The following is a 60,948-nucleotide window of genomic DNA, read 5'->3' on the forward strand; positions in this document are numbered from 1 at the left end:
GCAGAATCTTTCAATTGAGTTTCAAATTTTGATAAATTCTACTTTATTGATTTTTGTTTTATGGTTATTGCTTTTAGTATCAGAAGAATCTTTGCTTTATCCAAATATCATGAAATATCATTCTATGTTTTCTTCTAAAAAATATTTCCATGGCCAGTAATTCCAGTACTATTTGTTGAACAGATTTTCTTTCCATATTGAACTTTTGCTCTTTGGATAAAAGTCAATTAACCACTATTTCTGGACTAACTATTCAGTCCCATTGATTTATTTTTCCATCTTTTTGTCAATACCATCCTATCTTGATTATTGAAGCATTCTTTTAAGTTTAGAAATAAGGTAAACTCACTGCCTCTGTCCTATTTCAAGACTGTTTTATTCTAGATCTTTAATGTATGCATATACATTTTGGACCCAACCTGTTGATTTCTACAAAAAAACCTACCAGAAATTGGTTAATATTTCTTTAAACCTATTGATCCATTTGGGGAGAACTTAAGTTAATCATATTGCATTGCTCCAATCCATGAACATGGTATATTTTCCATTAATTTAGTGTCTTTAATTTCTCATCAGTGTTCATAACTTTTAGTATAAAAGTCTTACATATGTTTTGTCAATATTTAAGGTTATCCCTAAATATTTTGATTTTATATTATTTCAATTTTATAAAATTTTCAATTGTTGTATAAGAAAAAACTGAATTTTGTACATTCATCTTGTATGTTGTCACTTTATTAGCTTACTATCTTAATTCAGTTGTAACTTATTATTAAAATAGAGTTCTCTTTTTTCTTTTTTTGGATTTTTTTAAACATTTATTTTTCAGTTTTCCGTTGACACAACATCTTTATTTTTATGTGGTGCTGAGGATCGAACCCAGCGCCCTCTCTTTTTTCTTTAGATTTAATAAGCTTTTTTATAATGATCATGTTCTTTGAAAATAAATATAGTTTTAAGTCTTCCTTTTTTAATCCATATGCTTTTTACTTAACAAATTGGCTACAACCTCCAGTAATAAAATAATGAATGAACTGATAATAGGAGATATCATTGCTTTGCTCCCAAAGTTTTTGGAAAGATGTTGAATATTTTCATTTTAAAATATGATAATAAGTTTTCCATAGATTTTTAATTTACCATATTAAGGATGTTTTCTTCTTAGTTTTGCTGCTGTTATTTTTGTTTACTGGTGATTGAAACCAGGGCACTTTACTACTAAGCCACATCCCTAGTCTTTTTTATTATATTTTATTTTGAAACAGTGTCTAAATTACTTAGGCTGGCCTAGAACTTTGCAATTCTCTGCCTCAAACTTCCTAAATTTCTGGGATTACAGGTGTGTGCCACTGTGCCTGACTATTCCTAGTTTTTGTAGTTTTCCTTTTGTCATATATAGGAGTTAAACTTTATAAAAAATGCATGATTTATCTTCCATGTGCAACAAAATAGAACAAGTATTCTGCAGTTATTGAGTGTATTTTATAGTATTTTGTTAAAAACTGGATATTTTAGATAAATGTAATAATAATAATAATAAGCCTTGTTCCAAGGGATTGTACCCATGTCAGCATTATTTAATAGTCAATGATTTTTTTTTTTCAGTGGCTGTGCTCAAACACCCTGAGCTACTAGGACTTCTACCTTCTGCAATGGTTTTGTTATAAATCTATGGGTTGGGGAACACATACAAATGCAGTTTATAAGTCTGTTCCAGCTTTTACTCTCTGTTAGGCACATTCCTGTCTGCTTCAAGTCTACAAGGAATATGAGTATAGCCAAGTCACTCTTTGGTCTCTCGTGCACATATGCCTTGCCAGGTATATGTAGGAGTTTATCAAGGTCTACTAGGGCTATTTTACTCCCCATATATCTCTGGTCTCTTACTTGCTCCAGTGAGGACCTTAAACTCAGGCTAGCTTGAGATCTTCCTGGTTTTTTAGTCACTGAGATTGCTGCTGTTTCAATCAATGCTCTGCTCCAAATCCAGTGAGTTCCCTCCCACAGCAAAGCTTCAGGTTTTCATGAGTTGCCTTTCCCTATAGAATAACAATCATGGTGCCTGAGTTGGGGCAGGGTGAGGGGGAATAGAGTTGGAAGAAGCCCCAGGCTAAAATACCACAGACTCCCCCTTTTCTTACCTGAGATTCAATTTTTCTTTTTCTTTTATATTTATTTCTTAGTTTTCGGCGGACACAACATCTTTGTATGTGGTGCTGAGAATTGAACCCGGGCCGCACGCATGCCAGGCGAGCGCGCTACCACTTGAGCCACATCCCCAGCCCGAGATTCAATTTTTCATGAAAGCATCATAATTTATTATAAGCCTTTGGACAATTTTTTTCCAGTTTTAATTTTTTTTTTTTTTTTTAAATGAGGATGTCCCTAGCTCCTTACTGGACCATTCCATTAGTCCTGCTCCCATCACTCTACAGCCTCCTAAATTGTGGACTTATTTACTTTTTTTTTTTTTTAAGTTGTCAGTGTTTACTTCATGTTACTGTGTGTGTGCAATTTAAGGGTGTTATATCTTCTTGATGAATTAGTCCTCTTCTAAGAAATGTCTTTTCATCTGAAAATACTCCTTATCCTAAAGTCTACTTCATCTTATATTAATATAGCCATTCCAGATTTCTTATGATTTATGTTTACCTAGTCTTTTTCTACTCCAGGAGTCTGTGTGTGTGTGTGTGTGTGTGTGTATTACTGGAGATCAAACCCAAAGGCCCTCTACCACTGAATCACATCCCCAGCCCTTTTAAGACAGGGCCTTGCTAAATTGTTGAGACTGTCCTTGAGTTTGCAATCCTCTTGCCTAAGTCTTCCAAGTACTGGAATTATAGGCATGTGCCAGCTATCTCTGGACTTTACTTTTTCCTCCTCTTTTTGGTATTGGGATTAAACCCAAGGGCACTTTACTACTAACTTACTTCCTAAGCCCTTTTTATTTTTTGAGATAGGCTCTTGCTAAATTGCTGAGGCTAGTCTTGAACTTCACATTCTACTGTCTCAGCCTCCCAGGTCACTGGGATTACAGGCCTGCACCACAATGCCCAGCTATCCTGGAATTCTTACTCTACCTGAATTTTTCTGTTTACATGCTCTCTTATGAGCAGTGTATGTTTGTGTAGTTTTTTTTTTTTTTAATCTGGTCTGAAAATTCCTATTCATTTTGTTTATGTATATACGTATATTTCAGTATATTTATACATATGTATAAACTGGGGATTGAGTCCAGTGCCTCACATATATTAGGCAAGCCCTCTACTACGAAGACACATCCTCAGACCTTCTTAGCTCTCATTTTGAGCCAGGACTGGCCTTGACATTGCAACCCTCCTGCCTCAGCCTCCCAAACAGCTGGAATTAGAGGCCTGAGCCACAACATTTGGCCCAGTCTCTTTATGTTTAATGTTAATATGGTTAGTTTAAGTCTACTAATTTTCTATTGCATTTTACTTGTCCCATCTATTCTTTGTTTTTTGTTTCTTCTTTTCCAACTTTCTTCATCTTTATTATTGGTTAAATTATTTTTGCATTTTGTTATTTTTAGTGATTCCTCTGAGTTACAATATGCATACTTAATTTATAACAGTTTACTTATTTTCAGTGCTGGGGATTGAACCCAGGGCCTCATGCATGCTAGATAAGCACACTACCATCAAGCTACACCCAACTCTAATAGTTTATTTTTAAATGATATTATACCACCTCAAGTATAACATACTTGCCTATTTACTCTTCCCATCCTTTGTGATAGTTATGCTATGTAGTTGATTTCTACTTTTGGACCCCACATTAATACTTATGCTGTTAACAATCAGGTTTTTAAAAGATACTTGATATACAATTTTATTCTGATTTTAAACAAAAGGAAATGGGAATGTCAATAACAGGATTTTATTACTGAATATTATGATGTGAAATATATTTGAAACTTAAGGAAGATGAGACTCTAAAAGGAAACAACTGTTGGGCATAGTGGCGCATGACTGTAATCCCAGTGCTTAGGAGGCTGAGGTAGGAGGAACCAAGTTCAAAGTCAGCCTTAGCAACTTAGCAAGGATCTAAGCAACTTGGTGAGACCCTGTCCCAAAAATAAAATATAAAGACTGGGGCTATGGCTCAATGGTTAAGCACCCCTGGGTTCAATCCCTGATATTTATATATTTAAAAAAAAGGAAAAAACTACATTCCAAAACAGCTAAATATATATGTCCAGTTAAATGTTTTTTAAACTGCCACATGCACTCCAAAGCCTATTCAGTCCTTCAGCACCTCAGAGATGAAGCTCAAGTTCATGTTCCATTTAGCTAATGCCAAACATGCTGCACCACTGACATGAAATTGGAGCTATACAGTATGTAGCCTTCTTTTACTTAGTAATAGACTGTCCCTAACTTATAATGGTCTGACTTTGGATTTTTCAACTTTATGATGGTACAAAAGCATACCAATACAACTATTCTGTTTTTCACTTGCAGTATTCAATAAATTCCATGAGAAATGCAATATGTTATTAAAAATAGGCACTTGTTGCACAAGTTTACCCAGCTATAGACTAATGTAAAGTTTCTGAGCATGTTTATGGTAGACTAAACTATGATGTTTGGTAGATTAAGTGCATTTTCAACTTAGAAAAATTTCACCTTGTGATGAGTTTATCCAGATGTAAACCCATTGTGAGTCAAGGAGCATCTGTGGTGCATTTAAGTATCTTCTATGTCTTTTCAAGCTTGATAGCTCATTTCTTTCTTGTGTGAAATAATATTCCATTATGAGGATAAATCTCAGTTCATTCTTCATTACTGACTGAGGATATCTTAGTTATTTTAAAATTTTGGCAACTTGGGCTGGGGATGTGGCTCAAGCGGTAGCGCACTCGCCTGGCATGCGTGCGGCCTGGGTTCGATTCTCAACACCACATACGAAGATGTTGTGTCCGCCGAAAACTAAAAAATAAATATTAAAATTCTCTCTCTCTCTCTCTTTAAAAAAAATAAAATAAAATTTTGGCAACTATGAATAAAGGTGCTATAAACATCTATATGCAAGTTTTTATGTGGATATAAGTTTTTAACTTTCTTGAATACTTAGGAATGTGATTAATTAATTATATGGTAAAAATATGCTCCGTTTTTTAAGAAACCATCTAAATGTCTCTCCAGTGGTTGTGACAATCTGCATCGCACTAGCAATGAATGAGAATTCTACATCCTTGCCAGTACTGGAATTGTCAGTGTTCTGGATTTTGGCCATTCTAATGGGTATGTAGTGGTACCTCACTGTTGTTTCAATTTGCAATTCCTTAATGACAAATGATACTGAGCATTTTTTATATGCTTATTTGCCATCTGTATGTCTTCTTTGCTGAAATGACTTTCCCCTATTTTTTTAAAATCAGTGTTTTCTTCTTGTTGAATTTCAAAATTCTTTGTATATTTTGCATAATAGTCATTTGTCAAATGTCTTTGCAAATATTTTCCTCCATTCTGTGGCTTCTCATTCTTTTAATAGTCATTTCCAAAAACAAAAGTTTTGACCTTTAATGAAGTCCAATTTACCAATTCTATCTTTCAAGGATCACACCTAAATGTCAAAATTGTATCTAAAATGTCACCACTGAAATCCAAGGTCATAAGTTTTCTCCTGTGTTATCTTCTAGAAGTTTTCTAGTTTTATGTTTTACATTTAAAGTCTGTATTTAGATTCTCTTTTTTTTTTTGCTTGTGGACGTCCAGTTGTTCAGCATCATTTGTTAAACAGACGGTTATCTTCCATTGTGCTGCCTTTCCTCCTTTGTCGATGATCAGTTGGCTATATTAAGGTGGGTCATTTCTGGGCTGTCTGTTGTGTTCCACTGATTTGTCTTTTTGTTTTTCTCCTTGGTACTAGGGATTGAACCCAGGGGTACCATACTATGGAGCTATATCTCTATACCTTATTATTATTTGTGGTGCTAGGGATTGAACCCAGGACCTGTGCATTTGAGGCAAACACTCTACCAACTGAGCTTTATCCCCAGTCCCCCACACCTTATTTTTGAGACAGGATTTTGCTAATTGGATAAGGCTGACCTTGAACATACTCCTGCCTCCGTCTTCCAAGTGACTGAAATTATAGATATGTGCCACAGTGCCTGGCTATTTGTCTTTTCCTTTACTAATATCACACTGGATTCATTATTTTAGCTTTATAGTAAGTCTTGAAGCTGGATGGTGTCAGTTATCTGACTTTGTTTTATCTTTCCCTATTATGTAGATTATTCAAGTCTTTTGCCTCTCCATATAAACTTTAGAATCAGTATGTCCATGAAATAACTTGCTAGAATTTTGATTGGGATTACACTGAATCTATAGATCAAGGCATGAATTTTTTAAAATTACATTTTTTCAGATCTTTAATCTCTGATTTTTTGTAATAATTTTTTGGTGGTACTGGGGATTGAACTCGGTACCTTGCATACTCTAGGCACTACCATTGAGCTACCTTCCCTACCCCTTTATAATTTTACTTATTGAAATTGTGTATTTTTCTCCATTATGTTTGTACTTTTCTAAAGCCTTAAATATATTTATAACAACTGTTTTAAACTCTTTACTAATTCCAACATTAATGTATTTATAGGTCTATTTCTATTGAATGATTATTCTGATTATGGGACACATTTTTCTGCTTCTTTGTATTTCTGCTAATACATTTTATGCTGGACATGATAGGTACTGTATTTGGGGTGTCTGGATTTTTATTTATTATTTATTTTTTGACACAGGGTTCTAGCTTCAAACTTGAAAGCCTTCTACCTCAGTGTCCTTGAGTAGCTGGGATTACTGGCATAGTGCCTAAACTTTGTTATCTTCCTTAATGGAGTATTAAGGTTTGCTCTGGCAGATAGTTTATTTATAGATGAGCTTGATCCTCTTGAAGTTGGTTTTTAAGCTTTGTTAGGGTGGATCTAGAGTAGCCTTTACTCTAGAGCTTGATTTGCCCTACATCTTAGGCTAGGCCTTTCTGAGACCTCTACTGAATGCTTGGGAGATTCAATGAGAACTCAAACATCTCAGTTCTCTGCATGCAATAGTAGTTGCTTAGCTTCCAGTTCTCTAGGAATTGATTCTTTTCTTGACCTTGTAGACTGTCACCCTATGCATGTGAAGGGTATACCTGTGCACATTTCTGGAATCCTTTTCTCCCCAGTATTGATGATTGAACCTTTGCTTTACTACTGAGCTAAATCACCAGCCCTTTTTAAAATTTTTGAGATAGGGTCTCACTAAACTGCCAAGACTGGCCTTGAACTTGTGATCTTCCTGCCTAAGTAGTTGGGATTACAGGTGTGAGCCACTGTACCTGGCTAGAACTACTTTTCTTTGCAGCTCCATATTTCCTTAAATCCTGTCTCACAAGTTTCAGTTTCCTCAGTTGCCTGAACCCCACCTCAGCAAAACTCACATTCTGTTTGGCCTTTCCTTTCTTGTGTCAGAAAATGACTCCAAATTGGGCTGAAATGAGGCACACTTCATTTTTCCCCCTTCTATTATAGATTATATATATTGTGTCCATTTTTGTAGTTACTTATTTGAAAGAGAGGGGAGAGTGCTAATTCAGTACTAGTTTTTCTACATAACCAGAAGCAAATATTTCCCAAGTTAAAATCATTTTTTAACTGTGTGATCTTCAGCAAGTCCCGTAACTTTCGTAAATCTCAATATTTTTTTCAGGTCAAAATCAGGCCGATAATATCTACTTTAAAATATTACTAAAATGAAATAAATACTGTCTTTAAATTCCTGAACTTACTGCCTAGAATATTACTGAAGGTGTAGATGGTTGCATTATGTTAAGGTCTATACAGGGCAGAGGTGATCAAAAATACTAACAACAGCCAGTGAGGTGGCACATGCCTGTAATCCCAGTGGCCTGGGAGGCTGAGGCAGGAGGATCACAAGTTCAAAGCCAGCCTTAGCAATGACAAGATGCTAAGCAACCAGTGAGACCCTGTCTCTCAATAAAATACAAAATAGGGCTGGGGATGTGGCTCAGTGGTCAAGTGCCCCTGTTTACCCCTGCACACACCGCCCCCCCCCCAAAAAAAAGAATAACAAAAAGTGAGAGGTGAGGAATCATACCTAGTCACAAGCTTTTTCACCACCCCACAGCAAAAAAATGTAGCCATAAAGTCACAGTCTGTCGGCTTTGGGTTGCTGTGACCAGCTGCTGATGTCCCTGGTTAACAGGTGCTATTCTAAAACCAAGAATTAGGTAAAGGCCGTTCTCTATAACAAGAAATGAAAGCAAAAGAATTGAGCACAATGGAGGTAATGGGAAGTAGAGCAAAGAATACACAGGCTTTGGAGTCTGAAGAGGCCTAGATTCCAATCCCAGATGTGTTATTTGATCCTAGGTAAGCCTCATAATCTTGAATGTAAAGTAGGGGGTAATACATGCCTCAGGTTGTTATAAACTCAGAGAGAATATATAACTTAATACCTGTCCCTGATTTGTTATATTCCTTAAGATAAAATCTAAACTCGTTGTAAGACCCACCATGACCTGACCTCCTTCTAACTCTTTAGACTTGAATCTTGACACCCTGAGCTTCATCTTACTTCAGGCACAGTGAACTGTTCTTCATCTACCCAGATCTTTACACTGCCTTTATCTCTGTATGGGACATTCTTCCTATCTTCAACTTGACCTACCAACTTACTTTTCATAAATAAAAATATTTATTTTTTAGTTGTAGTTGGACACAAAACATTTATTTTGTTTACTTACTTTTATTTGGTGCTGAGAATTGAATCCAGGACCTTACATGTGCTAGGTGAGCGCACTATAGCTGAGCCACAACCCCAGCCCTGGCCAATCAATTTAAATACCACTTTATTCATCCATTCACCAAATGTTTATGGAGAAGCCACCACGTGTCAAGGTCTTTGGATACAGCAGTGAACACAGTATATACACCCTGTCCTAATTGGGGTTTAAACTCTTGCCGTGCCGTACTCAAAAAGCCTGGAGTTGGACCTGCTATATGTTTTTACAATACCCCATATTTCTCCTCTCCTAGCCCTTCTTTTAAGTTATTGCAATTGCTTATTGACCTATAGGTAAGCCTCACTAGATCAAATATTCTGTGCAAACATGAACCATACTGTCCTAATCCTCACTTTATTTCCACTTCCTAGCATATTAAATATTACTGAATTAATAACTAACCACTGAAAACAGCTACAGCACCCACTCTGTTGGGCAGGTAACAGTGGGAGAAAAAGATACAAGCCCATCACTTCAGTTCTGGGGACAAAGTCATGTGGAGGGTAACAATCACCAAGATCTCTGACTTGAGTCCCCAAATCTGCTGCTGTGGTGTTACTACTATACTATTGTGGCAATCTCTCAACCTTGCTTGAGGTGATAATTTGCCACTCTTTTCCGTACTCCGGCTTCTGCTGGAGAAGTTTTCTTACTTTTTAGGTACTTTTAAGGCTCCCAATTTAAAAAAAGTTCTAACAGCTTTACAGGCCTTGCTTAAGTCTCTAGGAAGCACATCAAGTCTGAGTGGCAGCATCTGCACACTGAAGATGCCTCCCTTGCACACACTAGGCAAGTGCTCTACCACTGAGCCACATCCCCAACCTCTACAGAAAATCATTCTTATGTACTGATGATGAGCATAAAAGCTGATGCAACCTTTGGGAGGGCAATTTGGCAACAGGTATCAAGAGTTTCTGTAAATGTATATCCTTTGACACAGTAATTCTATTTCTAAGAATCTATCCTAAGAAAGATAATCTAACATGCTTCAAAGATTTGGTTGTAGTTACCCAAAAGGTGAGTATCATGCTACAGAGAAATTTGTCTCTGTCATATTTCCTTACAAGTTGTTTAGGAGACATTCTGTTTTCAAAAGAGTTACTATTACAAGGCATTTAGGTCCAAAATTTAGCCATCTGAAGGATTTGAGGGGAAAAAAAATTTCTCAACTCCAAAATGTGATAGAGTTACTGAGAAGTGGATTAGAATTTTAGGGATCAAGTTCTACCACTACTTACACAACAGACTTGGTAAGTCACCTACCTTTCCTGGGCCTGTTTTCATATGAGTACGGTGGGGGAATCTCTGTTTTCTACTGACCTTTAACAGGCATTAAGGAATAGTCCAGCTCTCCCTTTTGTCTGAACTAGTGAGGTCTCTATAATGATAGGAATTGTCTTCAATGACTTCCCCTTGCCTTAAGAATAACAATTCCTAGCCACAGCCTACAAGGCTCTGAGAGAGCAATCTGGCCTAGGTTACCTCTCTAGCCTTAATTTGAGCACAACCTCCCTGTTGATCACTGTGCTCCAACCACATGCCCACCCAGGACCTTCGCATACACTGTTCCTCTGCCTGAAATTCTTTGCCTGACCAACACCTCATAATCTCTAAAGTCTGAACTTAAGTGCCATTTCCACCAGGAAATCTTCACTGACAATTCCCAATGTGGTTAGGTCCCCCATTAGATACTCTAACCACATTGGGAGAGGCAGTTTTAAACTTCATTCATTCGATAAATATTTTCTAAGAGCTCACTTTGTTCCAGGTACTGTCCTAGGTGCTGGAGATAGAATGATGGACAAGACAATCCCTGCCTTCCTGGAGATTATACTGTGAGAGAGGGGATGGCCAATAAGCAAATAGAGAAATAATAGCTAAGAAAAGTGCTATGAAGAGAAAGGTGCTGTGTGGACAAGTCACATAACCAGCAAGCACTCAAACCTCTGCTTTCTGCTTCCAAGTGTAGGGCTCTTTCCACTACACCACGCTGTCTGCCTGAAGTAAACAAACAAAACCATAATTTATGAGTCTCCCTCAGCTGCCTGTGTGTGCACTTGGTGGGGTGAAACCCTCATGCTGTCCATGAAAGAGGGCCAACATCATCAGAAGCAGCAGCTGACTGGCTTGCTTACTAAAGCAGGTGTCACAGCACTGGCCAACCCGGCCTCTGCTGCCTTGAAACTTCACATCTGGCACCCAAAGAGAGCTATTGAAAGAGTGAATTGAGGGCTGGAGTTGGCTGGTCTCAGGGAATGATGCAAACCACAAGGGGACAGTACTCAGGAGGTGAACAGAAAAAACAGATGGGCTCAAACTGCAAGCGTGACTATTGCCTGCACACCCCATATATCACCGGGGGAGGCTTCTTTGCTGCTGGAGACCTGTTTATTTTTTCATTAATCAAGGTACCCTCTGATTTCTGAAGTTAGGGAAAACATTTCAGGTACAAATTGCAACAAGTGTATTCTGTATGCATGTAGAATAACACAGCTCACCCAAAACAGATGTGCTAATGGATCATAGTCACAATTTGACAAGTGAGCAGAACTACAAAGATATGCACTGAAAGATTAGGTCCAACAGCACCTCTCCTTACTTTGATGTAACATCTGTTCTGATAGTTGTATGTGTTGTCTATAAATAAAGTGGGCATTCTAAATTAAAACTTGAAGTATGAAATCTTATTTTTATCACATGGATAAGATTTAAGCCCAAGGAATTGTTTGGAAATTAGTAATAGTTAGCACTTGTTGACCAACCACTACAAACTGGGCAATTTAAGTCTAATCCTATAGTAACCTTGAGGTAGGTGTAGATTCATCTTACAGGTGAGCAAAGTGAACCCTGGAGAAATTAAGTGATTTTTCTGAAAAGTCAAGTTGATATGGTTGTTCCCATATTTTAGGGAAGAACATAGGGGTTTATAGCAAAAACAAAAACAAAACAACAACAAAAAAACCTTACTACTAGAGAAAAATCATATCAAAGTACCAAGTGTAACAGCCATCCAGTGAAGGCCTAATATGAACACCAATTATGATACATAAGACTGCTGACTGCATTCCATGCAGTTGGGTAAGACTCATATCAAAAATGAATAACAGGATAGTCTGACTCTTAAATCCTAGCTCTTCCACATTCTAGCTGGGCAACTTCTATAGCACTGAACTTCCTACTTCATGAAATAAGGCTAACTACATCTTACAAAATTGTTAAGAATTAAATGATATAAAGTATATGAAAGCTCCTAGAAATATAATAGATGTCTGATAAACATGAATTCAGTTGACCAGTCTGAGACCATGGGTCACTTTGGCCCAAAGAATTCCAGGGAGATGCAGTCAGTTCCAGCTCTAAATCAGAGTGTGTGCATGTGCGTCAGAAAAGGACCTACATGAATCTTGAGTGGAACCGTGGAACCAATCCCATCTCCATGCTTTAACTAGGACCATGGCTCAGGGAAGAGCCAGAGGATTTCCAAGCGTGAGATGACCCAGCAAAAGGCTAATCATTCCACACTGAAGTCATTTCTAATACTCTCCTGTCCTGAGTTTCCAAGGGGATCAAGGGAGTCATCTGCCTAAAAGGGAACAAAATTCAACTTTGAATTATTTTCCTCTACTTGTTCTATCTCAAGATGTACATGCAATTTGGCTCTTCAGTAGTTTTCTCTCCAGTTGACTAAGGGTGATTTTTTTTTTTACAAATCTGAGATGTCAAAATTCTTCCTCTGTCTATAAAGCAAAGTCTAAACTACTTAGCAAAGGCCTATGATCTGGACTCTGCCTATTTGGCCTCATAATGCACTATTCTGCCTTTTACCAAGTCATTTTTTAACTCTCCGAATATTCCATGCTTTCTCAAGAGCCAGTTCCCTCAGCCTGGAACGCCCTTCTCACTTTTCCATCTGGCAAACTAATTCTTCTCAAGACTAGTTTAAGTACTTCTTCCTCTGTGACTCCTTCCTTAACCCCTCACCAGTCACAGGCAACCCTTATCTGGGTCCTTGGGCACACACCTTCTTTACATAAGACCAGGGACATGTTATATAGAAAGAATTCAGGCTTCAAATCAGAAAGAATAGAATCCAAATTTTGGCCCTCTCTCCAGGGAAGCCAAAACACCAACCAGAGGAGAGAAAGCTTTAGCCTCTAACCTAATATATGGTCCACCAGTGTCATCTTCTGCATATGGAAACAAGACACAGGAGATTGCAGCCAAAGGGTTCAGTGTCCTGAACCCCTGGCAAGATCATCGCATGAGGTTGACAATTTTAAAGGTATAATTCAGTTTGCTCCCTTTGTTATAAGTGATGGTGAGTCAGTATCCATGCAGGTTTGCTAATCACAAGCATTTAAATTTTCTAGTGCTTCTAATTTTTCATTAAAAATCTATTATTAGGGCTGGGGATGTGGCTCAAGCGGTAGCGCGCTCGCCTGGCATGCGTGTGGCCCAGGTTCGATCCTCAGCACCACATACAGACAAAGATGTTGTGTCCGCCAAATACTAAAAAATAAATATTAAAATTCTCTCTCCCTCTCTCTCACTCTTTCTTTAAAAAAAAAAAAAAATCTATTATTAAAAATAAACGTGGGCTGGGTCTATAGTTCAGTGGCAAGCACTTGCTTAGCATGCGTGAGGCACTGGGTTCAATCCGCAGCATCACATAAAAATAAACAAATAAAATAAAGGCATTCTATCCATCTACAACTACAAAAAAAATTTTCAAAAATAAAACAAACAAAAAAAATAAACATGTCAGCCTGGGGATATAGTTCAGTTGGTAGAATGCGTGCCTTGCATGCACAAGGCCCTGGGTTCAATCCCAGTACCACAAAAAAAAAAAAAAAAAAAAAAAAAAAAAAAGTCTTGCTAGGCATTATGACACACACCTGTAATTCCAGCAACTCATGAGGCTGAGGCAAGAGGATCACAAGTTCAGGTCAGCATCAGCAACTTCGCAAGACCCTTGCTCAAAAAAAAAAAGGAGGGGGACTGAGTAGTTGAGCACCCTTGGGCTCAATCCCTGGTATCAAAAAATACAAAAATAAATTCTTTGCCACTTACTGGGAAAATTATAACTCTCTGAGCCTTCCTGTCTTCATTTGCAAATAAAGCATTATGAGGATAAGAGAAAGTGTGTTTAAATATCTAGCAAATTTTGGCCCATGGTAAGCATTTGAAGGGCAGGTACTGGGGATTTAACCCAGAGGTGCTTTACCACTGAGCTACATCCCTATCCCCCACCCCACCCCCCGTTTTTTTTTTGTTTTTGTTTTTGTTTTTGTTTTGAGACAGGGTCTAAGTTCCAGGTGATGGTAATGCTAAATTGCTGGCATGACCTTCAACTTGTGATCTTTCTGCCTCAGCCTCCCAATTCACTGGGAATACAGGCATGTGTCACTATGCCCAGCTAAGCATTTTTATAAATGCTATGAAATCTGTGAAATGCACCAACATGCACATGTTTTTGTTTTTTCAAAAGACTGTCAGTTCTAAGAAGGCAGAGAACTTATCTGTTTCTCTTAAATCCTCCACAGCAGATACGAGGGTTGTTGGGCCAAACAGTAAGCATTCAAATACTCAAAGCACACTTACGAGTGGACCACACATTTTCCCTAGGAGTTGATATACTGTGATAAGCCACACGATACAAAGTCTGAAGACCCAAGTTCCAGTTTTATTTCATTCCCTTACAGTGAGATGTTTGTTAAGCTAGCACAATTGCCTGGGCTTGTTTTCTGCAAAGTGTGGACAAGAAATACCTTGTAGGATTTCTTTTTTTACTTGCTGATGGACCTTTATTTTATTTATTTTCATGTGGTGCTGAGGATCACACTGAGTGCCCCACACATGCTAGACAAGCACTCTACCACTGAGCCACAACCCCAGCCCTTCTAGGATTTCTTAAGGATGAAATAAGAGAAAAGTAAAATATCATAAATGTAGATGATAAATATCATAGATAAATTTAGACTATATCTAAGAGGGACAAGAGAAATACTCTTTTTTTTTTGTTAAGAGAGAGTGAGAGAGGGGGAGAGAGAGAGAATTTTAATATTTATTTTTTTAGTTATCAGCGGACACAACATCTTTGTTTGTATGTGGTGCTGAGGATCGAACCCGGGCCGCACGCATGACAGGCGAGCGCGCTACTGCTTGAGCCACATCCCCAGCCCCCAAGAGAAATACTCTTATTAGGTGTTATGGTTTACAGGATAATGATTCTACCTTCTGTGTCTCTCACCCCAGAACAGACTTAAAAAGCTGTCTAACATCATTATTCTGCTTTCATGCCTTTGAAACTTGAAGAAGTGTCCCAGGAAAACAAGATTTTGATATTCAAAATGAAGACCAAGACCCTGGCCTAAACCAGGGGTCACTTTCCTACCTGTGAACTATAGCATGGCTTAAATAGGGTAAAAAATGCCAAATTCCTTTTTGATTTTTTTACAATGCTTAAATCAAAGGCAAGGCGAAGAATTAAATTAATATTTTCAGGAAAACTGAAATGGATAATGTAGGGAACTATATTTAGAATCATTTCCTAATGATCTAAAATTCATCAAAAAACTTTATTTTATTCTAGTCTCTTTAAATTCTTCTTAACATTTATTAGTCTACTTATCTAACTTTGTAATTTAGTAAGCTTGGTATATTGAACATAACTGAATCTTTGTTTAGATTCAAGACCACTTGGCAAGGATGCTGTAGAGGACTCAAGCATCAGAAGAATGGTTGACTTAGATAAACATTTAGGTTGCCTTCAAATCTGACAACCTGGTATCTAAACAACTAGGTTGACTTTCACTTATAAAAATGAACATTATCAAATGGTATGGAAGTATAAACTAATATATAGCCAAGAGGGGATATAGCAGTGTTAAACTAATGGAGTTAAACTGTTAAGATTTAAATCCTTGCTTTGCTACTTACACTATCTCTGTGATCTTGAGCAAACTATCTCAGTTTCTTCCTATGCAAATGGGAATAAAAGTACCTATCTCATAGGGCTGCTAGGATTAAGAGTGAATGTATCTCTTGTGCTTAAAACACTGCCTGGCATATAGTAGGTGCTCAAAAATGTGAGTTATTCTGCTTTGTATTGTTTAATACTAGGGACTGCCTACGCATGCATTATTTCACGAAAGCCTTAAAACAACCCTTTAAGGCAGGTGGCAGCTCATTTTAAAAATAGGGAAACTAAATTTCACAAAGGATGAGCCTACAGCCAGTGTTGGAGGCTTTCTGCCTCCCAAGACTATTGTTTCCATCACAGCACCCAGCTTCCCCCCAAAACTATTGATATACATATCAATAGTTGATATGTACTGAACCAGTACATATCCTATAAATTGTCTTTTGAGATAATCCTACTAACTGCTTGCTTTCTTGTCAAGACTCTTAATTCTCTAATAAGAAATAACTTCATTAGAGATTCACCTCATCATGTTTTATATATGTTATGAGCGTATAAATGGTGAGTAAAGTCTGAACAATTAGATAAAATCCACTAAAATGGTGAACCTTCCTTGGCTGTTCCTATCTTAAATCCTTTGATGTTTTCTGCATAGAACTATGAGAATTTGCTCATTATGATGCCAGTTCTTTTCTGAATTATTAAGTCCCTTGTCTACCACCCATCTATGCACTGTCTCAAGTGCTATATGTGTGTAGACCCTATACTCCAAAATGGTAACTTCCAGGCTCTTGTAAAATCCCTAAAGTATCTTTTCCAGGACTAAACATAACTAGCATTCAAGAACCACTTAATGCTTTGAATTTGAATGATTCAAAGCAGACACTAAACAAAGCAGTTTTTCCATTCTTCAAGAACAGTTCAGGAAATGACATGCCATATGGAAGAAGAATCTTGAGAAAGAAAACCTAAAAGACGAAAAGAAAAAAAGCTAAAGAAGGACTAGCCATGATGAACTCTGAGCATTAAAAAAGAAGGTGGAGAGAGCCAAGGGAGGCCTTTAAGAAACGAGGAGCCTGGCAGAAGCAGGAGAGAAAAATAAGGGAGGAGGGGGAGTTTGGGGAGTCAGACAACATTTAAGGTTTGAAATGGAAGGGGAACTCTAGAGTTAGGTAGGTTCTGATCCAATGGAAAATTATTGGATCAGAAGCCTTACCAAGTTACTCTGGCTGAGGAACCTGGGTGGCAATGTGTGGGTGGCCCACACTTAAGAACATAAAAAACTGGACACAGATACAAGCGGAGAGAAGTGTCATGCAGCAGGGAGTGGCAAGAGTCAATCCTAAATTCAGTCATTTGGGTACAATGTGCCCTTCAGAGAGGGCATGGTGACAGCATGGTCTAATTTACAGAGCTGCCAGGGCAATAACTCAGAAAGCAATACCGCCTTCTCACGACAAAACGAGGCAGCCCCTGAATGTTTCATGGTGGTAAAAGCTGCATTACAGCATACTGAGATCCCGGAACCAATGAAAAGAGACAAGTTTACCAAAACGAGTCTTGACACAGAGTACATTTCTGGCAAATACATTATTAGGCACTCCTTCTACTCATGTTCTGAAGAAACTATTTAGTTTCCTTATAAGGCCCTTCTCCTCAGCTCTCCCCTGTATAACTACTAATGTCTTCTTAAAGAAACAAAGATAGAAAAGGAAGAGAACTGTTCCACTCACCCCTTCCCCCCACATCACACTCCCTTAGTGTTTTTTTTAGGAAGTAGAGTAAGGTTGCTTTGTCATTGAGAGTCTCAGAGGCTTACCAGCTTATGAAATCACTTTAAAAAACCCATTCTGCTAAAGAATTCTAAGTTGATGAGGAAAGATAAGGGAAATAATACAACTGTCTATGCTGGCTGCCAGATTTAAGCAGCATGTTTTAACCATGAGAGGTTTCTTTAATCCTGTTAAAACTTTACTACTACTAGACCCAAGACACAATGTACCAATGTGGGTGAACACACTATCATGGCATACCTAATCACCTTAGGTGCCAGCTGTCACTCTTAACTGATAATCAACCTCTAATGTTACTCCTTAAAATCCTCCAGTTGGCCCTCATTATCCAAAATAGAATCCAAACTTCTCAGCAGCACCCCAACTTCACTTCTCATATATTTCCCATTTTCAAATTCTACAACCCATCTCCCCCACCAAAAAAAAAAAAAAAATCTAAAAGCCATGCTCCTTTCCCTGGAAATTCTGTCCTTTCCTCTAGCTTGGTAAAAATCCTACTCGAAATTGAACAACAGCAGATGAGGTAGAGAGGGAAGATGAGAGGGGAGGGGAGGGGGGATAGTAGGGGATAGGAAAGGTAGCAGAATACAACAGTCACTAATATGCCATTATGTAAAAATGTGAGTGTGTAACTGATGTGATTCTGCAATATGTATTTGGGGTAAAAATGGGAGTTCATAACCCAGTTGAGTCAAATGTATGAAAGATGATATATCATGAGCTTTGTAATGTTTTGAACAACCAAAAAAAAAAAAAAAAAAATCCTACTCGATCTTCAAAAAATTGGCTGGTTTCCCATCCTTCAGAAAGATTGCTTTGACACCCACCGTTCTATGAACTTTAGAGGACCCTTGCTTATTGTCACTGTACTTGCATTTGGTACTGTTCAGTGGCTTGTCTCTTCCACTGCATCCTGAGAAAAAGATACAAATTTTATGGTTTTTATTATATCCTCTAGTGCTCAAGTCAGAGTCCTGATTCATAGTAGATACACAATGAGTGTTTTAATGAATAGTAAATATTCCCATCTATAAATCTCACTTTCTTCCAACAACAAAAATCCACTCTTTAAAGTCTGTCATAAAATTGGATAACTGTCTTCCCCCCTTTGACCAGAACAGCTGTACAGCCAAAACAGCTGACAGTATACCATTTGGGTCAGATCCTTGATAACTTTCAGGAAGCTGATAGCTGATTGCATCATTCATGACATCAGAAAGGAGGTCACCATCTGCAGAGTAGCTATGTGGTTGCCACTGTGTATACATTACTTCAGTCTTGACAATCCACAGTAACTCATTTTAGCTCTATTTTGTTAAAAAACCTGAGGCTCAAAAATTTGCCCAAGGTCACACACAGCTAGCAAATAATGAAGCCAAACTAATATAATGTGCAAAGTCAGGACTAGATTTTCTTCTAAATGAACTAAAAAATGAGGTTGGCTGAAAGTAAGATTTCCCACAGGGCTGAAAAAATGATGAAGGAAGCAAATAACTTGTCCATCTCAGACTATGGGTATGCAGTTTTAACAACATAAACTGAAAACCAGTCTTGTTTCTGTTCGGAGTTTAGATAATTGCACATACTGCTGGCTGGCCTGTCAAATAACAGACTCATCAGATATTAGGTTTGAAGCACTGTTTTAAAACAACTTCTCAAATTTATTTAACTCATGTGGATAACATGGTAGAGTACTTTGTATAAAAAGTAAAGGAGAGAAAAAAAAAAAAAGCCACCACTCAATACTAACTTAGCCTCATAGACAGCTCTGAGTTTAGGCAGCATGATGGGCATAGAAATCACAGGACTTGCATTATCCCTTGAAAGATGAAACTCCAACTAGCAACAGATTTTTCCAATTCAAATTCAGTTTTATTAGAGATCCCAGCATAGTAATTAAAAGAAAAAAAGACTAGATTTTTGCTTTTTAATTTTCCATTCCTATTTTTAAAAAAATGACTAGAGGGAATGACAAAAATAACTGTTATAAGGCATTTTTCTCCAGAAGTTGTCTGTCAAGCTTTAAGTCCAGGCTTTCCATCCTTTCATTTTAAAAAGAAAGGGTTTGGGAGCAAGTCAGCCTTGGATTCAGCTTGCTATACAAAGCCTCTGCATTCTCAAGTCCTAGATATACTGCCAGCACTCATCTCCCAGACTTCTAGCCTTAATCAAGTCCATGCTTGGGTGCTAAAGAAGCTCATGTTAACCCAAGGTCAGTCACAATCCTAACCTTCAACAGTAGACAGCTGATTGCATCACTTATGATATACACCAGGCTGAGGTGGAAGGAACAGGTCAGCCATCCCTTGTCTGCTATGGGTGAGTCACATCAGAAGTTGAGCCTGGTTTCCCTTGCCCAGAGCTCACTGTGCAAGATCATTGCCACACCACCTCAGTCCACTATCTTACTGCCAGCCTAGCCACAGTGGAAACTGCTTGAAAGTTACTATATTGGAGTAAGATGATTTTCCATAAGTACAAAAGAAAATGTTTCATTTATCATTTAGACCTACCATTCAGCTTCTCCATTTCTTAAGGAGCCTCTACTATTAGGCAAATAGGAGAGTTAAAAAGAAAGAGGAACAACATCTGTGTATGTGTGTCTTAAATTCTTTAACTTGCTGGCAAACTGCCATTTCTGAACATCCCATTTCCTTGAGAGGGACAAATTCTATGTACGTGTTGTACACTACATGTAGAAGTATATCTCTTTTATATCTTCATGTCACTGTATGGGTTCTCCTCTCTAGGTAATGAAAGTGGGAAGGTGGGGGAGCAAGAAACCACAAAGAGCACAGTATTCAGCATACCCTGTGTTAGCAACATGACAACTCCTCTAATATCATCCATGCTGACTCTAAGTAATTTCTGGTGGAGTTGGATACATCATTAAATTTCTATTTGTGCCCTGCCTGAGGCTTTTCCCTAACCACTAATTGCCAGGGAAGGTCTAGAGAGCTTTTGTGAAAGAAGCAGAATGCAAGCAATGTCCTGGGTGTGTAGCCAGGTGTCAGTGTACCATATAATGGAGGAAGGAGATTACAAGATGATTTTTGTTTCAGCTTTTAGTCCAACCAAGATTGAAGATTTTCAGAAAACAGCTTTATGAGGCGAGGGGACAGAAATGTGGTAGTGGGGAGAGGAGAACACAGGAAGTAGTAAACACATCCAGTAGAATTCAGGGATAAAAACATCCACACAAGTTCACAGAACACAGAGGAACAAGAAGGAACACTTCCTGAACCCTAAGAAGATCAGGGTACAGGGTGAGTGGGGCACAGTGGGTAATTATGAAACCTGTCAAATTAATTTTGAAGTGAATTGTCCTAGACAAGTCAAAGATTGTGCTTTAAAAATGTCATTAGTAGGTAACAGCTTTTTAAATATCCTTTTGCCTCCTGCTTCCAGATGACTCTCTTGGTTAAAAAACCAGAAATAATATAAACCTCACAGGTTAGAAGCACAGTCTTTTGATACTGGTGAGGTGAGGAGCTAGATGAACTTACATAGTAAGTGAGAGCGTTTATATTTCTTGGTCTTCTCCCTTGACCACTCCAAGTCTTTGACCTGCCAGAAATAGCAGTTATTTCCTCTGGAAGAAGCCAGTAATGGACACTTGTCGGTTGGCTTTGCCCAAAGCAGCAGTCCCTTTTTTGGGGCCCTTTCGTTCCTCTTTTGGCTCTTTTTTCACAGTCATGGCAGGAGGTCTTTGGACACAGGATGTCTTCGTCTTAAGCTCTTCTTCACTATCTGTGCAAGATTCACTCTCGTAAACTTTTTCAGTTACTGGAATAAGGGAAAAAAATGGGGACATGGGTAAATGGAGTAATTTATCAAGAGAATGATATGTCTGCCTCTCACCCCACCCCATCCCTGAAACTGAACCTTTCTCCTATTGGGAGACCATATCTAGCTTCAGGTAGAAAGTACATGGGCTTCTGAGCTTACATAGCCTCCTAGCAAGGCTAAGAATTAACATTCATCCCTCCTTCCTCATGCCATTAAATGGGCCTTTATCATTAATTGGGTCCCATTCTAGGCTAGCTAACTTCTAGAGCTCTACATTTGAGTCATCAGTCTCATAGACACCTACTTATAATACCATGCTTTAACTGGTTCTTGCCTATTCCCACTGCTGGTTTTCCTGGTGTTAAAATTTCTGGCCCACTGAAGCTCCCACTCTGTCTAGTCAGGCTCACTGTCATGGACCCTCCTGGCTAGTTCCATCCTGATGTCATTCACACTCTGTACATCTTTTTTTTTTTTTTTTTAAAGAGAGAGAGAGAGAGAGAGGGGCTGGGGATGTGGCTCAAGCGGTAGCGTGCTCGCCTGGCATGCGTGCGGCTTGTGTTCGATCCTCAGTACCACATACATACAAAGATGTTGTGTCCACCGAAAACTAAAAAATATTAAAAAAAATGCTTTAAAAAAAAAAGAGAGAATTTTAATATTTTATTTTTTTTTGTTATTGGTGGACACAACATCTCTGTTTGTATGTGGTGCCGAGGATCAAACCTGGGCCGCACGCATGCCAGGCGAGCGTGCTACCGTTTGCGCCACATCCCCAGCCCCCTCTGTACATCTTAAGCAGAGAACTGGACATTAATTACTCAACAGTTCAGTTCTTAGTTTTGAGTGACTACAAAATAACCCAAGATTAAATACAAGTCTACATCATTAAGATAACTGTCCCAAGCAAATCCTAGCAGATAAAATACTCAGTAATTTAAAGAAAGGGCAATAACAAAATGAGAAGCAAAGTTACTAGTTTTCTTCCTTCCAATCGGCTGAAGGCATAAGTTGTCTGTTCTGCCACTAAAATTCTGCAAATCCTTCTCCAGGGAAACTTGGAAAAGAACTACACCAGTGAGTAGTCATTCACTGTAAGCAAATCCTAAAGGGCTCAGGCAGAAACAGTGGTCTCTAACCATGATGTCACAGAACTGATGAGGATCTCTTCACTACTACTGTATTACATACACCAACCACAAGTCAAAGTACAATGCCACCTTTCTGCAATTTTAGAGAGCTGTAGCATCAATGCCATCTAAATTCTTTCTCAGCCTTTCTGGTTGCAGCAGGTGGTGAAAACATCTTTTCTCAGATGAAAAGAGTATCTTAATATGTACAACAAATGCTCAAAGTATCAAAGTGTTAGGTATTTTCCCCATTAAAGAACATAACAGTTTTGAACTCTTAAATTATTAATAATTATTTCTAATATATTAGTTAACTTGTTCTAAAAGGCCTAGTCTTTGGAATCTAATATATCTGTTTTCTAATACTAGTCTGTTACTTATATTCTCTCAAACTTTAACATTATAATCATCTGGTGTGCTTGTTAAAACACAATACTGAGGGCTAGAGGTGTGGCTCAGTGGTAGAGTACTTGCCTAGCATGTGTGAGGCACTGGGTTTGATTCTCAGCACTACATAAAAATAAATGAATAAAATAAAGGTCTATCAATATCTTAAAAAAACAAAACAAAACAAAACACCACATTACTGGATTCTATCTCCAAAGTTTCAGATTTAGTGGGTATGGGACAGGAACTGAGAACTTGCTTTTTTAACATGTTTCCAGATGACTCTGATGCTGCAGGTCTGGGGATGTTATTTTGTCATTGTCCTCCCCATCCCCGTTAAAATGGGGATAACACTGTACCTCAGGATATATAGATAAGCCTAACAGTCTTTGGCAAGTACTCTTTAGTGCTACTTTTTTCCTGCACAATAGACTATGCTAAAGGTCAAATGACTACTACCACTATAGCATTCCTTCACACTATCCATCTAATTCCATTAGGGTTGCATAATTAACAATCCCCTCCCTAAGAGTTCCTATATTTCTTTACTTTCAAGAGCCTAGTGCTTGCTTTGATGACTCCCACCAACTTAAATGCTAAGAAATTTATATATGTGTGTATACATATACACAAACAGATACATATTTAAAGAATATCAAGTGTGTGTTTGGTTTTTTGGTACCAGAGATTGAACCCAGAGGCACTTTACCACTGAGCCATATTCCCTCTTCACCCCCGACCTTTTTTTAAATATATCTATTTTTTAGTTGTAGTTGGACACAATACCTTTATTTATTTATTTTTATGTGCTGCTGAGGATCAAACCCAGAGCCTTGCACATGCTGAGCCACAACCCCAGCTCCATTTTTTAAAATTTTATTTGGACACAAGGTCACACTAAATTGCTGAGGCTGGCTTTGAACTTGTGATCTTCCTACCTCAGCCTCCTGAGTTCCTGGGATTACAGGTGTGTGCACCACCATGCCTAGAATATCAAGTGTTTCTGAAGGTCTTGCTACTCAAATTGTGCTCCCCAGACTAGAGACATCAGAATTATTAGAAATGAAGAATCTTAGGTCCTACTCCTGGCCTACTGAACCAGAATTTCAATTTTAGCAAGATCTTTAACTAATAGTCTTTTTGAGAAAATACTTAGGGAATTTCCATGGACTACCTAATAGAAAGCAGGATCCCAGAACACCAACCCCATCTCACATGCATCTTCAAAAGCATTATGTAAGTGGCTTAACGGGACAAAATTATGAGCTGTGATTTATTCGATATTTTAAATTAGCAAAGTCTGAAGAGCCATCTATAAAAAGGAAACCATTACTAATAGTTGGTGTATAAGCCTTTGCTACTTCATAAACTATATTCTGTATTCAAATGGCAGCATGTCTGAAATATTATACTTCAGCATCAATTAGTTTGTTATTTCACTACTTCTTAATGAAGCCACTGGCTGCCTCATTGCCAATTTTGTGTAATACATTGCTTAGGGGAGTTAAAAAACAGCCAGGGCAGCACTGACAAAATTTCATAAGCAGCACACTCAGTACACCTTAAAAGCTAAAAGGCATGTTTCTATGTTCAAAGTTGTAGCCACTTAAAACTATAGGACAAAGGAGATTTGGACTTAAAAATTCCAAGTGTTTTAGCTGAACAACATGCTATCTTTCTCAGCTTTCATTAACAAAAATATCTGGGTTTTTGGTTATTACCAAATATCTTGTAAATAACCAAATATCTTTGGTTATTACCAGGTATCGTTTCCATTTAACTACTTGGCTCTTAGAAATCCACCCATGTCAGAGAGGAAAGCAGAACTCCTTTGTTGGTAACCAGAGCCAAAATTCATTAGGTTGAGTTTGGATTAAAAACCTTACCAAAACAGTGCAATGTTACCACAGTTTTCACTCTTGCATCCAAGGCTCTTAACAGTCCTATCTGAAGACAGAAGTGCAAAAAAGTCCATATCCCACATCTGGTCAAAACTTAAGTACTGTGTCTTGCATAAAGCAATTAAGTAATTAGCCACAAATTTCTAATGAATTGTCATAAAGATACCTTTAACATTTTTTTTTGGTGGGGGTGGGGAGGAGGAAAAATCTGGCACTGGTTTTTTGTTCTCTTTGAACTAAAAGAGGGAGGGGAAAAAAAAGACTAAGAAATTCAATTGTATATACATTTGTTACCACCAATGGCCAAACCATTGTCTTGAAAATGAACTATATTAGAATACTGAAACCAAAAAACCAAACCAAAACAACAACAAAAAGTCATAAAATAAACTCCCACTCAAAGTCAAGAATCCATAGACTTGTCAAAGAAATCAGGCATGAAAAACAGAATAAGTTATAATCCATTTATAATGTGTCAATGTATATAATAATGTATCAAAATGCATTCTACTGTCATGTATAACTAATTAGAACAAATTAAAAATTAAATAAAAAAAAGAAACTTGGCATGAAAAGAGAATTCATACACGTAAGGAATTGTATTACCTAATCACATGCTACCATCAAAATGGCAGGGGCTGGACTGGGGCTGTAGCTCAGTGGCAGAGTATTTGCCTTGCAAGTGTAAGGCACTGGGTTAGCTCCTCAGTACCACATTTGAAAAAATAAATAAATAAAGATACCGTGCCCATTTACAACTAAAAAAATATTTTAAAATATGGCAGGGGCTTTTTACGAGGAATGAGAAGTGGTAATTAATGGGATGGGGCACACAACAGACAGATGTTTTCACAAGTTTTAATAACCACATTGCCTAGAAGTTGATTCTTCAAAGCCGATCAAACTTTTAAGACAGAAATTTGAACTAGAAAAGGAAATCAAGAAAGGGGGAAAAAAACCCTCTAGAAGATCCAAGATGTGGCTAGTGCCACAAAAGAGAGAAGTAATAATTATGGGTGCTCCAACCAACAAGAGGTTTATAAACCTAAATCTAAAACTGTTTCCAGACACAAAAGCACAATATTGGGATCTGAGCATCTCATTGGGCCTCAAGTGCTAAATCCTAAATGCCTCACAGAAGTCTGGTCTGACTGTGGAAAGGGCAGAAGCAGCATTTTGCTTCTGAAGAATCAGCTAATGACTCAAAACCTTAATTCTAATTCCCTTCTGGGCCTTCATAACAAGCACATGCTTTTACCTAACATGGCTAAAAAGAGAAACAAAGGAAGCAATCTGGATGAGTCATACTCTTCTAAGAGCAAACGGGACCAAACACCAAAGACTCTTGATTCTCTCTTCAGAGTCTAATCATCTGTAGGTGCTTTTTCCCCCACTGTTCAAATTCAAGAAACAATCATTCTAAAACAACAAATGTTTCTCGATGTCTATGACAATATCTTAACTTTGTATTGTGATTTCCATCTTGAGAGTCTTTAAAGATAATTAATTACCTCATCTGAATCTTCATAACAACCCACCTTCAGGCAAAGTATGTACCTGCCCTCTATTCTATGGATCAAACAACTCCCCACCAGAAATAACAAGACCTTTAGACAAGATCTCACTTTTATGATGTATGGTCCAAATAAGAACCTGAGTGTTTTGACCTCTATACTTTGCTACTTAATGTGTGGGCTACAGACAAGCAATATCAGCACCACTTGGGGGTGAGTTATATACACATTCTGAGATGTACTGCTCTACATAGGATTATGGTTCATCTCTGTGGTGAATAACTTTCTCTCTGGATTTGGAGCCCCAAATTTATCTTACCTATGCAGCCTTCCTCATCCAAAAATGTTTTAGATTTCAGTACACGTTTTCGTTTTCTTTTGTTTTCTCCACTTGAACTCTAAAAGATCAGAGGAAGATCAGAGGATACAATGTTAAGTTGACAAATGAAGCTGTAGAGAAAAACAACGAAAGCTTTTTAATCGATAACAACCACTGCCCAGTATTCCATTATGATTTAAAAAGCTGAAAGAGGACCAACCCTACCACACAGATAAGTCAGATATACTGTATGTACACATTTGATGTTTCAGTGATGATGAGAAGAAAAGTAGCATGCTGAGGAAAGAACTGTATTCATTCTGCCAATAAGTTTTTGTGGTGCAGTACGGGCACCATGGTTAAAAAGACAAATTGGATAAGGATGTTAGTGGAAGACAGAGTCAAGGAGAGAGACCATTGCAATATACTGTGTAAGAGCTTTAACGGGGCCAGATATTAGAGAAGCACACAGCAATGGTCCTTAAATCAGACCAGGGATTTCTTAGTAAATGCCCAGGCCATAGACACTTGCCATGGTCAGCCTTGGCATTTCAATGGCATTACACCCACCAAGTTTAGACTGAAACAGGTGTTACTAATATTACTTTCCTCTTAACTCCATGGGTCTCTTTCACTCCCTCTTCCCTTCAGCTAAAGATAAAATCAGTGCAAGATTTAAATAAGTCTTAACGCAATGAATTAAGGACAATATCACAAAAGAAAAAAAAAACCTTGTCAGTGTCCATTCTCAACACTTCACTACCTACACTGATAGAGGCACGCACAGTTGAAGAGCATTCAAAACTGTATTTCCCCACTTGTTCTCATCCAGTTCTTTTCTTGAAGAACTTTACCAAAGCAACAAATGTTCGTGAGTCCTTTGTTCCCTTCTCTTTTTCACACTTTGCTCTGATGCAGGCATTACCTCTTTCTTTCCCTGCTTTTTGTGGTACTGGGGATTGAACCCAAGGATGCTGTACCACTGAGTTACCTCTCCAGATATTTTTATTTTTTTTGAGACAGGATCTCACTAAATTATAGCAGGACTTCTTTTTGCACAATTCCAACAGCAGCTGCACATCACAGCAGCCCTTGTACTAAAGGTCATGGAAAACAAAACCGCTCCCCAAATCCATCTCTAACCTTCCCGCGACTGACCCTTAATAAATCTCCCTAGGCTGGGGATATAGCTCAGGGCTGGAGTTACTTGTCTAACATGTGCAAAGCCCTGGGTTCAAGCCTCAGTTCCACAAAAGTAAAATAAAACAAAATAAAAGCTCCCTTTCTAGCTGGGCACAGTGGTGCACGCCTGTAATCCCAGCGGCCTGAGAGGCAGAATCAGGAGGATCCCGAGTTCAAAGCCATTTAGTGAGGTGCTAAGCAATCAGTGAGACACTGTTCTCAATAAAATACAAAATAGGGCTGGGGATGTGGCTCAGTGGTTAAGTGCCCCTGAGTTCAATCCCCAGTAACAAAAAAAAACTTCCATTTAGTGAGAAGAGAGGGAATACCCATTCTGGTCAATCTGTAGGGGAGCAAAATAAGAACCATGTACTGGCATTTGTGATTTTTACAGCAAGAGAAATGACTCAGAATAGTAACTGTAGATCCTTGGGCAATCAAGGATACATGGAAAGGAAGCCTCCCAGTGAAGTTTACCTTGACAGAAGGAGGCTCAGGTTCAGGCTCAGACTTCCGCACGGGATCAGGAGATGGAGATACAGGAGGAGGTGGGGACGGTGACTTAGCTTCATAAGGCCCAGGAGAGTCTGGGAAGACTGAAATAACGGAACAAGCTTAGATAAGAGAACTACAAGCTCAGGCTGGTAGAACTTCTCCACTGGCATCTCTATGCCCAGCAAAGAAGACTTTGCAAACAGTAATTGAGACCAACCAAGCACTCTGCAGTTATGAACTTATCTTTAAAATATACATTAATTTTGTACAACTAAAATCAAAGAATCAAAAATTATTAGTGCTAGAAGTACCTTAGAAGTCATTTTAGCTAAATGCTTTATTTTACAACTTGGTCAGGGCATGAAGTTGATTTATAAATATGAACTGATTACCTTCCATCTTTCATATACTTTACTTTACCCTCACAACCACCCTAAGAGACAGATACTATTTGCATATTACAACTGAGTAAAAAGAGGTTCAGAGAGATTCCTTCACTTGGCAAAGTCACACAGCTTGTAACTGAGACCAGAAGTTTTAAACCCAAGTCAGTCTGGTTACACAGCCTTCCTAAGCCAACTATTCATGCCACCTAATGATTCATGACCAGACATTTTCTCTTTAGATCAAGTAAGTGTAAATAATCCTCAGATTACACCAAATGCTCCATGCCAGTCTTTGTGATCTGAGGATTATTTGCAATATTCTGAGGGGTTTGTAAGATTGAAAATTTCCTGCCGATGGTAAGAGCATGAACTTTGGGGGACAGATCATCTTTGAAATAAAAACTCAGTATTTTGTATGGGAACTATTTCCAGGCTTGTTCTGCTATACCGAGAGTGAAGAAAAGAACACTTTTAGGATAGAAATGATGTTATGGAAGTGGTATCACCTAAGAGTGCACCAAAGAGAACCCATCATTTCTCAACATTTGCAGAAACAGTGGTCCTAGCACAAGGCCCTATTAGAAGAAAAATGAAAATCCTCAGCTGACCTATTGCTTAATCACCACAAAGAAACTGCTGGTCAGGGGATTGGGTAGCTGCTTAGCCTCACCTGCTCCCTAAACTTCCTGGCTGCATTCAAACTCTTAGCACAAGTCTTGGATCTAAAATTCCCCCAACTGATTAGGTCAGCATTAAAAATTATGACAGTAGAGGGTTCAAGGCCAAATGACCTAAAGAGGTAAAGCAGAACAAGGGCCAGAATGAAACAATAAATTACACACTTCGAGTATGAAATGGGCCCCAAAACTTTATAAGTGCTGGGAAACAAAAGACAGAACATAAAGGCAAAGAGGTCCAGCTATTAACCCAGCTCAGGGAAATTAGCACATGATGGGAGCCCAAGCAAAAGGAGTATCACACCCCAAAACCAAGCACCCATTGTGCTAAAGCAATAGCTGTTAAGAACTGGGCCATAATGGCAGATGTGTTACAGTGGTCAGAGGAAAGTTTAAGCAGTAAGGAAGCCAAAGAAAAGGAGTTTTGAGTACTCACAGTAATAAATTTACTTATTCTATTTCCAGTTCTGCAACCACTTGACTTATCCAAGGAAAACACTTAATCCCAGTAGCACCAGCTTAGACCCCTCTTACCACACTGCATTGCAGCTGTGTGTTTACCCACAACCACCCTCTAGACTCTGTGCTCCAAAGAGGCAGGGATGCCACAATTCCCCTGGCACCACAGAGCAATATTTTTTTTGTTTTGTTTTTTAATAAAGAAAAATAATAATTTTCTGAACTAAATTTAGGATGAGGAACATCCAGGTTAAGGAAGACTCAGCACAGACTCTTCCTTTAACATGTCCCCAAGAGAAATATTATAATAAAGGAATGTTGTGATCCCCCCTCATAAGAGGGAAGAGAACAGAGGAAGAATCAAGAGTCCTTAATAAAGAAGAAATTTCAACCCATGCCTGGAAGATGGAGAGCAGATGGGAGAAAAGTGACAAGGAATCATCAATTACATGATTCAGATGATAGAGATTACTATCTATTATAAAATTTCTGAGTTGAAATTATGTTTATCTACTACTTTGTTTAAACTTTAAAAAATATTTTAAGGTAGGGTAGAAAAAAACTAAAATTTTCTAGACTTAACAAACGCTAATCATTTTTTCTTATAAAACCCCACAAATCTCTACTATGTGTTTTAAACACCTAAGATTTCAAAAACATTTCTTAAAAAAATTTGCCCAGGGCTGGGGCTGTAGCTCAGTGGCAGAATGCTTGCCTAGTATGCATAAGGCACTGGGTTTGATCCTCAGCACCACATAAAAATAAACAAAAAAATAAAGGCATTCTGTCCATTTACAACTATTAAAAAAAAATTGCCCACATTCATATGTTGGAATAGAATACAATGTTAGTTTGCCTTAGTACTTACCATCAAGTTGAGCTTTCTAACTCTTAGAACAAATCTGCAACTCTTCAGATGAAAGATACTGAAGTAGTAAAACAGAACTTAAGCCAGGAAAGCAACTTTTGATGGGGCAGAATAAGAACTGTGGTAAAACTAATTTCAGGGATCCAGCAATGGAACCACTTGTTTGTTAAGAGTCCTCTGGCGGAGATGGGTAATTAGAATTCCTGGAAAGCATTCGTAGCTTCCTAGGACCCAAGTTTTTAAAATATCTAGCCTTACCTTAAGAAAGGTATTTTAAAGATGAGGAAACAAGAAATTAAAGAAGTGAAGTCATCTGCCTGAAGTCACATAGTTAAGTGGTGCAGGGGAAATTTAAACACAGTCCAACTTCAAAGTCCTTACATTTCCTCCATTCTTGCTGCTTCCCTGCTAACTATTAGCTTAAGATAGCTAACATCATATAATTAGTGCAAAGAAATAAAATGATAATATGTTAGAGGCTGTAAAGATTTAAAATAACACTGGCTTTGAGACAAAGAAATTTAAGAATAAAATGGCAGAGGTTTATAAATTTAGTCAGGGGCCAAAAAGTATCTGGCCAGGGGAGAATATTTGAGAGCCTCTGCTCTCTGCATCTGTTACTTTAGGTTGCTCACCTCTCTCACATTTCTTTGCATTCCTTTCCAAACTAAATAGCTCCACCCATATTTCTAATCACCCATGGGTATTATTATTTTTGTGGGCTATGGATCAGAAACTAGGGAGAACATTTCAGAATTATGTAATGATGTTCAATCAACCACAGTAATTCCTTGATTTAAAGCTGACTCTTACTACTACTAGAGTATTTAGTGTTTTGGTTTTTTTTTTTCTTTTTTCCTTCTCTCTTCTCCTTCTCCCCGTGGTGCTAAGGATCGAACCCAGAGCCTCACACCATGCTAGGCAAGTGTTTGACCACAGGAGTTACATTTCCCAGGCTTAGCTTACCTTTTTTTAAAAAAATATTTTTTTTAGTTGTTGATAAAACTTTATTTTATTTATTTATATGCAGTGCTGAGAATCGAACCCAATGCCTCACACATGCCAGGCAAGTGCTCTACCACTGAGCCACAACCCCAGCCCCTTAGTTTACCTTTTAAATGTATATTAGGCTGATGGTTTCAAAGCCTTGTCCAGAAACATAATACTTAATGCTTACCCCTGAATGGCAGGATCTAAATCTGTAAGAGTCAAAATGGTACTTCTACCCCAGAGATTCAACTTTCTAGGGCTATTTTTTAGATCTGTTCATTTGCAATACAGTCATCTACATATACAATTTGTTTCTTAACTCACTTATTACTATCCTTTTGTGGGAAACCTCTTTGACAGCAACAGTAGGTTCCTCTTTTGCATTTTTTTTTTTTTTTTTGGGCACTGGGAATTGAATCCAGGGCCTTGTGCACACGAAGCAAGCACTCTACCAACTGAGCTATAACCCCAGTTCCTCGTTATTCTTTAATCCCTTTTAGTATCAGTTTATTTGCATTGTGTATGTACTTTTTAGTGATACTGAACTCCTTTGGATTGGATTTCCCCCTAGTACCTAAAATGGTTTACGCCAGGAATTCTTGGAGAACTGGTCATGGTAGCTTAAGCTTTTCACCAACTGTTTTTATAAACATGACTTTGAAGGTAGCATATCCAGCAAATAAATTCATCCCAGCTATCTTTCTCTTTAGCCTCTCTATGTATACTTTCCTCTATATTATGTGGTATGATATCTTGGTTCTTCAGAATACTTGACATTCTTTTAAAAAACATATTAATTTTCCTGGCCAGAATCTTGCTCTTATTCTATTTGCTTATCTAACATTGCCCATGGTCTAAAACTAGAAGGGTCCATAGTATCATTCCCTTTCAACAACATTTTTATCATGATTTTATTTCTATGGTGTGGAACACCAATATCCTTGGTGCCTAGAACATTACAATTCTTAAGATTCACAATAACACCCCCTTAAAAAAAAAAAAGAAAGAAAGAAAACGTATTAGACAGTATGTATACTAGTAGTACTTATCCTCTTTCCCTTTTTGTTGGTTATTTTGGCGAGTTACCAAAAGGTCATGGTTCTGGTCAAAAGGCTAAAGTAGATTTCAAACAAAAATAGATGCTATATTCTCTCAGTGCTAGGATTACTACTCTCATTATGACCCATAATAAATTACTTTTTTGGCTCCTTCAGCATCATAAGAATTGATACTCTTAGTAAAAAAAATAATAGCAATACCCACCTTCATCTTCACTGCTATCAGTCTGAGGAAGTTTGATTCTTCGCCTCTTTTTCTTCATGATTTCAGTTTCCTTTGTTTCATCATCAGATAAATCTACTCGCTTCCCCCTGTTGCCATGAAGAATAAATTAAGCATGTTACATAGAGCAAAAATGTAAGTATTTACATTCTCCTATGAATCTCACTTTATAACTCATGATCTTAATTCCAGAGGGTAGAAAAGAATAATCAAAGTATACCAATAAAGATTCTTTTTAAGGATATACTGTCAACCAACCATAGCTAGGTCACTTCAGAAGGTGACCAGAATAAAAAATTTCTCTAGCTCTCTGTAGACCACTGGCAACTGCAACCAGGTTATCAAGAATTTTTCTCAATGCTTTCTTACTTTCCCCATTGGCCTGTTTGTCATTTGACACAAATTAAATCAGCAGCTATTACCTATACATAAGGCTCTTTGCTAAACACAGAGGATGCAAAGATCAGGAAGGAAAGACTGTTCTCAAGAAGCTCTGGCTGACATGACCAGCTATATAATACAATATAATAAATTTTAATGGAAAAAAAAATACAAAGCATGACTATTACTTGAAAACTTTAAAATCTAAGTAAAAGTTCATCAGAAAAGAGAAATATTTTAAAGGGAAAAACCAAAAGGAACAAAGATATGACATAAGGCCATAAGGTGATTCTTATGAATAATAAAAAAACCTAGACTTCATCTTGATATTATTTAGCTTCTCTGGATATTCCACCAAAATTCATTTAATCAACAAATAATTTATCCAGGGCACATCATGTGTTAGAAATGAATAGGAATTAAGACACATCTTTTGTCATCAAGCACCTTATGTCTTACTTATTTTTAAATATCAACCTTTCTTCTATTTTGAGCTAGAAAGAGAATATACTAAGCTCAAAGTAAGTAAAAGGAAATAATAAAGAGCAGAAATCAATGTGATAGAAAACAAAATTAAAGTGAAAAGTTGTCAGTTGGGGGGTAAAAATAAAGTTAATAAACCTTTTACATGGTTGATTAAAAAAAAGAAATGTTTCTCACCAATCAGAAATGTAAAAATGAGGGACTGGGGTTGTGGCTCAGAGGAAGAGCACTCGCCTAGCATGCGTGAGGCACTGGGTTCAATCCTTAGCCCCACAGGAAAATAAAATAAAGGTATTCTGTCCACCTACAACTAAAAAAAAAAAAAAAAAAAAATTTTTTTTTAAAGAAATGTAAAAATGAATTTTTTAGTGATAACTACAGATTCCACAGATATTCAAAGAACAAAGCTGTTATTATTAACAACTTTATACTAATAAGCTCAATAACTTAGAATTCCTTTAAAATTACAACTTACTCAAAAATGATCCAAGAAAAACTAGAAAGTTTGAATAACTCTATTTAAAAAAAATCAAATTCACAATTTCAAAAAACCTCCTATGAAGAAAATCCAAGCCTAGATTCACTGATGAACTTTATCAAACATTTAAGAAACAAATATATCTATACAAATTCCTTTGGAAAACAAAGAAACTCTTCTCAACTAATTTTGTAAAGTTAGCACAACCTTGACACTAAAACTTGGCAAAAACATTACCAGAAAAGAACTGACCTACAGTTCCCGTAAAAAGAGAGGAAAAAAATCCTTAGTGTATATTAATAAATCCAACCCAGAAAAATATAAAAATAATACATCACAACCAAGTGAAGTTTATCCCAAGAATGCAAGATTGGTTTAACAGTTTAAAAAATCAATCAGTATAATTCACCACAGTAGCAGAAACACCATAAGCATCTCAATAAATGCAGAAAAAAATTATTAAAATTCAACAGCCGAGCTGGGGTTATAGTTCAGTGGTAGAGCACTTGCCTCACATGTGTGAGGCACGCACTGGGTTCGATTCTCAGTGTCGCATAAAAATAAATAAATTAAGATCTTGTAAAAACAAACAAAAAAACAACATTCAACATCTATTCATGATCAAATCTCTCAGCTTAGGAAAAAAAACTCAACCTGGTAAAGGGCATCTACTAAAAATCTACACTTAGTATCACGTTTAGTAATGAAATACTGAATGCATTCCTGGCAATAACCACCAACAGTAAGTATTATACCCAGAGTTTGGGACATTTTAATCCATATGTATCACATGTTCCTAGGAGGCAAGGTCTACTAGACAGAGCCTTAACCCTCTGAAACAGCACCATTTTGTTGATGTTTTCTGCTAAAGTTACCCCAACTTTGCCACAAAAGTCAGGTCTTTGTGGGCCTATCAGTGCTGACAGTGTCCTTTAGAATTTCTTTCAACAGACTAATTCCTACCAACTATGAGGTAGTGTCTCAAATTCCTGGATCCATTTTTAACAGCTTGTGTGCTTTTTATTTTCTTTTCTAATTACATTTTACCACTTGAAAAATAAACTCATTGATATAAAAAGAAAACAAAGAACTTTTTCTCTTAAATTTGACTGGAAACAGTAACCTTTCATTTGGCAGCTTGAAGTAAAACACATATGCACACACACACACTCACACACACTTTTAGGTACTTATGCCATGTCCACATGTTTAAAATTAAGTAAGGAGAAAAAGGATTATCAATTTAGATCAATGAAGCAAAAATGAGACTTTGGGCCCTAAATCACCCAAATTGTCTTGATTTCACAAGACTATTTCACTAGATAAGCTACTAAGCTTCTCTCTCCACTTTGGTTGTGTGGTTGTATCCCTAAGGCATTAAGAAGGATTTACTACTCAACTGAAAAGTGTCCTCTGTCAATAAGCCCAAATAGACCTCTCACCCCCAGTAGACACTCTTCCCTCACAAGCGACAAAATTTTCCTACCATTTTTTTTCCTTCTGCTGCATCTTAACAGGCTCTGCTTTTTTGCTGGATTTCTTCAGGTCTGCAGGAGTTGCCAGTTTTGGTTCAGTGACAGGCACTTGAGGTTGCTCCACTATTTTTTCTTCTTTCACAGCTTGTTCTGAATCCAAATTGACTTTAAGTTTATCTACAAATAAAGTATAGCTGACGATACATAACCCCATGGTGCAATATTAATCCATCATTCTTTTGACAGTCCACTATGCGCCAGGTAACATATTAGCAGCAAGGCTAAAAGGATTAAAAACAGTCTCTCTCCTAACAGATCCCATAGTCTATTCAGAAAATATTTTTCCTTTTTGATGGCTACTCTAGCTATAACTGTTTTCATTTCTGCCTTCCACTAATCTCTCATCATATCACAGCCCCACAGGCCAAATGATAGTAAAAGCAAGGCTTAGAAACAAAACTTTGTGAGGTATCATCTTTCTAATTTTTTAGATAAGGAAAACTAAGAATCACAGGAATTAAAAGATGCTTCCCAAGAAAATATGGTTTACAAATGACATCAACAGAATTTGTAGCAAGACCTTTCTATCATATTCAACCTTTTAATACCAGGCTATCTTATATCTTATATTATTTTAATGATAAAATTGAAAGACATATTTTAGTTCAAATCATCTTTCCTCCTGAGCAAGTTATTTTATCTAAAAGTCATTTTTCTCTGTAAAAATTGGGATAATAGATACAAGATTTTCATAAGGCTTCAAAAAATGCATTATAAGAGGTTAAATGACTTACCCAAGGAACACTGATAGAAAAAGTAAAAGTGAAGATAAGGACCTGGTTTAACTCCTCAAAATTCTGGTCTCTTTCCTACACCAAACTAAAGAACACGAAAACAACTACTGTGCAACGCAGAAGACTAAGAAATGCAAACAGGGTGGGCCTAATCATCTGAGAAACTATAGAAGCATATAATCTTGGTTTCAAGCTGAACTCAGGAATAGCTTTCTGCCAGCAAGGTCACAAAATACAAATAAAAAGCTGTAAACCAGCCGGAGATTCCTCAAAAAGGTTTGGTTGCAAATTTTATCATAGTTTAAACCATCTATTGTATAGGAAAAATAGAACAAAACAAAACAAAACACTGACATTGTAGTTTTGGCTGTTATGCACAGCTTAGAATAATGATTTTTTATGTCATGTATATTACTTGAAAGTGTAAGGGATGGATCTGAATGTAAAATGCAATCCATTTATACTTTTGAAAACTTGAATGAGAAACCTGAATGGTGGAATCCATCAGCCAATGGTGATACATTTGCTTGAATTTTTAATACTGTTGTTCTCAAGTACCACTGCTTTTCAAACTTTCCATCAGAACATCCCAAACTGAACAGGAGAATAAATATGTTTCAAATGATAGAATACCATTTCTTTTTATGGCCAAATAATATTTCACTGTCTGGATATACCACATTTTGTTTATCCATTCATCTAATGATAAATGATTTTTGGATTGTTGCCACTTTTTGGTTATCATGAAAAATGCTGCTATGGACATTTTGTACAAGTTTTTGTGTGGGAATACTGTTTTAATTCACCTGATACCTAGGAGTGGAATTACTGGGTAACTCTGGTTTCATTTTTAAAGTACTGACAAACCATTTTCCAAAGAAGTACATTATTTTACACTTTCTACAACAACGTATGAGGGTTCAAATTCTCCACATCCTTGCCAACACTTGCTATCATCCAGCATTAAGTTTAAATAGTTCAAGTCCCCACAACAAACTCTCTTCATCCAACTCTAGAGCTTATTTTCATTGCAATGATCTTGTCATGTGTCAAATGCAATAAAAAAATCATAATTTTACCCTGAACATTCAGCCTTTAAGAACATCTGTTAAATAAATCAACTTTGTAAGTGTTTCTTTTATTAGGTGAATAATCTTCTTACTTTGTCCAGGTTTTCCCTCTTCCTTTATTACATGTTATCATAACATCTGTCTAGTAATTACACTGATTATTTTATTTTTTCCATATATTTCTCTCTCTCTCATTTGTATGTCTTCTCCAAGTAAAACATTACAGCCAAGGGCCTTTTGTCTTTTGTTTAACATTGTACCACCAGTACACACAGTAGGTGCTCAATCAATATTTGTTAAATAAACACATGAATAAATAAGTCTATTTTTATGTACAGTTTGGTATTTTTTTCCAAAACAAGCAAATATTCAAGTATCTTATCTATTTTTAAAATACTAATTTAAAATATCACTGTTTCTTAAGGTTACAAACATAAAACCACCCCCAATCCTGGGTCTCATCAAAATTGCCAAGAAACCATAATTTGCTTGGGTACTGGGTGGCCCAGTACAGTGACATCAGCATGATGTGTTTTCACAGAAGCCCTTTGATGCACTGTGCTTGTAATAATACAAATGTTGTTTCTCAATAACCTGAAAGTATAACATTTTCTATATGCTTTCAGAACACAAATGTTCTTCTTTGATAGCTTTCATGGCAAACAAGAAACTATTACCTTAGTCCCTTCCTTGGCTACCAATTTGGCCATCAGAGGCAGAATTCGACTAATTTTCTTTGCATGTAACAAAAATTTTCCCTAAAACCTCTTCGCAAAACTGAGATTCCAGGGAAGTGTGCCATAATTATTCTGCTTCTCTTGAGTTGTTCCTATCCTAGTATTTTGTCACATATCCTCAGAGGTTGTGTACTTAATATTAGAAGTAAAAAAAAATGTGACAATTGATTTTTTTTCCAAAAGGAAGACTTATTATTATTCTAAATATGGGAGAGTTTTGGTTTCCCAAAAACTATGTTTAAATGACCATTACTACTTGGGCTTGTCAAAATCATAATGAGGTCTAATTCATTATTGTGAATACTCTAAGTGAATGATCAACAAATATTATGAAAAAATCTTCATCATCACTAGCAATTGGAGAAATGCAAATTAAAACTACACTGAGCTGGGCCCAATGGCACACATCTATAATCCCAGCAGCTTGGGAGGCAGAGGCAGGAGGATCATGACTTCAATGTCAGCCTCAGCAACTTAATGAGACCCTGTCTCAAAATTATATATATATATATATATATATATATATATATATATATATATATATAAATCACATGTGTGTGTGTGTATATATACATATATTTTTTTAAATAAATAAATACACACACACACACATACATTCACATACAAATATAACTGGGGATGTGGCTCAGTGGTTGAGCATCCCTGGGTTCAACCCTAGTACAAAAAAATAAGTAAAAAAAAAAAAAAATACTACACTGAGATTTCATCTTACTCCAGTCAGACTGGCAATTATCCAGAATATAGTAACAACACATGTTGGCAAGAATGCTTTCCCTACTTTTAAAAATTGGTTCTTCTTAGTTATACATGGTAGTAGAATCCATTTTGATAAAATTATGCAAGCATGGAATATATCTTATTCTAATTAGGAGCCCCATTCATACATTTTTGGTGGGACTGCAAATTGGTGCAACCATTCTGAAAAGCAGTATAAAGATCCCTCAAAAAACTAGGAATGAAATGACTATTTGACCCAGAGGACTTAAAAATAGCATACTACAGTGACCCAGCCACATCAGTGTTTACAGCAGCACAATTCATAATAGCTAAGCTATGGAACCAACCTAGATGCCCATCAACAGATGAATGGGTAAAGGAAGTATGCTATATATGCACAATGAAATATTACTCAGCCATAAAGAAGAATGAAATTATGACATTTGCTGGCAAGTGGATTGAACTGGAGACTATCATACTAAGTGAAATAGGCAATATAAAAAACCAAAGGTTACAAATTTTCACTGATTTGTGGAAGCTAAACCACAATTAAGGGTGGGGGGAGAGGAAGAGGAGAAATTCAGGAGATTAGACAAAGGGGAACAAACTGAAGGAAGGGGGAATAGGAAGAGGAAAGACAGTAGAATAAATCTAACATAATTTTCCTATGTACACATATGAAAATACCTAAGTGAATCTCACCATCATGCCCACCCACAAGAATGGGGTCCTAATTAGCATAAGATATATTCCATACTTGTATAATTTTATCAAAATGGATTCTACTGTCATGTATAAGTAAGAAGAACCAATTTAAAAAAATAACTAAAGAAAGGCAAAAGATTTGCTTTTGAGGACCTTTGGGACATAGGAATAATTAAAGTCATACAAGCAAAGTGATGGCAATATCAATGACACTGACCTCAACATTATACTGTGTAAATAGGCAGTCTCCCTTTTGTTTTGAACATCCATTTTCAAGAGGCTTATAAAGTAAATATATCATTCTTGTTTGTCAAGGCAGTAAGTAGAAGTTCAAATAGTAAACTACCTTCCAAGATATCTCAATTGAGCCCAGCTAACCCAGAAAATTCACCTTGTTAGTTCATTACTTTCATCAACATATGATTAGTATATTGCAAATGTATGTAAGGAAGCAGGAGTGCCTGGATGGGCAAAAACTGGTAAGATGCCATTCATCTCAGGTTTAAAATGTTATTTCATTAACATTCACTTATTAGTCAAAGGAAAATAAAAACATGCTTACTCATAGCAGCTTTTCCAAAAAAATTGCTCATCACATTCCCCTTTCCTGGTACTTTGCTGCCTGTTGAAGATGCCTAAAAACATGGAAAAGAAAACACATGATTTTTTTCCTAGTGTTTAGGCTCCTCTTAAAGTAGCATTGTCTTGAACAATCTCTTCAATAACAGCACTGGCCAGTAGTACAGACTCTATGTAATCATGTGAAAATGTGTAAGCATTAGATGATAGTATCAAATGTTAATTTCCAAAGCTTTACTTCTCATAGTTCTTGTAAGAATTATTATCATCCATGGACATGTTTAGGTTTTTCTTGAGCATATTTTACAACAATGTAGATTAAGAGGATTAAAAAAGATCAGAAGCAATACAGCAAACAAAGAGGGAAACAAAATATTACGTTTTTAATAATCAGTAGTAGACTTGAATCCTGGTTCTACTTTTTTTTTTTTTTTTCCACTTTCATTTTATTTGTTTATTTTTATGTGGTGCCAGGGATTGAACATGGTGCCTCATGCATGCTAGGCAAGTGCTCTACCACTGAGCCACAATCCTGGCCCTGGTTCTACATTTAACAGCAGTATAACCTCTACGCAAGTTATAAGTTTAGGCTTTAGTTTTATTACATATACTATAAAAATGGTAAGATCCAAAAAGAATTGATAAGAGGATTTACGGGCTGGGGTTGTGGTTCAGCAGTACAGCGCTCGTCTCGCACGCGCGGGACCCTGGGTTTGATCCTCAGCACCACGTAAAAATTAAAAGAGTGAAATAAAGGTATTGTGAATAAATATTAAAAAAAAAAAGGAGGATTTAAGCAAAGATCAAACCACTGGCATACAACAGAAACTCAATAAATGTTTTGTTTCCCTCCACCCCTCTTTTCCTCTTCCAGAGCAAAAGCTTAAAAATGACAGTGATGATAACAGTAGTAACAATGCCATACTTTCCTGAATATTTTAAATGGCACCTGACATTTTTATTAAGTCAAACCCAAATAAGTGAGTAAAAGAAGGAAAAGATTCATAAAATAAAAACATTAACTACACTAAAAAGGTATATATGGCATAGACGAGAATATAAGATATTCTCAAAATGACACATTGCTAATACATAATTTCTTGAACTTTGTAATTTTTGACGCATTTTCACATGCATTATTTCAACAGGCTCTCATAATAATCTTACAATGTGTATAGGGTAGGCATTACCATTTTATAGAAAGGGAATGCAAGCATCAGTGACAAGTATCAGCCAAAGAAAAAGGACTTGAGAATACAGTATTACAGGGATCAAAGTGGTAGAAAAATCAGAACTAAATGTCAGAACCTTACATAATTAAACTACCAAGGGCACTAGTAATGCTTTCCTGGATAACATTCCACACTGTAATAAAGGTCCATTTTCAAAGAAGACTTACATTTGTTACTTCTTTAGTCTCTATTTTGGTCTCCTTGTTTGTATCTTGGCTTTTAGAAGCAGCTTTGGAGGCAAACATTCCCATAATTCCCTTGGGCTGCTGGGAAGCCTGTTTGGAGGCAGGTGGGCCATGACCATTGGTTGTCAGCTCATTACTGGCTTGTGTCTCACTGGATGCCTGAAGATTTGACTGTTCAAAATTGCTAGAAGATGAGGATTCTGTGGGAGCTCTAGGGACCGCAGCTGCACATTGTATGGCACTAAACCTAAAGACAAAATGGTATTATTAATTTGATGCCAGTATCAAACTCTTATTTTCAAACTCTTGTTTCTTTCACATAATACCTTCTAACCCCTAATATTATAAAACTAGGGAATGTTAGAACTAGAATGGATTTTGGAAAAACTTTTGTACAAAATTTTCATTTAGATAAATAATTGGAGAGAAACAAGTGATCTGTTCTAAGTTATCCATCTAGTTAGTAATAGAGCTAGATTTGGAATCAAATAAGGTATTTGGAATACCTTATTGAATACTCTTGCTTTTTTGAAAAAAAAAATCCTAATTAAAAAAAATAAGAATATACAAAACAATAATAAAAGATTTAATAATTTTTCTATCCTTAGGAAACCAAATGGTTACCCCTTATTTAAGGACCTTCCTCTTATAAGGCCAGTTACACAACAACTATTGACTGAATCAGAACTAAAAGCTCCGTAGGGTGCAGTGGTGCATGCCTGTAATTCCAGCAGCTTGGGAGCTGAGGCAGGAGGATTGCGAGTTCAAAGCCAGCCTCAGCAACGGCGAGGCACTAGGCAACTCAATGAGACCCTGTCTCTAAATAAAATACAAAATGGGGCTGGGGATGCTGCCCAGTGGTCGAGTGCCCCTGAGTTCAATCTCTAGTACCCAAAAAACAAAATAAAAACTAAAAGCTCTAAATATTAACACATTTCCTGGCAACTCTCCTGGCCAGAGTGGTTATGCTTTAAAACATGGAAGCTAGAAACAGAGTCACTGGCTCTTATAACTTGTGGTCCTTCACAGCCATTTGCTACTAATTTCTTTCTTTCTTTCTTTTTTTTTTTTATTAGTTGCTCAATACAATGATCTTGACATATCATACATTTGATTCAAACAGGGTATGAATTCTCATTTTTCCATGTGTACAGATTGCAGGATCACATTGGTTATACATCCATGTGTATACATACAGCAATCCTAGTGTCAGTTGTATTCTGCTGCCCTCCCTATCCCCACCTCCCCTCCCCTCCCTATTCTCTACCCATTCTACTATGACATTTATCTCTTTTTTTTTCTTCCCTTCCCCCTCACACTATCATATATGTATTTTGTGAACCCATGAGGGTCTCCTTCTGTCTTCCGTGCTATTCCCCTTCTCCCTCCCATTCCCTCCCACCTCTTTTCCTTGTTTCGTGGTAATCTTCTTCTCATGCTCTTCCTTCCTACTCTGTTTTGAGTCACCTCCCTTATATCAGAGAAGACATTCGGCATTTGTTTTTTAGGGATTGGCTAACTTTGCTTAGCACAATCTGCTCTAGTGCCATCCATTTCCCTGAAAATGCCATGATTTTGTTATTTTTTAGTGCTGAGTAATATTCCATTGTGTATAAATGCCACATTTTTTTAAACCCATTCATCTGTTGAAGGGCATCTGGATTAGTTCCACAGTCTAGCTATTGCGAATTGTGCTGCTATGAACATTGATGTAGCTGTGTCCCTGTAGTATGCTCTTTTTAGGACTTTTGGGTATAATCCGAGAAGGGGAATAGCTGGGTCAAATGGTGGGTCCATTCCCAGCTTTCCAAGGAATCTCCATACTGCCCTCCAAATTGGCTGCACCAATTTGCAGTCCCACCAGCAATGTACAAGTGTACCTTTTTCCCCACATCCTGGCTAGCACTTGTTATTGTTTGACTTCATAATTTAATTTGCATTTCTCTAGCAATCAGAGAAATGCAAATTAAAACTACTCTAAGATACCATCTCACTCCAGTAAGAATGGCAGCCATTATGAAGTCAAACATTTGCTACTAATTTCTAATAGTACCAACTAGCAACAGCAGACATGTATTATGCTGAAGGCCAAGTGAAGGAATATGGTGAATGGTCTGCATGTTCTATTAAAGGGAATATTTATCTCTTATTCTCTAAATTGTAGGTATGCCTACTTCACACAAATATATAATGTAATGTTCCACATTGTGAATGGGTAACTGATTCAGCTTTCACAAAGGGCTCTACATAAAGCAAAGTTCTTCAACTTTCCATATCAAAACATTTTGCTTCCCCTAGTTTGTTGCTTAATGGGATAGGTGAGAGTTCCCTGAAGATCTTATTCATCTTTCATATTCCAGTCACCTGACACAAAATCTGACATACAGCAAGTGTCAGAAAAAAACATGTTGAAAGAAAGACTATTTAAGCCACTGAAAGTGAGGTTTTTGGTTTGTCTCCCTTCTTTAGTGTATCACCTCAATTTGGAGTGGGAGATGAGGAAGATTTAGAAACTATGCAGTGACAGCAATTACCAGAAATCACAAATACAACTTCAACATTAACTGTTGGAATCAGTGGCCTAAGGAAAAAAATCCCTAATATATCATTTCATTTCAGAAATAACATTAGACTCGAAAAGCCCTAAAGCTAGAGTTTACAGCTCCAAATATCTTACACTGATTCATTATGATCCCAGCAGAAAACCCTACATTAAAACACATCTTTGGTGTATCAGAGCTAAGAAAAGACGGAAAACATTTACTTTCACCCACTGTTCTTCCTCTCTGGCCTTGCAGTGCTTCCATGCACAAGGAAAAGGGCAATGTTTTATTTCATTGTCAACATATAAAGTTGGCCCTCAGACAACTCTTTCTCCGTTTGGTCTGCATTCCACGCCTTAGGGTCAAAACCAGGAACTGGCAATGAGGAAGAGACCAAGTTGGGAGCATGTCTGAAGAGTGAAGAATCTGCTTAATGCTAAAATTTCAATTTTCTTCCTGTCATAGCACTTAAAACACATGAAACCATGAGTCAGATCTCAGCTGGCCCACAATTCTCAGGACCAAACACAAACTTCTTTATTGGAGATAAATTCTTCACATTTCTACCAAGGATACTTGAAGAATTTAGGTAAAGTTTCACTGAAGTGCATCCTATTACCACATTTCTACTTGCCCTGTTTATTTTAGTGGGCCCTGGGCAAATTTCATTTTGAACTTGTGAGTCACTTTTATTCTTGTTTGCTTACTTGCTAGCTATAACAGAACTGGTTTTAAGAACTTGACATGCCATGATAAGATTTTAATGCAGATTATTTTTAAAGTCTAACAACATATTTTATATAAACTTAAAGGAGTACTCTTGAAATCCTTCCCTAAAAGACACTGGACTTATAAAATTATGACTCTCTGGCTATATAATTACATTTATTTACTTAATAAATATTTGAATAGCTATATAATCAAAGTTTCAAACTAAAGAACAATTATTAAAGAACACTATAAAGAACATTAGTTAGCATTACTGAATGCTAACTAAATGCTAGGCACTATTTTTGGGTATATAGTTAACAAAATAGACACAGTCCCTATTCTCATGAACTTAACTATTTTTGGCAATTCTATATCTATTTCTTCTCAAGGACCAGTCTCTATTAGTTATCCCATCTACCCCAGGACCCTCAACCTTTTCCTATGACAGTTTCCTAATAATACAACTTGAAGGCATTCTTGACTTTAAAACTGTATATTATCCTTCCTCAATCTCAACTTCTCCTCAGCTACTACTCTCTTTCCCTCCCATTTTCACAGTTAAATTTTCCAAGAGTTGTTCATATCAGTTTGTCTCAATTCTCCTTGTTCCCCATATACTTGGTTGACTAGCATCTGGTCCTTGCCCTGAAAAACTATCTTGTCAAGGTTATCTCTAGATCCAGTGGACACTTTTCAGTTCCTACTTTACTTGGCTATTCAGCAACATTTAACAATGTCTACCAGTCCATCCTTGTTAAAACTTCCTTTAGCTTCTGGAATGCCATGTACTTGTGCAATTTTCCTCTTTTCTCTGGCTGCTTCCTCTAGCACCCCTCTTTTTCTGACCATTTCTTTAAAAATAACCATTACTAGGGCTGGGATTGTAGCTCAGTGGTAGAGTGCTTGCCTCGCTGAGGCCCTGGGTTCAATCCTTACCACCACATAAAGATAAATAAAAATACTGTGTCCATCTACAACTATTAAAAAAAATAACTGTCACTAAATAGTGCTTACTATGTGCCAAAGACTATTCGTAAGAGCTCACATATTTTAATTCATTTAATCCTCTATAGCCCTGTGAGGATGGTACTATTAGATCAATTTTACTGGTAAGGAAGCTGAATCACAGAGAAACAATTTTCCCAAGGTCACACAGCTACTAATTGTGGCCTAGAGTTTTACTTTCTGCCTTTCTTCCATTCTATAAGTCTCTGCATGACTATATCTGCTGCCATGGCCTGTTTACTTACCTCCTTTGATTCTAAAATCTCTGTCTTTACTGCTTTTGTTAGCTCTAGACTCACCTATCTAATGGAATGCACATTCCCATCGGGATTTCCTACAGGCTTCTCAAACTCAACATGTCTAAAATCCAATCCAACATCCTCTTTTCCTAAAGCCAATCTCTCTTAAATTCTCTTTTAGTACTCATAGGACCAAGCCAGAAACACGAGATCATCCTTAACACCATGAACAGTGACCTCCACACACACACCTTATCCCCAGCCATTACCATACTTAGAAGTTTTGAAGAGTTTTCAACCTTCATACCTCTCCACCCAATACCATTACTTCAATTCAGATAACTGTCAAATGCACACTGGATCACCGAGATATTTCTCCACTCTCATGTCCTTGCTTCCAGATTATTTCCTTCTGATCTACCTCCAACATCACAGGCAGGGTTACCTTTCTAAAGTACAGTTATGATCATTTCATCCACCTGTTCGAAAATTTTTAGTGGTTCCCAGATGCTCAGAATCAAAGCTAAACTCCATTTCCTAGTAATCAAAGCATAATTTGACTCCTTTTAGACTTCTCTAGTCTTTTAATTATTTCTTACCTCTTACTCTAAGTTCATAGATGATTATCATGGTTCCGCACAAGCATGTTTTCTCTTAGCTGTATTTACTCTCCCATTTCTTTGCCTGCCTATTTGTACTGGGCCTTCAGTCATCAACTTAGCTGTCCTAAACTTTAGGGAGCCTTCTCTGTCTTGCCCCTTGCCTCATTCATCCAGAAGTGGGGAGAACTACCCATCCCCAATATCTTTTACACTATTCCTCCTGTGATTTCACTGCCAAGCTGTACTGTAACTGCTCATCTCCCATCAGACAATTAGCCCTAGAACAAGTACTGGCACATACTCAATCTATAGTGTGTGGCATTTCATAGGGATTCATCAGATATTGCTCAATGAATTCAAATTACGTTGCTTAGTATGTGTCAAAGCAGTAGGTGTTCACTATGTATGTTTGGGGAATTGACTTGAACCCTCAATAAATCCCACAAAGCAGGCTAAATTATACCTAATTTATGGATGAATAAACCAAAGCTTAAAGAGTTTACGTAATTTGTCCAAATCACTGGGCTACTAAGCAGCAAAGTACAACTTAAGCCTATAATCATCAATTTCCAAAATGTACAGGTATCATAGGCCATTACCTCTCTGTGCTGTGGAAGATACAAAAGATAGCCAAGATCTGATCCTAGCTACAGAGGAAAGAGATGCTTTTGGATGGAAGGCAGAGGAACATCAAATTAGAAATAATTTTTTGAAGGACATTATTTGAACTAGCTTTTGAAGGATGGGTAGAATTTAGACAGCAGAGACTGGGGTAAGGGAGTAATGAGGGGACACAACAAACATTTCTGGTGGTGGTGACAGGATAAATATATGAGAAATAGATTTATGGGGAGTCCACTGGGGTTTTCAATATGGGTTGTGGCTGCTATTTTTCACCTTATGATGTACTAATAAAACCAGGCATGTGTCTTACTGCAAGATAAATGGGGTTTTACTAGACTTGGCATTCACTCTTAAGAGGCAGCCACTGTGTAAACATCTTACAAAATCAATTCGTAAAGAAGCCCACAAGGAACATTAAGGAGCTTACTTGCTGCAGTTCTGCAAGTTGCTTTTAAGGATGTCATAGTCAGTATTGAACAGAGGCCCACTGTCCTTTAGCATAGCTTTCTGGATGCTGTACACATGGATGCTGGCAGTCACAGCTAGCTTGGACTTCACTGCTACAAGTCAACAGGAAAAGCAGTCTGTTAATACACAAACTTCATAGCATGGGGGACTTTAACAAGAAACCCTTCTGCATTAAAACCATTTGCAATCTGTGGTCGTCTAAAAAATTCTAAAAGGCCAAATAGCCACAAATACAATGTAATATCAACTCTTCTGTCTGCAATGGGGACATTATGACAAGGTAGGTGGTGGTGAATCATTTCTAAGTACAGCACCTATGAGATTATCACTCATCCAGTAGACACTCGGCAAATATTAATTAATGATTGATGATGACTATGGGTTCCCCCACTCCGCCCCCGTCAGGGAAGAACCTTACACTAGCATATAAAGACTAAACAATCTTTACCTGAAAAGAGTTGTTTATGTAGCCCAATTTTACTTTAGAGAAAGCAACTATATAACAAAAATACAACTAACTAGATAAGTCTGCAGAAGAAAAACTAGCATAAATTTAAGTTTCACAAGGGAAGGGGTTAGGCTAACTTGCTCCATGTCCCCATTCCCTACCACAGAGCTTGGCACACGCAGATAATCAATACACATATACTAAATGATGAATGCCTGCTTGCTTTGCTTCCACTGTGGAAATCCAGATAGAAAAATTAGACATTCCCAACACTTTGAATATTTCAGAATTAATTTGGTAAAAATCGCACTCCACTGGCAGGAGCCTTTATATATACAAGGTACAACAGTGAAGTTTTGTCTTCAGATATGGACCCAAGATCATGAGGACATGAGGGTCATATTATTTTTTGAAATAGATTTTTAAACAATGGAATAGTAGCATTAATAGCACTGAAAGTCAGACTTTTTGTGTGTTTGATGCTAGGGATCAAATCCAGGACCTTGTGCCCATTAGGCAAGCATTCTAACACTGAGGTATATCTCCCAGTTGGATTTATTTAATTTATTAGTCTTTCTGACTTTTAGAAAAACACTCTACAATGTTCTTCTCTAAAAATGTGTTATGAAATACAGCACAACATTCAGACTACTGTCTTTTTACAGTGGATGAGATGGCCCACATTATATACATGACAGTTTTGCGTGTCTGTCATGAGGTTTAAAATCCTATGATAAAAGTGCTTTATAAATGTCAGAACCTATTGACTTAGTGGGAAGTTATGCAGATGAAGTATCATATTTTAACATGTTTCAGAAACTACTAATAAAAAGAACACAGGGTTCTTCGGCTAAATAGCTAACATATTATATGCAGATGTTAGGGGCAGATTTATTATTATACCAACACTGATGCCATAAGAAGAAAAAGGAAAAACTTACTAAACTGTTAAAATACCTACCTTCCAATTTATCTTCTCTCACTACTGCAACCTTGTGGCACTGTAAAGAAACAACACTTCATCAACAGAACTTGAAACCTGGAAGTTTCCTTGTTAATAATTCAATTGTGCTTGAAATGTGAAATTAGGAAAATAATGGTACCATTCAAATGTATGTTATAGTTTAATAAAGTCAGATTCATTTTTAATTTGCTTCCTTTAAAACTTCTTAATAAGGTTAAGGAAAATGAGAGTACAGGGATAAATACTACAATGAAATAAAATACAGCATCTCAAATCAGTGTGAGAAGAAAGAGCTTTTTAGTAAGTGATTTAATGAGAAGTAATGTATTCCCATATGGATCCAGATAAAATTAGATCTTCCCCCTCATACCGTATACCAGAATTAATGCTAAACAGGGAGCATGGAAGTCTGGGTAGAGGCTGAAAGGAGGAAGAGGTTCTGGGGCTGTGGGTAATTGAGAGCCCATGCCATGGAGAAGAAATACCAAAAAAAGAAGAAATAATGGTCAGGTCAAAAAAGCCGCAGCCATGTGCAGCCTATTTGTTGCTCAAACTGTGCCAGGTGCATGCCAAGGACAAGGCCATTAAGAGGTTCACCATTTGAAACACCGCAGCCATCAGGGACATTTCTAAAGCAAGTATTTTAATGCTTATGTGTTTCCCAAGCTCCATGTGAAGGTGCATTACTGTGTGAGTTATGCCATTCACAGCAAGGTGGTCAGGAGTCGATCTCATGAAGCCTGGAAGGACTGAATACTCCAACTCCGTTTTAGACCTGCTAGTGCCACCCCATGACCTCCACCAAAGCCCATGTAAGAGCTAGGTCCTTAAAGAGTGAAGAAAAGCTATCTTCTAGAAAAAGATAAAATGGGAATTATAATAAAAAAAAAAAAAGAAAGAAAAGAATGCTAAATGGATCAGAGATTTAAGAGTAAAAAATGAAAACATATGCAACAGAAAACATACATGAATTCTTCTGTAATCTAATATAACCTAAGAATGAGGAAGTATCCTATGAATGATTCAAATCCAGAAAAAAATTGAAATAACCCATAAAAACTAACAACTTTTGATGAAAACAGAACTTCAACAAAAGTTCAAAGACAAATGATTAAGTAAGAAAAGTATCTGCAACTAGTATCACAAATGGTTAGTAGAGTTTCTTTAAAAAAAAAAACAAAAACAAAAAAAAACCCACAAAACTAAAAACAAAGACCCTTTAGAAAAATGGGCAAGAGTTACAGATAATTCACAGCAAAAGGAATACAAATAGCCCTGACACAGATGACAACATGTGCTGTGTGGAAACAGGTACTCTTCATACCTGTTCAGGAAAAATAAGAAATGGAGATGTATTCGTCAATCATCAACAAAGTACATATACAGCCTAGTGACACATGCTTATAATCCCAGCATCTCCAGAGGCTGAGGAAGGAGATCAAGTTCAAGGCCAATCCGGGAAACTCAGTAAGACCCTATTTCAAAATAAAATAAAAGGGCTGGGATGTAGTTCAGTGGGGAGAGGATCCCTGGATTCAATCCCTAGTATCCCCCCACCAAAAAATACATATACATTTATACTTCGATCCAACCATCCTACTTCTAAGAATGTAATTTCAAAACACACTAACAAAAATACACATAACTGCCAGGTATGGTGGTGCATACCTGTAATCCCAGCAGCTTAGGAGGCTGAGGCAGGAGGATTATGAGTTCAAAGCCAGCCTCAGCAACACCAAGGCGCTAAGCAACTCAGTGAGACCCTATCTCTAAATAAAATACAAAATAGGGCTGGGGATGTGTCTCAGTGGCTGAGTGTCCCTGAATTCAATTCCCAGTAACCCCCCGACCCAAAATACACATAACCCATATACTCTGAGCTATTCACTGTAGCACTATTAGCAATAGCCAAAGATTGTAAATAACTCAAATAATTCAATGTGGGACTGCTGAATCAACTAAGACATATTTATCAATGAATCCAGATGTGGCTATAATGAAAGAGGAATAGTTTTAAAACTGCTATGTAATACTCAGGATCTACCTCTCAATTTCTTACCTTCCCAGTTGCTGGGATAATTGGCATGATGTACACCATCACATCCAGCTATGCCACCATGACTGGCAGATGAACAGAATCTTTTTTTTTTTGCAGTACTGGGATTGAATCCAGAACATAGAAGGGGTGCTCTACCACTGAGCTTCATCCTCAACCCTTTTAAATTTTTGTTTTGAAATAGTCTTATTAAGTTGCCTCAAACTTGACTCCTCCTGCTCAACCTCCCATGTACCTGGGACTATAGGCATGTTCCACTGTGCTCAGTTAAATGCCCTCTTAAATTTAGAATAGAAGGCCCTCTATAAGTAAGGCACAGCATAAAAGTTTTTAACTTCTCCAACAGTTGGATTTTCAATGTTCTCCGATGGCCCATGGGTTAAAAGCTCAGCTCCCAGCTTGGTGCTATTGCTTGATGGTAGAAACTTTAAGAAGTGGAGCCTAATAGGAAGTTTTAGATTAGTAAGGGCATTGCCCTTGAAATGGATTGTGGGATGATACTTTCTTCCTCTCTGTTTTGCATCCAGCCATGAGATGAGGGCTTCCTCTGCCATATATTCCCATAATGATGTTCTGCCTCATCACAGGCCCAAAAGTAATGGGGCCAATCAACCATAAACTGAAACCATGAGCCAAAATAAACCTTTCCTATTTTTAAGTTGACTATCTCTGGTCTTTTGTTATATTAACGAGAAGATGTCTAACAGAATTTCTATAAGTTTTTAACTAATGATAGGTGATACATATTTTAGAAGAAATTTTTTCTCAGAAAAATTCACTGAGGAACACAAGTAGAATAAAATCCTAAGATCTAAGAATCCCCTGAACCCTAAAGATCAACTGCTAATACCATTTAAGGATTCCAAATTAAGAGTCCATGCCATAATGAGTTGGAGTAAAAAAAAAAAAAAAAAAATTTATGAAAACATAAATTCTTAACTTTAAATCCTAATACAGAAGATCTGTGAACTCTCAAAATTTTATGAATAACAACATATGAATCTCTATTACAAATTTTCAGATCAGTGACCAAAAACAAAATCACTGTAGGTTAAGCAACCCTAACTCAAAATCCCAAAGCTATAAATTCTGAAATCTTTTGAGCACTGGTATAGCATCAAAAGTAAAAAATTCTGTACCATGAAACTGCTTCATGCAGTTTCTTCTTTTTCTTTTGATAGTACTAAGGATTGAACTCTGTACCCTGCAAATGCTACATAAACACTCTACCACTGAGCTACGTCCCCAGCCCTTAAGCACAAAATTATTAAAATACTGTATAAGATTATATAAGACATATATGAAACAAAGGAATTTCATGTATAGACTTTTTATATTAAAGTTCCAGGTGGTATCTGGTTATCCATCAACACAGATTACTACTGAGGGCTCTAAGAAGGAGCCCTGGTCCACGGGACTGGTGGTGAAAAAACAAAAGAACCGTCACATAGATTTCAAGAAGATGAGAACAAAGAGGGGATGTCTACTTTTGGGAGGAAGCCAGAGATGGGGTACTAAATCAGAATTTATCACATTTCCCAAGATACCTTATTATGCATATGCAAATATTGAAATAAACAAACAAACAAAAACCATAATCTGAAACACTTCTCGTACCAAGCATTTCAGAAAAGGGAAATTCAACCTGTACTTCAAGGGAATGCAAAGATACTGAGGAAAAGACTTAACTACGTAGTTTAAAGGTACTGACATATCTAAAGAGACACAAATGTAGTTAAACCTAAAAAGAAAAATGACATACAGTTGCAAACTTTGACAGTATCCATTCAAAAGCCATAGAGAGAGAAAATTCTGGTGGCAGGTTTATCCTTGAGAGTAAATAAATCAAGACTGCTTAATTTCCTATTTCTGATATATAATGATATCTGATTCTAAACTTGCAAATACCTTGATTATCATTTGGCTTGCCAAATAGCTTGCCAATAAGGACAGAAAATGCTGGCAGGAAAATACAAGGATTTGATCCCTTGAGGAGTTTTGTTTCTCCTTATAAATTACTAAATTAACATTCCAGTTTTAAACATCACATGCTTAAAATTCTTTTGCTAAAAAACAAAGAATCAGTATTTAGACAAGTCAGGGTTCTAAACCTATGATTCTGAGGACAAGTCAAAAGAGAAGACGGAAACATATTAACATATCTCTAAGAAGGAGCCCTGGTCCATGGGACTGGTAGTGGAAAAATCAAAAGAACTATCACACAGACTTGAAGAAGATGAGAGCAGGGAAGGTGTCTACTTTTGGGAGGAAGCTAGAGAGGGGGTATTATTAACATTGTTCCCAAGGCTCAGCCTGGTACAGGAGATGGAATAAGATATCTCGGCAGAGATTCCAGTGCCCACCAAGGAATGGGAATAGAATAATCTCTATGCCCCTGAGAAGGACATACAGAAGTAGTTAAGAGAAAGTCAACAGATTTGAGAAAGCTTTGTTGCTGGGTTGATGAAAACAGAATAGTAACCTGTGTTTAGAATGACCAGATAACACCTGGACCACAACATAAAAAGAAGATGTAGGAGAATAAAAGTGTTTCTAGCCCATGCTTCTGCACTGTATTAGGTCAGTCCTGGCCAATATTTCCTACCCATTAAACATAGCTACACAACTACCAAAATGAGTGCTCAGAATTAAAATGAAGTTAAAAAACTTTTTTTTTTCTTGTTTGAACACCTAGATTTGTGGCTTGAAATATGAACAAGATGAAAATTAATGACCACTGTCTCCATCATATCTTGAAGAAAGGTATAAAGAATAATGGGGGCTGGGGTTGTGGCTCAGTGGTAGAGCACTTGCCTAGCACGTTTGAGGCACTAAGTTCCATTCTCAGCACCCCATTAAAAAAATAGATATTGTGTCCATCTATAACTAAAAAAAAAAAAAAAAGAATAGTGGAAGCAATCTCCCAAAATCTTGTTGCTTAGAAAACTGCATAAAGATACAGCCTCTGTAACACAGCCAAGATATTTCCCAGGCAGGGGTTGTGGCACAGTGGTAGAGCACTTGCTTAGCATGTGTGAGGCACTGGGTTCAATTCTCGGAACCACATATCAATAAATAAAATAAGTCCATAGACAACTAAAAATATATTGGGGAAAAAAAGATATTTCCCAAACTTTGTTGAGTTTCAGATGTAGTCTAAAAATTCAAATCCTCCTCTAAGATGAATATTTTGAACTTAAAACTTCCACAATACTGAATCATCTTCTTGTTTTTTTCTTCTTCTCCAATGTAAGGTTATAACACTGTTCATAGCTTAAACACATATAAGCCCATTATAAAATTCTGAGAACTCACGGAATGTCCATTCTGAATGATACTACCAGACACTAAATAGGTGACATGCAGTTGGGCTCCTGAATTTTCCCTCCGTTTCCTTTCGACATAATCATACAGCATCCTGTTCCAAAGAAACAAAAGTAATTCATTAGTAATAGTAATAAACTCTTTTAATTCATGACTTAAAAGCAGCCAGGCACAAGTGGTGTATCCCTATAATTAATACTCAAGAGGCTGAACTAGGAGGTGCACAAGTTCAAGGACAGCCTCAGCAAGTTAGTGAGATCTTGTCTCAAAATAAAAAATAAAAAGGGTTGGGGATATAGTTCAGTGATAAAGTACCCGTGGATTCAAGCAGGATCTTTGCTCAGCCCATGAACAGAGGTTTTTTGTAAAGGGACTTTAGATTGGACTTGGGGATAGGAGTCAACTTGTTTGAGTTAGCATAGTGATTCAGTAAGTAACATACCCCTGGGTTAGATCCCTGGCACAGCAAAAAAAAAAAAAGTCTAATAAGAGGATAAGAGGGACAGAACCCATATTAAAATGGGAGCCATGATTTAGAATGAATACACTGCTGAATCAAGAGTAAGTTCAGTCACTTATCTATCTAGCTATAACAGATCCAGGATAAGTCAATTTTTCTAGGCTCTTAATATCCTGAGGTAATGCAAGGGAATGCTGTACTAGATTAGTGAATCTCTTAATCTGGGATTCACATGTCTTGTATAACCCTAACCACCAAAGTATCAGCAAATATACATGTGCTTTTTGGGGTGGAGATGACAGGGTTTCAAGAGATTTAGAATTCATTACTCTAAAATATTAAAAACTCTATTATATATATGATCACAAATGCTCAGCTCTGAAATTCTAATGCTAATAATTACTCAGATTCAATGCTGCTTCATAACTACAGAATTAAACAGCTTACTTATACCATCCAATATCCAAAATATTCATTAACCTGAAAGAACCAAACACTAAATGCAAAATGTTGCTTTTAATAAAATCCTTTAATTCATTTTTATCCTTTCTTCCAGCAAATGTTGCAACTGACTCCCCTCAATAATTTATATTTTAATGACAAAAAGATATCATTTATCTTTTATTTTAAGAGGCATTAATTAAGGTTCTTATATCATACTTCTACCAGGACAGCCAAAAACTCAAAAATTCCAAGAGAAAACTCCACCTACACTTTTGATCATTCTCTTCACCTCCTTAGCTACCATGAACCACGCCCCACTGAGTCTCCTACTACCCTTCCAACCGCTAAAGAAGATATACAAATGGCCAATAAGCACATAAAAGGACGTTCAATGTCATTAGGAAAATGCAAATTAAGACTATATGAGATACTACTTCATATTTACAAAAAGGTGAAATAAAGATATAATAAAAAGGGTTGGCGGGCTGGGGTTGTGGCTCAGTGTGTGAGGCTCTGGGTTCGATCCTCAGCACCACACAAAAATAAAACAATTTTATTGTGTCCACCTACAACTAAAAAATATATTAAAAAATAAATAAAAAGGGCTGGCAAGAATATGGAGAAATTGAAATCCTCACACAATGCTGGTGAGATTATTAAGATGGTTCAGCCATTCTAAAAAATAGTTTTTGTCAGTTCCTCAAAATGTTAAACAGCAATATGATCCGGCAATTCCAATCTGAGGAATCTATACTTGAGAATTAAAAGCATGTGTTTATACAAACATTTGTACACAGGCGTTCACAGCAGTGCTATTCATAATAATCAAATGTAAAAACAATTAAAATGTCCACTAACAGATGAACAGATAAAATTAAATTTAGTATATCCATGCTATTGGCTAAATTGAGTCTGAAAAAGAAATACCTCTGCAATACCCTTAACACATTAACATATAACCTTATTTGGAAATAGGGTTAATACAGATGTATTTAATTAAGTCCAGATCACACTGTAGTTGGATGGGCTCTTAATCCAACATCTATGGTGTCCTTACAAAAAAATGGCTAGGAAGATAGACACACAAGGAGAATATTATGTAACAATGAAGGCAAAGATTGGAATTATGTAGCTACAAGCCAAGAAATGCCAAAGATCGATAGCAAACCACTAGATCGTGGACAAAGGTAAGAAAAAATTTCCTTACAGGTTTCCAAGGGAGCATAGCTCTGCTAACACCTTGACTTTGGCCTTCTAACCTCCAGAACTAAGTTAATAAATTTGTTGTTTTAAGCCACCTAATTGTAGTGCTTTGTTATGGTATCCTAATTAAGTGGAAACATATACCATACAATGGAATATTATTTAGCAATAAAACGGAATTAAGTATAGATGCATGCAGCAATCTGGACAAATCTGGAAAACATACTAAGTGAAAGAAACCAGATATATTAGACTGTACATGATTCTATGTATATGAAATGTCTGGAATAGACAAATCTACAGACAGAAAGATTAATGGTTGTCTATGGCTGGCAGGAAGAGGTTGGGGAAATGGTTAGTGATTGTTAATAGGCATGTAATTTCTTTCTGGGGTGATGAAAATATTCTAAAATTGATTGTGGTGATAGTTGCACAATTTTGATTATACTGAAAACCATTAAACTGTATACTTTAAATGGGTGAATTGTATAGTATGTGAATTATATATCCATAAATCTTTATATCCATAATTTTTTTTAAAAAAATGAGTATGAGGGACTGGGTTTGTGGCTCAGTGGTAGAGTGCTCACCTGGCACATGTGAGGCACTAGGTTTGATCCTCAGCACCACATAAATTTAAATAAATGAAATAAAGGTGTTGTGTATATCTACAACTAAAAAAAATTTTTTTAATGAATTATGAGTTAGGCACCACCATACCCACTGTAATACCAGTGGCTTAGGAGGCTGAGGCAAGAGGATTGAGAGTTCAAAGCCAGCCTCAGAAACTTAGTGAAGCTCTAAGCAACTCAGTGAGATTCTGTTTCTAAATAAAATATAAAAAGGGGGCGAGGGATGTGGTTCAACCCTGGGTTCAATTCCAGGTACAAAAAGAATTATGAAGGAAATTAACAGGATGACGTGACAAGAATTAAGAAGAGGTGAAACACTTGAACAGAGCATTAGGGAAAGCTTATTACATATAACATGAAATCTGAGTTGAAACCTGAAGAATGAGGAAAGCTAGAAGAGGACCATGGCAGGCAGAAGAACTAGTACAAAGGTCTTACGATGAGAATAAATTTTGTATATTTGAAGAAGATAACAGGTGAGGTAGAGAGTAGAATAGGATTAAGTAGGACAGAAAGGCAGGAGCTAGACAGTGTTAAGCTGTAAAAAATGATATATAATCAGTTTAGTGACAGTAAAATTATAGGCATCTTTAGTTCAGAAACTCTAACCCTTAATATGCATTTTTAAACTCCAACAGGTGTGTATGTGTGTATATATATAATAACATTTGCTTCATTTCATATCTACACATTCATAATTGCAATGACTAATAACTCTTACAGATGTCTATAATCAAAGTCACTGAAGCTCTTAGGTTTAGACCAGCACCACGGTCTTTGGCAATCTCATTCAAATCCAGCTCAAGTCTATCCCAGGGCTAATAGTTTCAGGTCTTAAAAGCTTAAACATCACAACCAAAATCAGTCTCCTAGACCGAACATTAACACAACAAAGTCAAATCAACCTGCTCTAGAGATTAGGGACTTTTTAATTCTTGTGGAATGTTTTTATGATTCAGAGAAAACTCCTATTACTCAAGGAACAGACAAAAACCAGGTTACCATAAGGAATAAAACAAAGTAAATGTGTTCAATATGTGTGTCCTTAGTTGGTTCACCAATCCTGCCCCTTGGAATACAGACAGTATCTGCACTTTTGCAGGCTGAAAAATTCTAGAGTTAAATCAAAAGCTTGCTATTCCCCTTCTGGGCTCAAGTTGGACCACAAGTTTCAGTGAGGAAAACTCATATAGTAAAATTCAAAAATGCTCTGCATCATCTTAAACACTCCCTTTGTAGTTTCACTTAGTTTTCTTGTCATATACTATTATACAGCTGTCAAACACCTGTTGACCTCCTTATGATAGTACTTCATTAACACCCCAAAATAAGCCTAAGAAGTACAGTGAAAATGTAGTAAAGATGTAAGATAACAGATATATAAATTTGAGTTATAAACAGAACTGGCAAGTCCATTTAATATATTCGAAATAAAAAAGTGATGCTAACCAGAGGCCAAGGCTGCAACTAAATCCAGCAAAATTTATCATCACACATTCATATACAAGCCCACTAACCCCCCTATAGAGATAAAAGTTATTAAAAATAATATTATTTCCCATTTATCCAGGAGAAAAAAATCAGTTCTAACCTAGGGGCTATGTATAGACAGGAAAATCAAAATAAACACAACAAAAAACTCCAATGTCATTAAAATTGGAAGTAAACTGAACTTACTGTTTGGCCTGGTTAACATGAACTCCTAGCGTATAGCTCAGCCATTTGTATGTCACCTGCAAGAAACAGCAATATTCAAAATGTTTTATTAGATGACTTCAGTGTGCAGAAAATTCCCAAGAGCCTGATTCCCATTATTAGATGATTATCCCTTATAAATTACAATAGATGCCACTATAGTTTAGAAGAACCCTCTATCTGGGCAAATTGAACCAACATATTTGTCTTGCAAATACTAGGAAGTCTGTTTTCACAAACTGATTAATGTAGAAGAATCTAAAATAGTAAGTGGAATATGCATTTAAAAAACTCATTTCCCTCACATTCCTTGTTTTACTTATGCCCTTTTTTCACATTCTGTCTCTGGTGGGGCCACTACCCAAAACTATCCCAAAACTCACCCAGAAACTAGATGACTCTGAAGTGTATGACTTAAAACTTTTAGGGAAAGTTGCAGCCATACAAACATTAAAAGACACAGGTGTGGAGGGTCAGGAAATGAATGAGTAAAGTGGATAAACTGTATCAGTGGTTAGATTGGGAATTACTGGCATCAATTCTGCATTCTTCCTTGATCCAGTAAGCCTCTTCTCTCAAAGTCTCTTCCTATTCAAAATGCTGAGCTTCCCAAAATAAAACTAATAGGTCAGGCAAAGGCAGCATAGCATTAATGGAGGAGAGAGACTTGGGTTCCAAAACTACCTATCCCTTACTAACTGCAAATAAACAATTTATTTGACCTCTTTGCTTCAATTTTTTCCTGTAGGGGCACTACCACCCACCTGAAGGGCGTTTAGATCACTGCAAAGTCTACCAAAGTAAACAGTCAATCAACACAGTTTGCAAAGAGCGCTCAGATCCGTCCTCTCCCTTGTTCTTTACGCCAACCCCATCAGGCGGGGCAAACCACTATCAATATTTAAATTTCCAGGAAGAGGAAACCATCTTGAGATTACACAACTTGTCACTTAACCAAGACACAATTTCCTCAACTGTAAACCTGGGACTCTGAACATCAACCACCTGAAAAGCTAGATGTACCCTTACAAATGTTCTCAACCAACGCCCGCCTCCGCGTTGACCTCGGTGGCGCCAGCCGGGTGCACAGTTCCCACAAGTCCGCCCAAGACCCGCGGACTTGCGCGTAAGCCAGAGGATCTCCCCGCGAAAGTCCTCGCTCTTCCTGGGGCACGAGGGGTGGTGACCTACCTCCCCTCGTCCAATCCCCACGAGGCTACAAGCACAGGAGTCAAGGGCCCCGCTGCCCTGGCCGGGCCCAAGACCCCGCTCGCACGCCCACATTCCCCAGTCCTAGCTCCTCACGATCTTGTTCTGGTCCGTGACGAACTCGTCTATATTCTCCAGATAAAGCTGGTCCGCCATCGTGCTGCGGCGCTGGTCCACGCCCGCTCCGAGCCCTTCTCTCAACCACAGCTACAGCTCCCGCCGGCGGGAAACAACTTCGCTTCCTCCCAGGTCGCGGGTCGTTTCCCACAGCAACGGAGGCGACGCGCTACGGCAGCCGTTCGAGGGTCAAACTTGTCTTGGAGACTGCGCAGGCTGGAGTGGGTGGAGCTAGTAAGAGAAAACGGAAGTGAGGAGTTGGGAAGGAGGGCGTGAGCAAGGCAAGGTTTCGAACTTAGCAGTGCTACCAAAGATCAAGACTAAATACTTAATCTTTAGGAGCCTCAGTCTCTCCTCTTATAAACCTCTCGTAGAATGAAATTTTTAATCTTAAAAAAAAAATCTTGTTAGACTCTATTATCCCTTCACCAAAAAAA

General features: G+C 37.2%; 1 protein-coding gene and 1 pseudogene across 3 annotated transcripts; one reads left to right on the forward strand and one right to left on the reverse strand.

Annotated features, from left to right (window-relative positions):
- Window positions 1-19,224: 19,224 nt before the first annotated feature.
- Window positions 19,225-60,655, reverse strand: Pold3 (DNA polymerase delta 3, accessory subunit). Of its 3 annotated transcripts, none has more exons than XM_076843981.2 (12): window positions 60,491-60,655; window positions 59,168-59,223; window positions 54,743-54,845; window positions 49,369-49,408; window positions 47,919-48,051; window positions 41,750-42,014; window positions 40,334-40,406; window positions 35,739-35,877; window positions 32,893-32,999; window positions 28,232-28,350; window positions 26,573-26,651; window positions 19,225-21,318 (listed from the first exon to the last, which is right to left on the reverse strand). In XM_076843981.2, exons 1-12 carry the CDS (start codon window positions 60,548-60,550, stop codon window positions 21,116-21,118), a joined length of 1,377 nt encoding a protein of 458 aa, XP_076700096.1. In that variant the 5' UTR covers window positions 60,551-60,655; the 3' UTR covers window positions 19,225-21,115. The 3 variants fall into 3 exon arrangements, with proteins under 3 accessions (XP_076700096.1, XP_076700095.1, XP_076700097.1); XM_076843980.2 differs by having other exon boundaries at window positions 35,739-35,904; XM_076843982.2 differs by lacking the exon at window positions 60,491-60,655 and adding an exon at window positions 60,215-60,358 and having other exon boundaries at window positions 35,739-35,904.
- LOC143392109 (small ribosomal subunit protein eS26 pseudogene) lies at window positions 49,837-50,187 on the forward strand (annotated as a pseudogene).
- Window positions 60,656-60,948: the final 293 nt, after the last annotated feature.

This window comes from Callospermophilus lateralis, chromosome 2 (genome assembly GCF_048772815.1).
Source record: "Callospermophilus lateralis isolate mCalLat2 chromosome 2, mCalLat2.hap1, whole genome shotgun sequence".
NCBI lineage: Eukaryota > Metazoa > Chordata > Mammalia > Rodentia > Sciuridae > Callospermophilus > Callospermophilus lateralis.

What these genes read in the sequence shown, in the direction of transcription:
- Pold3 (XM_076843980.2), bottom strand. Translation starts at nt 60,550, where the DNA reads ATGGCGGACCAGCTTTATCTGGAGAATATAGACGAGTTCGTCACGGAC. An exon ending in AACTTGCAGAACTGCAGCAA is followed by an intron (nt 42,015 to 47,918) that starts GTAAGCTCCTTA and finishes TTTTGTCTTTAG; the next exon opens with GTTTAGTGCCATACAATGTG. An exon ending in AGACTAAAGAAGTAACAAAT is followed by an intron (nt 40,407 to 41,749) that starts GTAAGTCTTCTT and finishes CCATGTTTTTAG; the next exon opens with GCATCTTCAACAGGCAGCAA.